This window comes from Protomyctophum bolini (genome assembly GCF_963924005.1).
Source record: "Protomyctophum bolini genome assembly, chromosome: 6".
NCBI classification, from domain to species: domain Eukaryota; kingdom Metazoa; phylum Chordata; class Actinopteri; order Myctophiformes; family Myctophidae; genus Protomyctophum; species Protomyctophum bolini.
Window position 1 is genome coordinate 48,690,778 of NC_137867.1, and position 54,621 is coordinate 48,745,398.

The following is a 54,621-nucleotide window of genomic DNA, read 5'->3' on the forward strand; positions in this document are numbered from 1 at the left end:
GAGAGATACTCAGGACGAGTAAATACATGAACTAGTTACTGATTCGGCAACACCGTGTGGGGCCTTCATTCAACACCGTGTGGGGCCTTCATTCAACACCGTGTGGGGCCTTCATTCAACACCGTGTGGGGCCTTCATTCAACACCGTGTGGGGCCTTCATTCAACACCGTGTGGGGCCTTCATTCAACACCGTGTGGGGCCTTCATTCAACACCGTGTGGGGCCTTCATTCAACACCGTGTGGGGCCTTCATTCAACACCGTGTGGGGCCTTCATTCAACACCGCGTGGGGCCTTCATTCAACACCGTGTGGGGCCTTCATTCAACACCGCGTGGGGCCTTCATTCAACACCGTGTGGGGCCTTCATTCAACACCGTGTGGGGCCTTCATTCAACACCGTGTGGGGCCTTCATTCAACACCGTGTGGGGCCTTCATTCCTGGACTGGAGTAAAACCGATGCCGTTACAGCCATAAATAACGCAGTTAGTAAATAATCCAACTGCATTGAGAGACGGGCCTGGACAGACGGGCCTGGACAGACGGGCCTGGACAGACGGGCCTGGACAGACGGGCCTGGACTGGACAAAACGAACCGTTTCTCTCCAAACCCCCTTTTTTCCCCACCTCTATAGCCACCCCTAGAGGCCGGTGAGGTCCACTATGGCCTTGATGAAGATGGTGTCGTCGCGGATGTAGGAGTTCTTGGCGTCCAGCTTGGACAGCGGGCAGAAGAGCGGGCAGCCGCTGGCGATGTTCATCTCGCTCACCGGCCGCTGGAAGGAGGAGGAGGTGACGTCGGGCCGGAAGGCGTCGATGATGTGCTCCCTGTTGCTCTGGTCCAGCAGCATCAGAGTGACCTGAGGCACAGCACGGGAACACAACCACTTTAGAGGACATCAGAGTGACCTGACGCACAGCACGGGAACACAACCACTTTAGAGGACGCTCCTTTTCAACCTTTTTTTTCCCCCATACCAAGGCCCATTATTGCGATGCAGTGAGCACTTACTATGAGACCTAGCAGATCATGTCTGTCTGTCTGTCCGTGTGTCACACTTTTGTGCCCATATATGGAGCTGCTTTGGGGACTCCTTATATGGTTATGGCTGAGTCATGGTGACATGAGTGTGATGGTGTGGTCCAACTTGTGCCCATATATGGAGCTGCTTTGGGGACTTCTTATATGGTTATGGCTGAGTTAAAAACTTAACTTAAAAATAACTTAACTTAAATATGTACGAGCTGCGTTCGCTTTCCGCGTTTGCGCGTCTTACTGGTTTATTCAGCATTTGAGCCCCACGGAACCACCATTTGATGACATTTAAGGCTCATACATAGTCTGGATTATCGGTGGTGAGGTGACCACCGAACTACAACATGACGTCACTGAGCCGCGGTGAAGAGCAAACCACTGCCACCGCTCCAGCCCTTCTCTCTGTTTTTACTCACCACCGCTCAACGTTATTTCAGCTCCGGTGGTCAGCTCACCACCGGAGCGGTGGTCACCTCACCACCGAAAATCCAGACTATGAATAGGCCTTTAGCCTCTCAGACCGAAAAGTAAAGACTATTTTTGTTATGGTAAAACGTTGATCAAAGTAATAATTCTTCTGCATTCTCTAATTGTGTAGACTTATTGTAAATTAAGTATAGGCTAATGCCTACAATAGACTTATTGTAAATTAAGTATAGGCTAATGCCTACAATAATTTAACTCTTGAGAGCGTAAAATTACTTTAAATGCAACTGCTATTTTCTGCATGCAACAAAGTGTAAAATGACTTATACTGGATCTCTTGTCCACTAGTCCCTTCCTAACATTTTAGTCTAGTTTTTATCTTTTGATTAAATTGTCAATACATTTAGATCTTAGTTTTAGTCGTCATAGCTTAGTTTTCATTTAGTTTCCATTTAGTTTTCGTCAGTGAAAAAAGGTAGTCGACGAACATTTTTCTGCTGTGTTATTACCTTCCAAAACGTTAGCGCTGTGTGCTGTCTGCTGTGTTATTACCTTCCAAAACGTTAGCGCTGTGTGCTGTCTGCTGTGTTATTACCTTCCAAAACGTTAGCGCTGTGTGCTGTCTGCTGTGTTATTACCTTCCAAAACGTTAGCGCTGTGTGCTGTCTGCTGTGTTATTACCTTCCAAAACGTTAGCGCTGTGTGCTGTCTGCTGTGTTATTACCTTCCAAAACGTTAGCGCTGTGTGCTGTCTGCTGTGTTATTACCTTCCAAAACGTTAGCGCTGTGTGCTGTCTGCTGTCTGCTGTGTTATTACCTTCCAAAACGTTAGCGCTGTGTGCTGTCTGCTGTCTGCTGTGTTATTACCTTCCAAAACGTTAGCGCTGTGTGCTGTCTGTGGTGTTATTACCAAAACGTTAGCGCTGTGTGCTGTCTGCTGTGTTATTACCTTCCCAAAACGTTAGCGCTGTGTGCTGTCTGCTGTGTTATTACCTTCTGGTTGAAGGGCCACTTGAGCAGAGCGTCACTCAGTCCTCTCATCACCACAAAGAACAAAGACAGATGGCTGCCGCGCCCCGTCCCATCCCCGTTCAGGTAGATGCGAAGACACATCTTATAGCCGTATTTACTGGTGTAGAAGGCTGCAGGGAGACATAAATACACACACATCTTATAGCCGTATTTACTGGTGTAGAAGGCTGCAGGGAGACATAAATACACACACATCTTATAGCCGTATTTACTGGTGTAGAAGGCTGCAGGGAGACATAAATACACACACATCTTATAGCCGTATTTACTGGTGTAGAAGGCTGCAGGGAGACATAAATACACACACATCTTATAGCCGTATTTACTGGTGTAGAAGGCTGCAGGGAAGCATTAACACTAGAAGGTCTGAGAGGTCATTTTGACAGTTTTTTTTTTATTATTTTGAAGTTGATTATCTTTGAGCCCATGAAGCTTTCAGAAGGTTCCCCTTCCATGAGCATCATCATCCATCACCATTCTATCATCTCAGAAAATCTTGACATCTGACAAAAATTCTGAATGTGAATTTAAGCACATGCAAATTTAGCTGATTTTACTTCAGACCTTCTATTAATACACAAAGCAAATAAACAAACAAATCAACAAAAAACATAATCTCACAATTACCAGGAGAGAACATGGTGGGAGTTGTAGTTTTAAAGGTTACCAGGTGAGAACATGGCAGGTTTTGTAGTTTAAAATGATTATTACCAAGGAGAGAACATGGCAGGTTCTGTAGTTTAAAATGATTATTATCAAGGAGAGAACATGGCAGGGTTTGTAGTTTAAAATGATTATTACCAAGGAGAGAACATGGCAGGTTTTGTAGTTTTAAATGATTATTACCAAGGAGAGAACATGGCAGGTTTTGTAGTTTAAAATGATTATTACCAAGGAGAGAACATGGCAGGTTTTGTAGTTTTAAATGATTATTACCAAGGAGAGAACATGGCAGGTTTTGTAGTTTAAAATGATTATTACCAAGGAGAGAACGTGGCAGGTTTTGTAGTTTAAAATGATTATTACCAAGGAGAGAACGTGGCAGGTTTTGTAGTTTAAAATGATTATTACCAAGGAGAGAACATGGCAGGTTTTGTAGTTTTAAATGATTATTACCAAGGAGAGAACATGGCAGGTTTTGTAGTTTAAAATGATTATTACCAAGGAGAGAACGTGGCAGGTTTTGTAGTTTAAAATGATTATTACCAAGGAGAGAACGTGGCAGGTTTTGTAGTTTTAAATGATTATTACCAAGGAGAGAACATGGCAGGTTTTGTAGTTTAAAATGATTATTACCAAGGAGAGAACGTGGCAGGTTTTGTAGTTTAAAATGATTATTACCAAGGAGAGAACATGGCAGGTTTTGTAGTTTAAAATGATTATTACCAAGGAGAGAACGTGGCAGGTTTTGTAGTTTAAAATGATTTTTACCAAGGAGAGAACATGGCAGGTTTTGTAGTTTAAAATGATTATTACCAAGGAGAGAACGTGGCAGGTTTTGTAGTTTAAAATGATTATTACCAAGGAGAGAACATGGCAGGTTTTGTAGTTTAAAATGATTATTACCAAGGAGAGAACATGGCAGGTTTTGTAGTTTAAAATGATTATTACCAAGGAGAGAACATGGCAGGTTTTGTAGTTCAAAAGGTTTATTACCAGGTGAGAACATGGTTGGGAGTTGTAGTTTAACCCCTTTTGGTGTTAGCATTATGTTATGCTTTAGCTATTGAAAAATAGCAGATCTACAAGCTCTACAAGCTCTACGAACTTGTAGGTCTGCTATTCTTGAAAAAAATCGAAGAACAACTGACATAGAAACATCGCTTTTTCAGAAAACTGTCAGGATGTAGAAGAACATTTTTTAGAACCTGATCTCAGGTCAGAAGAATGGGTTTAAAGGTTTACCAGGTGAGAACATGGTTGGGAGTTGTAGTTTAAAGGTTTACCAGGTGAGAACATGGTTGGGAGTTGTAGTTTAAAGGTTTACCAGGTGAGAACATGGTTGGGAGTTGTAGTTTAAAGGTTTACCAGGCGAGAACATGGCGGGGAGTTGTAGTTTAAAGGTTTACCAGGCGAGAACATGGTTGGGAGTTGTAGTTTAAAGGTTTACCAGGCGAGAACATGGCGGGAGCTCGCCCGGCGATGGCGTCCTGCCTCTTCTTGGTGAAGTCGGAGATCCTCCAGACGAAGACGCCGTCGAAGGTGGTGGCCGACATCTCCCTCAGACGGCCCTCCATCTCGGCCACGGTCAGATCCTTCAGGCCCACCGTCCTCTCCAGCTGACGTACCTGGAACGCGCGCACACACACACACACACACACACACACACACACACACACACACACACACACACACAGGTAAGTCCCTGCGACATACAGCATACTAGCATCATGTCCGGGGGGTGTATACTTGTACATCAAGCTGCCTCACGCTACAGAAACAGGAGATAGGCTCCTTGCCCCATATATGGGCCTCATGGCTCGGCAAGGATACAACCTATCTTCATATAATAGGTCCTCGCTAATAATCATGAAAAAAGTGGCACAATTTCTTTCTACTCGGTCTGTGTCTCATAGGAGGGCTGTGGGCCTTCCAGTGACATCATCAATGGGGAATACAAGCTAATAGAAACTGCAGGATTTCTAGTCCTGAAAAGTTGTAATGCGAAAATGGAAGCCATCGTTCTCACGATAATGATGTTTAAAAAAAAGTCTGCCTAATGATGATGTCACTGGAAGACGGTTTCTAAACTGCCCACAGCCCTCCTACTGTATATGAGACACAGACTGATTAGGAAGAAATCGTGCCATTTTATCATGATTATTAGTGAGGACCTATTATATGAAGATAGGTTGAAAAGTGGTGAAGTGGTCCTTCTCATTCTGAAATGCCTCTTCTTCCAACAGTACCTTGTTGCCGAGCGCTTCGATCTTGTCCTGGTCCAGCCGGTGCTGGCGGTTGGAGGCCTCCATGGAGGTGGAGAACCTCTCCACCTCTCGGTTCAGGACACACACCACGTTCTCCAAGGTCAAGGCCTTCACCTCCAGGTCCGCGCAGCGCCGGCCCAGCTCCGCCACCTTGGAAATGACATGATGTCACCAAAAATATGGACAAAGCGTTCCGCGGGTCTAAGATGAACGTAAAATGAAGCCTGTCAGTTTCTTGAATTGTATAAATCGCCATCTTTCTAGATCCGTTTGGATATTATGACATGAGAAATGAGACTTTAAACTAGTGACTGGAAGCAGAAAGTATTCATGACCATGTTTATTAAGGTAATACAGTCTAGGTGAAGTTGGGCCCAAATACATGGACTTCTATGGGGCTATGGGGTTTTTTGGACCTAATGACAGCGCCATAACAGGCCATTATATGAACTTTCAGGAAATCCCGATTTCCTTACTAGCTTCACAAAATATCTGTCTGACTGCCCCCCTGGATGTCACCAGCAGTGTTGTTGTGTTTTTTGTCGCTCTAAAACTAAGACGAAAAATGTTCGTCATACCTTTTTTTTCACTGCCGGAAACTAAATACCGCTGCCTAGTGGCTACAGTCAAGCAGGCTGTGTGTGTGTGTGTGTGTGTGTGTGTGTGTGTGTGTGTGCTGGGGGGCTTCCTGGTTGCCCTCAAGGAAGCTTTGAGAAGGAAGGACATGGTCATGTGACTGGGCTGCGTCATGACACTTTCATAGATGCTTTCATGGGAGCCAAAACCACACCAGGAAGTTACAGAATGCACTGGGGTCGATGAGAGCTCAGTGACCAGCTCTATTTATATATAAAACACACTGGAGTCAATGAGAGCTCAGTGACCAGCTCTATTTATATATAAAACACACTGGAGTCAATGAGAGCTCAGTGACCAGCTCTATTTATATATAAAATACACTGGAGTCAATGAGAGCTCAGTGACCAGCTCTATTTATATATAAAATACACTGGAGTCAATGAGAGCTCAGTGACCAGCTCTATTTATATATAAAACACACTGGAGTCAATGAGAGCTCAGTGACCAGCTCTATTTATATATAAAACACACTGGAGTCAATGAGAGCTCAGTGACCAGCTCTATTTATATATAAAACACACTGGAGTCAATGAGAGCTCAGTGACCAGCTCTATTTATATATAAAATACACTGGAGTCAATGAGAGCTCAGTGACCAGCTCTATTTATATATAAAATACACTGGAGTCAATGAGAGCTCAGTGACCAGCTCTATTTATATATAAAATACACTGGAGTCAATGAGAGCTCAGTGACCAGCTCTATTTATATATAAAACACACTGGAGTCAATGAGAGCTCAGTGACCAGCTCTATTTATATATAAAACACACTGGAGTCAATGAGAGCTCAGTGACCAGCTCTATTCATATATATATAAAATACACTGGAGTCAATGAGAGCTCTGTGACCAGCTCTATTTATATATAAAATACACTGGAGTCAATGAGAGCTCAGTGACCAGCTCTATTCATATATATATAAAATACACTGGAGTCGATGAGAGCTCAGTGACCAGCTCTATTTATATATAAAATACACTGGAGTCAATGAGAGCTCAGTGACCAGCTCTATTTATATATAAAATACACTGGAGTCAATGAGAGCTCAGTGACCAGCTCTATTTATATATAAAACACACTGGAGTCAATGAGAGCTCAGTGACCAGCTCTATTCATATATAAAACACACTGGAGTCAATGAGAGCTCAGTGACCAGCTCTATTTATATATAAAACACACTGGAGTCAATGAGAGCTCAGTGACCAGCTCTATTTATATATAAAACACACTGGAGTCAATGAGAGCTCAGTGACCAGCTCTATTTATATATAAAATACACTGGAGTCAATGAGAGCTCAGTGACCAGCTCTATTCATATATATATAAAATACACTGGAGTCAATGAGAGCTCTGTGACCAGCTCTATTTATATATAAAATACACTGGAGTCAATGAGAGCTCAGTGACCAGCTCTATTCATATATATATAAAATACACTGGAGTCGATGAGAGCTCAGTGACCAGCTCTATTTATATATAAAATACACTGGAGTCAATGAGAGCTCAGTGACCAGCTCTATTTATATATAAAATACACTGGAGTCAATGAGAGCTCAGTGACCAGCTCTATTTATATATAAAATACACTGGAGTCAATGAGAGCTCAGTGACCAGCTCTATTTATATATAAAATACACTGGAGCCGATGAGAGCTCAGTGACCAGCTCTATTTATATATAAAACACACTGGAGCCAATGAGAGCTCAGTGACCAGCTCTATTTATATATAAAATACACTGGAGTCAATGAGAGCTCAGTGACCAGCTCTATTTATATATAAAATACACTGGAGTCAATGAGAGCTCAGTGACCAGCTCTATTTATATATAAAACACACTGGAGTCAATGAGAGCTCAGTGACCAGCTCTATTTATATATAAAACACACTGGAGTCAATGAGAGCTCAGTGACCAGCTCTATTTATATATAAAATACACTGGAGTCAATGAGAGCTCAGTGACCAGCTCTATTCATATATATATAAAATACACTGGAGTCAATGAGAGCTCTGTGACCAGCTCTATTTATATATAAAATACACTGGAGTCAATGAGAGCTCAGTGACCAGCTCTATTCATATATATATAAAATACACTGGAGTCGATGAGAGCTCAGTGACCAGCTCTATTTATATATAAAATACACTGGAGTCAATGAGAGCTCAGTGACCAGCTCTATTTATATATAAAATACACTGGAGTCAATGAGAGCTCAGTGACCAGCTCTATTTATATATAAAATACACTGGAGTCAATGAGAGCTCAGTGACCAGCTCTATTTATATATAAAATACACTGGAGCCGATGAGAGCTCAGTGACCAGCTCTATTTATATATAAAACACACTGGAGCCAATGAGAGCTCAGTGACCAGCTCTATTTATATATAAAATACACTGGAGTCAATGAGAGCTCAGTGACCAGCTCTATTTATATATAAAATACACTGGAGTCAATGAGAGCTCAGTGACCAGCTCTATTTATATATAAAATACACTGGAGTCAATGAGAGCTCAGTGACCAGCTCTATTTATATATAAAATACACTGGAGTCGATGAGAGCTCAGTGACCAGCTCTATTTATATATAAAATACACTGGAGTCAATGAGAGCTCAGTGACCAGCTCTATTTATAATACACTGGAGTCGATGAGAGCTCAGTGACCAGCTCTATTTATATATAAAATACACTGGAGTCAATGAGAGCTCAGTGACCAGCTCTGTTTATAATACACTGGAGTCAATGAGAGCTCAGTGACCAGCTCTATTTATATATAAAATACACTGGAGTCAATGAGAGCTCAGTGACCAGCTCTATTTATATATAAAATACACTGGAGTCAATGAGAGCTCAGTGACCAGCTCTATTTATATATAAAATACACTGGAGTCAATGAGAGCTCAGTGACCAGCTCTATTTATATATAAAACACACTGGAGCCAATGAGAGCTCAGTGACCAGCTCTATTTATATATAAAATACACTGGAGTCAATGAGAGCTCAGTGACCAGCTCTATTTATATATAAAACACACTGGAGTCAATGAGAGCTCAGTGACCAGCTCTATTTATATATAAAATACACTGGAGTCAATGAGAGCTCAGTGACCAGCTCTATTTATATATAAAATACACTGGAGTCAATGAGAGCTCAGTGACCAGCTCTATTTATATATAAAACACACTGGAGCCAATGAGAGCTCAGTGACCAGCTCTATTTATATATAAAATACACTGGAGTCAATGAGAGCTCAGTGACCAGCTCTATTTCTGAATGAGACCTTTTGTAAAGTAATTGCTCTTGGAAAACAACCGAAGACTCTGTAGGTTTGGCTCCCATGAAAGTGTCCATGAAAGTGTCATGGCGCAGCCCAGCAGTCACGTGACCATTTCCTTTTCCTTCTCAGAGCTTCCTTGGGGTTGCCCTGGGATCTCTTCTTCTACTGTGATATTTCGCGCATTTAACGCGCACGGATCGCCTCACGATCCCCGCCTATGTGTCGGGAGGGACCCATTTTGGGGTGGCGTTGTGGTGTTAGCATTACGTTATGCTTTAGCTATTGAAAAACAGCAGATCTACAAGCTCATAGCGCGCCACCGAGTGGCGCGCTATGAGCTTGTAGATCTGCTATTCTTAGAAAAAAATCGAAGAACGACTGACATTTTTTAGAATCTGATCTCAGGTCAGAATGCATGGGTTAATCAGACCAGTGTGTGTCCAGTGGAAACCTCGTATATTAATCTGATCTCAGGTCAGAATGGGTTAATCAGAACAGTGTGTGTCCAGTGGAAACCTCGTATATGAATCTGATCTCAGGTCAGAATGGGTTAATCAGACCAGTGTGTGTCCAGTGGAAACCTCGTATATGAATCTGATCTCAGGTCAGAACGGGTTAAAGAGGACCCACCTTGGTCTTCTCGCTGTGCAGCTGCAGCTCCAGCGCAGCGCCCACCGAGCTGGGCAGCGCGGGGGCGAAGGAGGTGGGGGGGGGCTGGGGGGGGCCGGGGTGGGGGGGCGGAGGAGGAGGAGGAGGGGCGGAGGAGGAGGAGGAGGAGGCGGCTCCCTGCACGGGATGAGGCCCAGAGGAGGTGGAGGAGGACACTCGCTGCTCCAGATCCCTGCATGGGGAGAGAGAGGGGGGGGGGGGGGGGGGCATTATTCATCCATCCATTCATTCATTCAAGTTGTATTTATTATCAAAATTACAGTAATTAACCCTTAGGGCTGTATTTTGCGTGTCTTAAGTACCAGGTCTTATTACCTAACTTGAGTAAACTAAAGACCTGGAGGCGTGATCAATGCTCTTTGGCCACTCAGAATAGCCAAATGGCATTGATCACGCCTCCAGGTCTTTAGTTTACTCAAGTTAGGGAATAAGACCTGGTACTTAAGACACGCAAAATACAGCCCTTAGACTACTAATCCCAATTTTTTTGTTTGGGTAACAAATTGGCATATTTTTAATTCATCATTTTAACATTAATAGAAAGATCTGATGGTTTGAACAGATCGTTTATATGCATAATTATGGTATACATAGTGTCTTCTCTCGAATTGCCACCAGATGGCGGGAATGCACCATTATGCTGATTTTGACAAAAATAGACGCATCTAGGTAAGTCACTTCCGGTTCAACGATCGTCAACATCCGGTAGTATTTTGACCTTAGTCAATAGCTTTGGCTCTCGGGAATGCTAAGCTAATGCTATATTTTTCATAACTAAGTCACATTAACCTCAAATCAACCCCAAAAATGGCCTACTAGTGCGCAAGCAGAGCGCGCAAGTACTTCCGACCGCTACAAACTGTCAAATCTCAGTAATGACTACTTGTGCCTGATACGGCAGTGGTGCCAGAATGAAACGATGGTAATTGTTTTTATACACTTCAGAAACATGATGTTGTAATGAATACGTAAGTGGCGACTTTGGATGGTGACGTATATGTCAATCAGTGCCTCCCAACACTAAAACATATCGTCATTACGTCACCATCGAAAACCAATTACACTCTGGCATTGGGTCCTTTAATCCACATATTTCTTACGTCATCATTGAGAGCTATACATACATATATACTATGTATACAGTATATGTAATTTGTAAGTTGATTAGCGGTATACTGTGGTTACTTTGCGCCGTACGCACCGTCCCAGCCAACCTGCCACTTTTGATGCGTATGCACCGTCCCAGCAAATTGTGCCTGATACGGCAGTGGTGCCAGATTACATACATGTATACACAGGAGCATTACCTTTAATCCTCCCAACACTAAAACATATCGTCATTACGTCACCATCGAAAACCAATTACACTCTGGCATTGGGTCCTCTTTAATCCACATATTTCTTACGTCATCATTGAGAGCTAGTTATACATATACACACACCATGTAATCTGGTCCCAGCAAATCAGGCACAATTTGCTGGGACGGTGCATACGCATCAAAAGTGGCAGGTTGGCTGGGACGGTGCATACGAGCCGGGCCAAACTATTACTTGCGCGCTCTGCTTGCGCAAGTAAATATTGTGATATTATTATGTTTTCCATATCGCTCAAGCGCCCTATATACCTGGGGTGCTCCCTGGGATGGTGAGGACCGGACGAAGTGGGGTGCTCCCTGGGGTGATGTGGGCCCGACGAAGTGGGGTGCTCCCTGGGATGGTGAGGCCCCGACGAAGTGGGGTGCTCCCTGGGATGGTGAGGCCCCGACGAAGTGGGGTGCTCTCTGGGATGTAGAGGCCCAGACGAAATGGGGTGCTCCCTGGGGTGATGTGGCCCCGACGAAGTGGGGTGCTCCCTGGGGTGATGTGGCCCCGACGAAGTGGGGTGCTCCCTGGGGTGATGTGGCCCCGACGAAGTGGGGTGCTCCCTGGGGTGATGTGGCCCCGACGAAGTGGGGTGCTCTCTGGGATGGAGAGGCCCGGTGGAGGTGGATGAGAGCTGGGACACTCGCTGCTCGAGCTCCCTGAGAGACTGGTGGAGCTCCAGAAGCTTGTGCCCGGCCAGCTCCAAGCCCTGGGGCTGGATGCCCTCCATGCTCACCTGGGAATGACACCATGATCATAATAATTTTTCGTTTCAATTGAAACATATATAAGGCCGCCACTGGGCACATTATGACGTAAATTGTCCCTTCATTGTCAATGGCGTTTACAAAACAAACATACTATACATGCTACAAACAAACTAACCTGCGGCTTACCCTGATGTAGTGTAGACCCAGACCCTTACCCATGATGTAGTGTAGACCCAGACCCTTACCCATGATGTAGTGTAGACCCAGACCCTTACCCATGATGTAGTGTAGACCCAGACCCTTACCCATGATGTAGTGTAGACCCAGACCCTTACCCATGATGTAGTGTAGACCCAGACCCTTACCCATGATGTAGTGTAGACCCAGACCCTTACCCATGCCCATGATGTAGTGTAGACCCAGACCCTTACCCATGATGTAGTGTAGACCCAGACCCTTACCCATGATGTAGTGTAGACCCAGACCCTTACCCATGATGTAGTGTAGACCCAGACCCTTACCCATGCCCATGATGTAGTGTAGACCCAGACCCTTACCCATGCCCATGATGTAGTGTAGACCCAGACCCAGACCCATGCCCATGATGTAGTGTAGACCCAGACCCATGCCCATGATGTAGTGTAGACCCAGACCCTTACCCATGCCCATGATGTAGTGTAGACCCAGACCCTTACCCATGATGTAGTGTAGACCCAGACCCTTACCCATGATGTAGTGTAGACCCAGACCCTTACCCATGCCCATGATGTAGTGTAGACCCAGACCCTTACCCTTACCCATGATGTAGTGTAGACCCAGACCCTTACCCATGATGTAGTGTAGACCCAGACCCTTACCCTTACCCATGATGTAGTGTAGACCCAGACCCTTACCCATGATGTAGTGTAGACCCAGACCCTTACCCATGCCCATGATGTAGTGTAGACCCAGACCCTTACCCATGATGTAGTGTAGACCCAGACCCTTACCCATGCCCATGATGTAGTGTAGACCCAGACCCTTACCCATGCCCATGATGTAGTGTAGACCCAGACCAATTCCGGCGAGCCGCCCCACGTCCGGAAGTTTGAGAAATGACAGTTACCCGTGTGGGGGTCCCTCTACTGTACCCTCTACTGTACTGTACTGTACTTTAACTGTACTGTACTGGCACAGCCGAAATCACCATATATACAGTTTATATGTGCGTGTGTGTTTGTGTGTGTGTTGCGTGTGGGTTGCGCACAGGTGGTGAAAAACAACCATGCTGTTTTCGTGCTCAGACGCACCCACCCACACACACACACATAGCCATAGCTCCGTAAGGGAGTGGTTGCACCACTCAAAAACTAACCTGTGGCAGGTTAAAACTTACCTTCATGCCCATGATGTAATGCAGCAGCAGGTTGAGGTGTTCGTACGCACAGGCACGCTCATGCTCATGGATCTTCTCCTTCTCCACCTGCACACACACACACACACACACACACACGCACGCACACGCACACGCACACGCACACGCACACGCACACGCACACGCACACACACACACACACACACACACACACACACACACACACACACACACACACACACAACGGGACAAGGACCAGAGCCAGTGAGACGGGGGGGGTGTATAGATGTGGAACTTAAAACTAACATGGGTAACGTCTCCGTCTACAGCGCTATAGTATTAAAAGGATAGAGACTGAACTGGCGCGAAGCTCCGCCCCCTCCGCTATTCATGTCAGTGGAAGTTGCTCAGTGGCGTTTTGAAGCACCCGGAAGGCTGCCGGAAGGACCGTCTATTTCCGCATATTTTTTCGCTGATTCAGCGATTTGGGCACCAAATTTTGGTGTCCAAATGCGGAAGTGCAGCTGGGCTTTAACGTTGGGCGCTCAGTTGCACGGCGGTTTCCTCGTCATGAATCTACGGGTCCGCCTGCAGTCCTTCCTCTTACCACTAGGGCCCAGCGCTTCAACATTGGAGTGCCTAGCTGGCCCTTTGGCCACAGAGAGAGAGAGAGAGAGAGAGAGAGAGAGGGGAATTCCCTGACCCCTTCCCTCAAATAATGCAGATCACTGGTGTCCTTTAAAACAGTGGTTCCCAAACTTTTTCATGTCAAGGATCCCCAAATTAAATATAATAAATAATGAATAATTCGGCTGTTTACAATTCCAAACATGCAAGCATGGCCCACTTTAATTTACTTCAGTCTATATTAGTAGCTTAATGACTAGTACTAGTCTTTTTTATGTCCAATGTATTTGCATTTAAGTAAACAAAGTTAACATAAGAACATATAAATGTATTTGAAATTAAATAAAAATGTAAATTTTCAGGAAGTAGCTAAAAATAATTCAGGATTCCAATTAAACAATCCAAGAAATAGCAGATCTACGAGCTCAAAAGACGTCGCAGTTTGAGCATGTAGATCAGCAATTTCTGACTATATATGCATCGTGGCCCTCTGGAGTGAGTGTGGAACTATAGTGGCCCTCTGGAGTGAGTGTGAACTATAGTGGCCCTCTGGAGTGAGTGTGGAACTATAGTGGCCCTCTGGAGTGAGTGTGGAACTATAGTGGCCCTCTGGAGTGAGTGTGGAACTATAGTGGCCCTCTGGAGTGAGTATGGAACTATAGTGGCCCTCTGGAGTGAGTGTGGAACTATAGTGGCCCTCTGGAGTGAGTGTGGAAATATAGTGGCCCTCTGGAGTGAGTGTGGAAATATAGTGGCCCTCTGGAGTGAGTGTGGAACTATAGTGGCCCTCTGGAGTGAGTGTGGAAATATAGTGGCCCTCTGGAGTGAGTGTGGAAATATAGTGGCCCTCTGGAGTGAGTGTGGAAATATAGTGGCCCTCTGGAGTGAGTGTGGAACTATAGTGGCCCTCTGGAGTGAGTGTGAAATATAGTGGCCCTCTGGAGTGAGTGTGTAACTATAGTGGCCCTCTGGAGTGAGTGTGGAACTATAGTGGCCCTCTGGAGTGAGTGTGGAACTATAGTGGCCCTCTGGAGTGACTGTGGAAATATAGTGGCCCTCTGGAGTGAGTGTGGAACTATAGTGGCCCTCTGGAGTGAGTGTGGAACTATAGTGGCCCTCTGGAGTGAGTGTGGAACTATAGTGGCCCTCTCCAACATCAGTTTCCCACCCCTGCCCTATCCAAAAACGAGTTATTAAGATCTCACACAAGACACTACAGAATAATTTGATAATATGCCACATGCAGTTGAATGCAAGTTGCACATTGCATTATGCAATCAATACACCTGTGGCCCACTGCCCACAGGTGAAATGGTTTGCAGTTGATTGCAGTTGGTTGATTGAATTGTTGGCAACAATAGGCACAGTAAAGATGATGATAATCTAATATTGATGTGTGTAGTTCTTTATAGATCTATAGCCTCTTCATTTTGATCTCAAAGTGCACCTGATTGAAAGATATCAATTATTTTCTGGACCCCCAGCACCCACCCCGGCGTGGCAGTGTATGGGGGGGCACATGAAATGATCTTGCATAGGGCCACCTGACTGCTAGAACCGGCACTGTGTGTGTGTGTGTGTGTGTGTGTGTGTGTGTGTGTGTGTGCAGTGGTGGAAAAAGTACAAAAATATTTTACTTAAGTAGAAGTACTGATTCTCTACTTGAAAATTACTTAAGTAAAAGTACAAAGTGCCCATTAAGAAAGTTACTTAAGTAAAAGTATAAAAGTACCTCAAATAAAATGTACTTAAGTACAAAAATTTACCCGGCGTAAAATGTACTTAAGTATAAAAGTAAAAATTACAAAGTACAAGTACAAAGTACAAAATACAAAATTATTTTCAAAATGAATACAAAGAAATGAATTTCCAAAATTGTCATCCTGTCAAAAGTGGCTTTATTCCAAAAAATTAAATAGCATACAAATACTGAAAATACAGAACCCCCAACAGCATACATCGTGTTGGGAAAGTTCTTTTTTTTTAGGAACTATAGTTCAGTTCACAGTTCAACATTTTTAAAATGAACTAGTTCCGTTCATAGTTCATCATTCCAAATTTTGAGCTAAAGTTCATCGTTTGAAAAATGAACTATTATAGTTATTTTTCGTTCTTTTTTTGCTTTAATTTTTATATATTTTTTACATTTTACAAAAATTGCTCTTTTGCAATGTGAAATGCCACCGAATTATTTTTCCTTCTCTATATGGGCTTTTGCATGCTTTTATTGTGAAGGCAAAAGTTTCTGAACGTTCTCAGAGCCTGCATCTCCGCATGCTGGGGTTGGCTGATCTACAAGCTCACAACGTGTCCGGACGCGACGAGTTGTGAGCTTGTATATCAGCTATTTTCAGCACGGAACACTTTGTACGGCGAAGAATAAATTAGGCATCACTGCGCTTTATTCACTGTGGAAGAGAGATGTCTTTTGTTGGCCGTTCGTGGCGATATTATGGACACGTACCTCCTCGAAGCGATAATAACCAACTAAGCTATTGGAAGCTATTTTTCGTGGCACATTATGTGTGTACAACAACAAGTTCCCTCAGTGTTTGTGTTAGGAGTTGGGACAGTGTCTGCTGTCTGTCAGCGTGCATGATCATGCAGTAGCTAGATGCGCGCTCCAGTGACGGCTGAGAAAGATTAGTTAATTTGTGTCGGATAGGGACTTATTGGTTGGTTTTCCGCTAAATATTAAGGCATGTTTAGGGTGTGTTTTAGTGCCGGGGATTTCGCACTACTTGGGTTTGAACGAAACATGTCTCCGGACAAAGTGGTCTCCGGACATCACTTTGAGAAACACTGCTGTACTATAATCACATGGGGGGGGAAATAAAAATAAAAAGACTGTGTCTCGGTCATCCATGTTGAATGCGTGTGACAAAACACAGTGTGTGCCGCGTGCGTCTTGCCGTCTTCAAAGCAGGCCAGGCAGCAGAACACAACTCCGCCCCCCTATTATCTGAGAGTGGAGCAGCCCTGTTCAATTCTCAACTGCGCATTCCTCCAGTAAGACAAATATAAGATTTTATTATTTAATTTGTAGCGAGTAACGAGGTGTCCGATTTTAAATATAGCGCATTAAAAGTACGATTTTTTCCTTGTAAATGTAACGAAGTAAAAGTAAAAATACAGCAAAAGAAAAGTAGTCAATAAAAGTACAAATTCTCCAAACTTGTACTTAAGTACAGTAACGAAGTAATTGTACTTCGTTATTTTCCACCACTGTGTGTGTGTGTGTGTGTGTGTGTGTGTATGTGTGTGTGTGTGTGTGTGTGTGTGTGTGTGTGTGTGTGTGTGTGTGTGTGTGGTATTCCAAATACCCCAGATATTGTGTTCATCAATGAAATTAGAAAAACTGTCACTATATTTGAAATAGGCTGCCCATTTGATTTGTATATGGACACTTGTTTTACATCCAAACTTATGAAATATCAGCTTCATGGTGGAGTATTATGGCCTTGGGATATAACTGTCAACTTATTGTCCTTGTCTTTGGAAGTCTGGGCCATGTCCATAAACTTGTGCTCAGGGGTTTGCAATTGGGTGGATTGCTAAAAACAAATGCAAAAAAGCTGGCTAAATGCTGTTCTGTCTCAGCTACTATGGGCAGTCTGTCTGTCTGGAGAAGGCGTTGTTTCATTTATCCCTAGGTGGCTTAAAAAACCCAAAACAAACATCCTGTCTAGTAGTGTCAAGTAATAGTATGTCAACAATGTGCTATATATATATTATTTTTCTCTCTTCTTTTCCCTCTGTGTCTTAAGCATGTGCAGCAGCTATATCTGGTTGGACCATATAATGTATAACCTAATTCTGATCAGTGTTTGGGTCTATTGTATTACGCCTCTTGTGCAGATCCAAATAAAATAATTAAAATGTGTGTGTGTGTGTGTGTGTGTGTGTGTGTGTGTGTGTGTGTGTGTGTGTGTGTGTGTGTGTGTGTGTGTGTGTGTGTGTGTGTGTGTGTGTAATGATAATACTTACAGACATATCACAACCCACAACATGAAATCGGCACGGAGTTCTGAACTTGCTGCAGAACTTAATATGGTCCACATACTGCAGAAGAATGTACAATACAAGAATGTAATAATGAATAATAATTAAACATTAAAGGGACACTTCACCCTTTTTGCAAAAAAAATGTATGTTAATGACGTTTAGAAGCTTTAGAACACTTTCCTGGGGGTCTTTGTGTGTGTAATGTGTGGTTTTAGATATTTTAGATTGTAGCAGTGAGCCTGTTGTCTCTGATGTCATGGACACTGGGCTCACTTCCTTCCTGGACTACATGTTGTCTCAGTAAGACAGATCTCCCCCTATCCACAAGGAGGAGCAGTGCACCAAAGAATTATGGGAATTGTAGTCCAGGAAGGTAGTGAGCCCAGTGTCCATGACATCAGAGACAACAGGCTCACTGATAAAATGTAAAATATCTAAAACCACATATTACACACATAAATACCCCCAGGAAAGTGTTCTAAAGCTTCTAAATGTCATTAACATATATTTTTTTGCAAAAAGGGTGAAGTGTCCCTTTAAACATTATCGTAAATAGTTCCTGTTTTAAAGGACCTATAACAAAATGTAACTTTTTCAATTGTGTTGGTGTTTTATTTTATATCCCCAAGAATATGCAATGTTATGGAAATTGCTCTCAGGAACAGCTCAACTGATTTGGTCTTATTTGTGGTGATGTCACCCTGCTTTGTATACGTTAATTCCTCCCTCTTCCAAATTTGTCCGCCATCGTTGATTTTTCCAAGCTGACATGGAAAGGAAACAAGCCTGTGTTTATCTAGCATGAGTATTATAATGACTCAAATATTAAACAAGTTGCATCTCAGCGCCCCCACCGCCACCTCAGGACATTGTGGTACTGCAGCTAAAACTTGCTTCAGAAGCAAAATCAAAATAAAAAAATAAAATCAACACAGCATGGAATTGTGCACGGAATCTTATTCAATGACAACAGCATATTTGTCTTGGGAGAGGCAATATCAATATCTCATAAATCGGTGGTTCCGTGTCTCAAATGTTGAATTAAAAAATGGACCTCGATATGAAAAAGGGTTGAAAGCCCACTGTGTTTATACCCCATTTAGAACCGACACCAGATTCTACTAAATGTCTCACACTCCCCCCCCCCCCCCCCCCCCCCCACACCCCCCACCCCACCCCCCCGAAGCAAGGATTTGAGTTAAAAATGTTTGCTGTGAAATAATATATTCAAAGATTTTCGCCACATTTTCAAATAGCAGATCTACAAGCTTAGCGCTACCGGTGCTAGCTTGTAGGTCCGCTGTTTTTTACAACAGCTAAAGTTTTAAGTAATGCTTAAAAGACCAAAAGGGGTTCCCGTCCACTCCCGGACCACGTTTTTAAGTTGGCAATTATTATTTTTTTAGCTTTTTTGTTTTGTCATGTACCTTTTCTCGTGGGATTTTCTTCTTGGCACAGCCCTCACAGATCATTGGATACTTGGGACAGATCTCATCGTGTGCCTGAAAACAGAATTTGATTATTGATTACTGATTGATTATCATTCAGAATTATTAATTACGGACAGACAGACGGACAGACAGACAGACAGACAGACAGACCACTCACTTCACATGGGTGTGATTTTTTTAGTTGACAAAATTGCCACTATTATGTATTCTTATTTTTAGTCACCATAGCTTAGTTTTCATTTAGTTTCCATGTAGTTTTCCTCAGTGAAAAAAGGTAGTCGACGAACATTTTCCATCTTAGTTTTAGTCAACGAAATCAATACTGGAAGTGTGTTTAGAGAAACAAAGGGTTTTAAATCAATGCTGGAAGTGTGTTTAGAGAAACGAAGGGTTTTAAATCAATAGAGCGTCGCAGTCCCTCCCCCTTTCAGAACAACGAGTGGCCCAGGATTTTCTTAAAGTATTTATTTAAAGACGGTTACGCCGCGGACAAAGCCAACTCGGATCGTGACAAATCATGACAATGAACACAATATTTTGCGCCGATCAAATCATTAGAAAGAAGAAATTGAAGGCAGGAGACAAAACACTATTTGTTTGGTTTTTCTTCTTATAAATTAGTTGATCGGCCCCAAAACATTGTGTTCATTGTCATGATTTGTCACGATCCGAGTTGGCTTTGTCCGCGGCGTAACCGTCTTTAAATAAATACTTTAAGAAAATCCTATGGGAGAAATGCATTGCGATTAATTTCCTGGGCCACTCGTCGTTCTGAAAGGGGGAGGGACTGCGACGCTCTATACTGGAAGTATGCAACGCCTTTGTTTAGAGAAACGAAGAGTTTTGTTTAGAGAAACGAAGAGTTTTGTTTAGAGAAACGAAGAGTTTTGTTTAGAGAAACGAAGAGTTTTGTTTAGAGAAACGAAGAGTTTTGTTTAGAGAAACGAAGAGTTTTGTTTAGAGAAACGAAGAGTTTTGTTTAGAGAAACGAAGAGTTTTGTCTAGAGAAACGAAGGGTTTTGTTTAGAGAAACGAAGGGTTTTGTCTAGAGAAACGAAGGGTTTTGTTTAGACAAACGAAGGGTTTTGTCTAGAGAAACGAAGGGTTTTGTCTAGAGAAACGAAGGGTTTTGTTTAGAGAAACGAAGGGTTTTGTCTAGAGAAACGAAGGGTTTTGTCTAGAGAAACGAAGGGTTTTGTCTAGAGAAACGAAGGGTTTTGTCTAGAGAAACGAAGGGTTTTGTTTAGAGAAACGAAGGGTTTTGTCTAGAGAAACGAAGGGTTTTGTTTAGAGAAACGAAGGGTTTTGTCTAGAGAAACGAAGGGTTTTGTCTAGAGAAACGAAGGGTTTTGTCTAGAGAAACGAAGGGTTTTGTCTAGAGAAACGAAGGGTTTTGTCTAGAGAAACGAAGGGTTTTGTTTAGAGAAACGAAGGGTTTTGTTTAGAGAAACGAAGGGTTTTGTCTAGAGAAACGAAGGGTTTTGTCTAGAGAAACGAAGGGTTTTGTCTAGAGAAACGAAGGGTTTTGTCTAGAGAAACGAAGGGTTTTGTTTAGAGAAACGAAGGGTTTTGTTTAGAGAAACGAAGGGTTTTGTCTAGAGAAACGAAGGGTTTTGTTTAGAGAAACGAAGGGTTTTGTCTAGAGAAACGAAGGGTTTTGTTTAGAGAAACGAAGGGTTTTGTCTAGAGAAACGAAGAGTTTTGTTTAGAGAAACGAAGGGTTTTGTCTAGAGAAACGAAGGGTTTTGTCTAGAGGAACGAAGGGTTTTGTCTAGAGAAACGAAGGGTTTTGTCTAGAGAAACGAAGGGTTTTGTCTAGAGAAACGAAGGGTTTTGTTTAGAGAAACGAAGGGTTTTGTTTAGAGAAACGAAGGGTTTTGTCTAGAGAAACGAAGGGTTTTGTTTAGAGAAACGAAGGGTTTTGTTTAGAGAAACGAAGGGTTTTGTTTAGAGAAACGAAGGGTCTTGTGAACCTTGATGTTCTTGAAGTGGAACGGCTCCTTGCAGTACTTGCAGTTGAGCGTCCTCTCGGGACACTCGCGCTCGTTGTGGCGTTCCAGCTCGTTGAAGCGAAGGCGCTCGCTACAGGACGGACACGGGATTATCATAAAGTCACACTTCCCCTCGTGAGTCATCTGAGAGAGAGAGAGAGAGAGAGAGATAGAGAGAGAGAGAGAGAAGGTTAAATGCTGTGTCATTATAAACATTGTGCAACCACTCCCATATGTTTTATTAATGTATTTCTACGTTTGTTTCCCGAATGGAAACAAGACAGCAAGGTCTTTCTTCGGTGCCGTCCTTTTGGACCAATGCTGTGCTTAACTGTACCCTGTACTGTTTGCATCTTATTACTTGCGCAAGCAGAGCGCGCAAGTAATAGTTTCGCCCGGCTCGTACGCACCGTCCCAGCCAACCCGCCACTTTTGATGCGTATGCACCGTCCCAGCAAATCGTGCCTGATTTGCTGGGACCAGATTACATGGTGTGTATATGTATAACTAGCTCTCAATGATGACGTAATAAATATGTGGATTAAAAGACCCGATGCCAGAGTGTAATTGGTTTTCGATGGTGACGTAATGACGATATGTTTTAGTGTTGGGAGGATTAAAGGTAATGCTCCTGTGTATACATGTATGTAATCTGGCACCACTGCCGTATCAGGCACAATTTGCTGGGACGGTGCATACGCATCAAAAGTGGCGGGTTGGCTGGGACGGTGCGTACGGCGCAAAGGAACCACAGTATAACGCTAATCAACTTACAAATTACATATACATACAGTAGTATATGTAATTGGTTGACAGTTTGTAGAGGTCTAAAGTACTTCCGCGCTCTGCTTGCGCACTAGTTGGCCATTTATGGCCTACTAGTGCGCAACAAGCAAGTATGCACTCGACAGAGTGCAGTTCTAGTTGTCTAATAAAATTATCAATCAATCAATCAATGAGCTACTTTATTAACCCATTTTGACCTGGGAACGATTCTACAAATGTCTTCTGAACCCTGACTGTTTTCTTGTTTTCTATTCGTCAACAAATAAAAGCTAGACTGAAATGTCAGGGAGAGACTATAGTGGACGAGAGATCCAGTACAAGTCATTTTACACGTGGTTGCGTGCTGAAAATAGCAGATCTACAAGCTCACAAACGCGGTCGCAGTGTCATTACGACGGCATCAAGGCACCGCCAAAATACATTTTAGACAACAAATGTTATCATATTTAGTCGACTAAAACTAGACTAAACACAAAGAAAGAATTCCCCGGGTGACTAAAATGTCACAAAGCCAACTCGGATCGTGACGAATCATGACAATGAACACAATGTTTGGGGCCGATCAAATAATTTATAAGACGAAAAACAAAACAAATAGTCTTATCTCCTGACTTTCTTTTCTTCTTTCTAATGATTTGATCGGCCCCAAAACATTGTGTTCATTGTCATGATTCGTCACGATCCGAGTTGGCTTTGTCCGCGGCGTAACCGTCTTTAAATAAATTATATTAGAAGTGCCGATGGGAGAATGCATTGGGGTTTCATTTCCTGGGCCACTCGTTTTTCTGAAAGGGGGAGGGACTGCGGCGCTCTGTAGAGACTCTGTGAGCAGATATTTAGGAGGGCTGGCATGGGGCGTGCACAGATAGACACAGATAGCACAGATTTGGCCCTCTGGACAGCAATGTGCTGCCCTTTTGAAAGTTCATTTTTTTTGTACAGTTTGTTCATTTAAATGTAGTGTATACACAGTCAGCATATGTGGCCCATGGTGACATTTATCAATTCTGGATTAAAAGCTTCCAATATATTATTTATGCTCCCAAAATCGATAAATCTCATATACCGACTAAGGCAGCCAGTCGGTGGTTCCACATGCCGCACAAGGTGCCCTTTTTCACTTGAGCCCCCATGCCCCTCCAAATGTCTGTGCACGCCACTGAGGGCTGGACCACGCCGTTGTCCGAGTCTCGCGGTACGCGCCAGCCTGCTGGCTCGACTGCATTCGAGGGAACACTAGAGGAACACTAGAGGGAGTATAAATAGTAATGATCTGGTGCGTCCCACATATAGAACAAATATGGGTAAATTCACTTTCCACAGCACTCTGCCACTCAGGTGTGGAATGCCCTGTGCTTTGACTGTACCATGTACTGTTTTGCATTTGATATTGGGTTGAAAATCACCAGGGTTTTAGTGTTCTATGGGGTTGAAAATCACCAGGGTTTTAAGGTTCTATAGGGTTGAAAATCACCAGGGTTTTAGCGTTCTATATAGGGTTGAAAATCACCAGGGTTTTAGCGTTCTATAGGGTTGAAAATCACCAGGGTTTTAGTGTTCTATATAGGGTTGAAAATCACCAGGGTTTTAGTGTTCTATGGGGTTGAAAATCACCAGGGTTTTAGGGTTCTATAGGGTTGAAAATCACCATGGTTTTAGTGTTCTATGGGGTTGAAAATCACCAGGGTTTTAGGGTTCTATAGGGTTGAAAATCACCAGGGTTTTAGCGTTCTATAGGGTTGAAAATCACCAGGGTTTTAGTGTTCTATATAGGGTTGAAAATCACCAGGGTTTTAGGGTTCTATATGGTTGAAATTCACCAGGGTTTTAGCGTTCTATAGGGTTGAAAATCACCAGGGTTTTAGCGTTCTATAGGGTTGAAAATCACCATGGTTTTAGTGTTCTATGGGGTTGAAAATCACCAGGGTTTTAGCGTTCTATAGGGTTGAAAATCACCAGGGTTTTAGCGTTCTATATAGGGTTGAAAATCACCATGGTTTTAGCGTTCTATAGGGTTGAAAATCACCAGGGTTTTAGCGTTCTATAGGGTTGAAAATCACCAGGGTTTTAGGGTTCTATGGGGTTGAAAATCACCAGGGTTTTAGGGTTCTATGGGGTTGAAAATCACCAGGGTTTTAGTGTTCTATGGGGTTGAAAATCACCAGGGTTTTAGTGTTCTATGGGGTTGAAAATCACCAGGGTTTTAGTCTTCTATGGGGTTGAAAATCACCAGGGTTTTAGTCTTCTATGGGGTTGAAAATCACCAGGGTTTTAGTGTTCTATGGGGTTGAAAATCACCAGGGTTTTAGGGTTCTATAGGGTTGAAAATCACCATGGTTTTAGTGTTCTATGGGGTTGAAAATCACCAGGGTTTTAGGGTTCTATAGGGTTGAAATTCACCAGGGTTTTAGCGTTCTATAGGGTTGAAAATCACCAGGGTTTTAGTGTTCTATATAGGGTTGAAAATCACCAGGGTTTTAGGGTTCTATATGGTTGAAAATCACCAGGGTTTTAGCGTTCTATAGGGTTGAAAATCACCAGGGTTTTAGCGTTCTATGGGGTTGAAAATCACCATGGTTTTAGTGTTCTATGGGGTTGAAAATCACCAGGGTTTTAGCGTTCTATAGGGTTGAAAATCACCAGGGTTTTAGCGTTCTATATAGGGTTGAAAATCACCATGGTTTTAGCGTTCTATAGGGTTGAAAATCACCAGGGTTTTAGCGTTCTATAGGGTTGAAAATCACCAGGGTTTTAGGGTTCTATGGGGTTGAAAATCACCAGGGTTTTAGGGTTCTATGGGTTTGAAAATCACCAGGATTTTAGCGTTCTATGGGGTTGAAAATCACCAGGGTTTTAGCGTTCTATAGGGTTGAAAATCACCAGGGTTTTAGTGTTCTATATAGGGTTGAAAATCACCAGGGTTTTAGCGTTCTATATAGGGTTGAAAAGCATCTCACCTCATACTCTTTAATGTTGCCTTTCCAAGTGCAGCCTTCATTGATGCACGCAGCAGGTAGATTCTCAACCTCTCTTCTAGCTGCGTTGTCAGGAAACGCCTGCAAAGAATAAATACATAAAAAGGTCACATAACGTTAAGTCACATAAGTTAGAGAATGAAATGATAGAGGGTATGCTCGTGCATAAAGTGAATGGCAAACCGAGTGGCAAAGTGACCGGCAAAGCGAGTTTAACATTGTTTAATGTCGTTTTAATGCAATTAGATATGACTTTTCTGTTTGGATGTATTTGGGCTGTCGAGGTCAGAAAGTATTGTTTTTAGCCACCCACGCGCATACCCTCTATAAACTTAAAAAATACAACAAAATGTATTATACACAATAACAACAATTGGGAAAAAAATAACGATCCCCTATAGTAGTTCGCCCAAAGAAATACTTTTTGAAGCCTTCAATTATTCATGGATATTTTTTTTGAACAAAATAATGTTCAAAAACAGCAGATGTAGCTTCTATACAGTATCTGCTCTTTTTTGAATAGCGCAATGTATGTTGTAAAAACAACACAACACAAGAATCCCAAAGGTCATCGGTAGATATAAAGGATTGGACAGAAGCCAGAGGATTTGTAACCTATATGTAATGAAGCCAGAATTGGAGATCATGGAGTATCATGTTTTGCTGGAATGTAAGAATACTGGCATTATGAATTTCAGGCAAAAATACCTGCCACTTTATTTTTTTTACCCACCCTTCGTTTAAATTAAATGCATTACTAAAATCTGAAAAACAAAAAGTAATCTATAAATTCTTCCACTGTACAAATAGGGAAAGCCTTCCGATATGTCTATGTATATCGTGTAATCTGTAATGTATTGTATACTTTCGATTGTATACTTTTATGAATCTGTGCTCCAAAACCATGTGATCATGGTCGTGAGTTAAATAAATGATGATGATGATGATAAACTATGGGCAAAGGGGTTCAAATGATTGATACTGTATTAACCCATTCTGAACGGGAACCCATTTTGGTGTTAGCATCAGGTTATGCTTTAGCTATTGAAAAATAGCAGATCTACAAGCTCATAGCACGCCACCGAGTGGCGCGCTACGAGCTTGTAGGTCTGCTATTTTTGAAAAATCGAACAACGACTGACATTTTTTTAGAATCTGATCTCAGGTCAGAATGGGTTAACCAGACCAGTGTGTGTCCAGTGGAAACCTCGTATGAATCTGATCTCAGGTCAGAATGGGTTAACACATTTTGCTGGGACCTCCCCTGATGATTGTCTATATATACACTCAGAGTTACAGGTCCATTTGGTTCCTATAATACTCAGTCATTTATAGCTGTGGACCGTCCCCCTGGAACCCCTTCAAGGACCCCTGGGGGTCCCCGGACCCCCTGGAACCCCTTCAAGGACCCTGACGTCCCCCTGGAACCCCTTCAAGGACCCTGACGTCCCCCTGGAACCCTTTCAAGGACCCTGACGTCCCCCTGGAACCCCTTCAAGGACCCTGACGTCCCCCTGGAACCCCTTCAAGGACCCTGACATAGGGACGTCCCCCTGGAACCCCTTCAAGGACCCTGACATAGGGACGTCCCCCTGGAACCCCTTCAAGGACCCTGACGTCCCCCTGGAACCCCTTCAAGGACCCTGACATAACAGTATGGGGACCGTCCCCCTGGAACCCCTTCAAGGACCCTGACGTCCCCCTGGAACCCCTTCAAGGACCCTGACATAACGGGGGACGTCCCCCTGGAACCCCTTCAAGGACCCTGACGTCCCCCTGGAACCCCTTCAAGGACCCTGACATATGGGGACGTCCCCCTGGAACCCCTTCAAGGACCCTGACATAACAGTATGGGGACGTCCCCCTGGAACCCCTTCAAGGACCCTGACATATGGGGACGTCCCCCTGGAACCCCTTCAAGGACCCTGACATAACAGTATGGGGACGTCCCCCTGGAACCCCTTCAAGGACCCTGACATAGGGACGTCCCCCTGGAACCCCTTCAAGGACCCTGACATAGGGACGTCCCCCTGGAACCCCTTCAAGGACCCTGACATAGGGACGTCCCCCTGGAACCCCTTCAAGGACCCTGACATAACAGTATGGGGACGTCCCCCTGGAACCCCTTCAAGGACCCTGACATAGGGACGTCCCCCTGGAACCCCTTCAAGGACCCTGACATAACGGTATGGGGACGTCCCCCTGGAACCCCTTCAAGGACCCTGACATAACGGTATGGGGACGTCCCCCTGGAACCCCTTCAAGGACCCTGACGTCCCCCTGGAACCCCTTCAAGGACCCTGACGTCCCCCTGGAACCCCTTCAAGGACCCTGACGTCCCCCTGGAACCCCTTCAAGGACCCTGACATAACAGTATGGGGACGTCCCCCTGGAACCCCTTCAAGGACCCTGACATAGGGACGTCCCCCTGGAACCCCTTCAAGGACCCTGACATAACAGTATGGGGACGTCCCCCTGGAACCCCTTCAAGGACCCTGACATAGGGACGTCCCCCTGGAACCCCTTCAAGGACCCTGACATAACAGTATGGGGACGTCCCCCTGGAACCCCTTCAAGGACCCTGACATAGGGACGTCCCCCTGGAACCCCTTCAAGGACCCTGACATAACAGTATGGGGACGTCCCCCTGGAACCCCTTCAAGGACCCTGACATAGGGACGTCCCCCTGGAACCCCTTCAAGGACCCTGACATAACAGTATGGGGACGTCCCCCTGGAACCCCTTCAAGGACCCTGACATATGGGGACGTCCCCCTGGAACCCCTTCAAGGACCCTGACATATGGGGACGTCCCCCTGGAACCCCTTCAAGGACCCTGACATATGGGGACGTCCCCCTGGAACCCCTTCAAGGACCCTGACATAGGGACGTCCCCCTGGAACCCCTTCAAGGACCCTGACATAACGGTATGTGACTTTCTGCTAAAACTGGAGCTGGGACTCGATTAAAAAAAATTATCTAATTAATCAGAGGCTTTGTAGTTAATTCATCTAGATTAATCGCATTTTAATCGCATATCAATATTCAACCTGAGAACAGCGAGAAACCTTTTTTTTTTCAAATGTTTTTTGGTATCCCAGTGAATCAATGAATAGTGACTACAGGATACCACTCATTTTCAACATTTTACTGTCATTAATATAGCTAATAATAATAAAAGGTCACCCCATTCTGTGTTGCCTAGAACTGGAGGTCTGAAAAAATATCAACTTAAGGCGGTGCAGCAGCCTAATGAGCCTATTCAGTACTGGAAATGCGCCAAGTGAGAAACGTTCCGCCTTAAAAAAAAAAGGTGCGATTATTTTTTCTGTAGTTAATTGCGATTAATGTTTCTGTAGTTAATTCATCTAAATTAATCGCATAAAGTCCCGGCCCTAGCTAAAACGTTTTCACGTTTCATTTAGTTTACTCACACATCCTTGCTTCAAAATAGACGTCGGCTCTTCGAAGATGTCTTCTTTAATGCAAGCGTTGCATTTCTGGGGTCCATTGCTGCGTTGGGACAAAGACATCCACGTGTTATTAACGCTCCAAATGTACGGCGTGTAAATCTAAGCTAAAAAAGGGGGGGGGGGGGGGGGGGGGGTTGCCCAAAACAAATTGCAATAGTGATCGTTAAAGGTTTTTATGATCCTTAGGCGGGTCATCCAAATTCATGGGTACTGTAGTCCCTACATTACCTGACCGTCCTGTTGAAGCAGTGCGAGCAGAAGCAGTGCATCATGGGTACTGTAGTCCCTACATTACCTGACCGTCCTGTTGAAGCAGTGCATCGTGGGTACTGTAGTCCCTACCTTACCTGACCGTCCTGTTGAAGCAGTGCATCATGGGTACTGTAGTCCCTACGTTACCTGACGGCCTTGTTGAAGCAGTGCATCGTGGGTACTGTAGTCCCTACCTTACCTGACCGTCCTGTTGAAGCAGTGCATCATGGGTACTGTAGTCCCTACGTTACCTGACGGTCCTGTTGAAGCAGTGCATCATGGGTACTGTAGTCCCTACGTTACCTGACGGTCCTGTTGAAGCGGTGCATCATGGGTACTGTAGTCCCTACGTTACCTGACGGTCCTGTTGAAGCAGTGCATCATGGGTACTGTAGTCCCTACGTTACCTGACGGTCCTGTTGAAGCAGTGCATCATGGGTACTGTAGTCCCTACGTTACCTGACGGTCCTGTTGAAGCAGTGCATCATGGGTACTGTAGTCCCTACGTTACCTGACGGTCCTGTTGAAGCAGTGCGTCGTGGGTACTGTAGTCCCTACGTTACCTGACGGTCCTGTTGAAGCAGTGCATCATGGGTACTGTAGTCCCTACGTTACCTGACGGTCCTGTTGAAGCAGTGCATCATGGGTACTGTAGTCCATACGTTACCTGACGGTCCTGTTGAAGCAGTGCATCATGGGTACTGTAGTCCCTACGTTACCTGACCGTCCTGTTGAAGCAGTGCGTCATGGGTACTGTAGTCCCTACGTTACCTGACCGTCCTGTTGAAGCAGTGCGTCATGGGTACTGTAGTCCCTACGTTACCTGACGGTCCTGTTGAAGCAGTGCATCATGGGTACTGTAGTCCCTACGTTACCTGACCGTCCTGTTGAAGCAGTGCGAGCAGAAGCGGTGTCCGCACTGCGCTTGGACGGGCCGCCGCAGCAGGTTGTGACACAGGTTGCACAGGTGCTTGTCCTCCGGGCCGTCGGGCAGGATGTGCTTGTTGAAGCCGGGCTTGTTGCTCTCCATGGACGAGGGCGGGGACGGCTCCTGGGTGGCGGCCATGGCTGTCCCTCCCTCCCTCCCTCCCTGCTGTCCCCCCTCCCTGTCACCGCTCACCGCACTCTGTCACCACCTGGTGGAGGGAGGGGGGTAATGATTATCCCATTCTGACCTGAGATCAGATTCATATACGAGGTTTCCACTGGACACACACTGGGTCTGATTAACCCATTCTGACCTGAGATCAGATTCTAAAAATGTTCAGTCGTTAAAAATAGCAGACCTACAAGCTCGTAGCGCGCCACTCGGTGGCGCGCTACGAGCTTGTAGGTCTGCTATTTTTCAATAGCTAAAGCATAACATGATGCTATAACAACACAATGGGTTCCCGATCAGAATGGGTTATAGATCGCTCTTATCATCGTATATACATCATCCAATAAAAAGATGAAATATGAATTCATTTGTCAACATGATGGGCAACTGGCGGCCCCGGGGGCCACATGCGGCCCCCACCTTCACTTAAAGGACAACTTAAAAATGTTTCAACCAAGGTTCATGTTTTTGGTTATTAGAGAAAGTAAAAGATGAGTGTTGGATGGATTTTAGCGGTTTTTGACAGGGGGGGGGGGCATTCGAGCATGGGGCTAAATATGTATTTATTTACAAAATATTATTGTAATTTATTTTTTAATTATTTATTATAGCCCTAATAGTGAGTGAGTGTGGAACTATAGTGGCCCTCTGGAGTGAGTGTGGAACTATAGTGGCTCCTCTGGAGTGAGTGTGGAACTATAGTGGCCCTCTGGAGTGAGTGTGGAACTATAGTGGCCCCTCTGGAGTGAGTGTGGAACTATAGTGGCCCTCTGGAGTGAGTGTGGAACTATAGTGGCCCTCTGGAGTGAGTGTGGAACTATAGTGGCCCTCTGGAGTGAGTGTGGAACTATAGTGGCCCTCTGGAGTGAGTGTGGAACTATGGTGGCCCTCTGGAGTGAGTGTGGAACTATAGTGGCTCTCTGGAGTGAGTGTGGAACTATAGTGGCCCCTCTGGAGTGAGTGTGGAACTATAGTGGCCCTCTGGAGTGAGTGTGGAACTATAGTGGCCCCTCTGGAGTGAGTGTGGAACTATAGTGGCCCTCTGGAGTGAGTGTGGAACTATAGTGGCCCTCTGGAGTGAGTGTGGAAATATAGTGGTCCTCTGGAGTGAGTGTGGAACTATAGTGGCCCTCTGGAGTGAGTGTGGAACTATAGTGGCCCTCTGGAGTGAGTGTGGAACTATAGTGGCTCCTCTGGAGTGAGTGTGGAACTATAGTGGCCCTCTGGAGTGAGTGTGGAAATATAGTGGTCCTCTGGAGTGAATGTGGAACTATAGTGGCCCCTCTGGAGTGAGTGTGGAAATATAGTGGCCCTCTGGAGTGAGTGTGGAACTATAGTGGCCCTCTGGAGTGAGTGTGGAACTATAGTGGCCCTCTGGAGTGAGGGTGGAACTATAGTGGCCCTCTGGAGTGAGGGTGGAACTATAGTGGCCCCTCTGGAGTGAGGGTGGAACTATAGTGGCCCTCTGGAGTGAGTGTGGAACTATAGTGGCCCCTCTGGAGTGAGTGTGGAACTATAGTGGCCCTCTGGAGTGAGTGTGGAACTATAGTGGCCCTCTGGAGTGAGTGTGGAACTATAGTGGCCCTCTGGAGTGAGTGTGGAACTATAGCGGCCCTCTGGAGTGAATGTGGAACTATAGTGGCCCCTCTGGAGTGAATGTGGAACTATAGTGGCCCTCTGGAGTGAATGTGGAACTATAGTGGCCCCTCTGGAGTGAGTGTGGAACTATAGTGGCCCCTCTGGAGTGAGTGTGGAACTATAGTGGCCCTCTGGAGTGAGTGTGGAACTATAGTGGCCCTCTGGAGTGAGTGTGGAACTATAGTGGCCCTCTGGAGTGAGTGTGGAACTATTGTGGCCCTCTGGAGTGAGTGTGGAACTATAGTGGCCCTCTGGAGTGAGTGTGGAAATGTAGTGGCCCTCTGGAGTGAGTGTGGAACTATAGTGGCTCTCTGGAGTGAGTGTGGAACTATAGTGGCCCTCTGGATCGAGTGTGGAAATATAGTGGCCCTCGCCATCTTCAAAGTTGCACCACCCTGTCCCAGTTATTTCACGTCACAGAGATATTACACAATGCCCCAGACTGTACCACTTCTGGGTCATGTTAAACCGACGCAAATAATATTAACGAGAATTATATAAAGTGCTCAGACACATGATGATGATGTAAATTCTCCTTTCATTGTCAATGGAAAGAGTTAGGACAAACTTAGGGCTGTATATAAAAATATCAACATTATGATATTAGATTGGATATGATATTGGATATGATATTAGATTGTATGATATTAGATTACTGTGCAAACCTGCAAAACCTGTCAGTCCGTCCGTCACGGCACCATATACTGTACAGGTATGGCCGTCAGTCCGTCACGCCTCATAACACGATCCATATATGGCCGTCTCCATAATAAGATCAGGACACTGGCCTCATCAAACCCTGCATATAGCCATGCTCCAAATCACCCACATCACTGAATGCTCCTTTAACCCAGATGGGTTGAGGTCCTATTAAAACCCATTCTGAACGGGAACCCCTTTTGGTGTCATGTCATGCTTCAGCTATTTAAAAAATAGCAGATCTACAAGCTCGTAGCGCGCCACCGAGTGGCGCGCTACGAGCTTGTAGGTCTGCTATTTTGGAAAAAAATCGAAGAAGAACGACACAATGTTTAGGGACGAACAAATAATTAGAAAGAAGACGAAAACAGGCAGGTTATACGACACTTTTTTTCCTTGTTTGTAATTATTTGTTTGGTTCCAAAATATTGTGTCCGTTGTCATGATTTGTCACGACTCGAGTTGGCTTCGTATACGAGACTTTAGAAATGTCTTTAAATAAATAAAAATTAAATGTCTATGTGAGGTTAAAATGCATTGGGAATTATTTCCTGGGTCCTGGCGTGGTCATGAAAGGGGGCGGAGGGACTGGCGTGGTCATGAAAGGGGGCGGAGGGACTGGCGTCGTCATGAAAGGGGGCGGAGGGACTGGCGTGGTCATGAAAGGGGGCGGAGGGACTGGCGTCGTCATGAAAGGGGGCGGAGGGACTGGCGTGGTCATGAAAGGGGGCGGAGGGACTGGCGTGGTCATGAAAGGGGGCGGAGGGACGGCGTGGTCATGAAAGGGGGCGGAGGGACTGGCGTGGTCATGAAAGGGGGCGGAGGGACTGGCGTGGTCATGAAAGGGGGCGGAGGGACTGGCGTGGTCATGAAAGGGGGCGGAGGGACTGGCGTCGTCATGAAAGGGGGCGGAGGGACTGGCGTCGTCATGAAAGGGGGCGGAGGGACTGGCGTCGTCATGAAAGGGGGCGGAGGGACTGGCGTCATCATGAAAGGGGGCGGAGGGACTGGCGTCGTCATGAAAGGGGGCGGGACTGCGACACTCTATCCACACTTTTCCTGGGCTGTGTGTGCTCCAGTTCCTGTCGATTTGATCCACCAATGAATGAAGCCAATGAAACTGGTCAGATGACCAATGATATCCAATGAAATCAACAGGAACTGGAGCACACACAGCCCAGGAAAAGTGTGGATAAATCTATATGAAAAGGGTTTACTTAATTCTGCAACACAATTTAAAACAATGTAGTACTGTGTGTGAAAGAGAGAGAGAGAGAGAGAGAGAGAGAGAGAAAGAGAGAGAGAGAGAGAGACAGACAGACACAGAGAGACAGAGAGAGAGAGAGAGAGAGAGAGAGAGAGAGAGAGAGACAGAGAGACAGAGAGAGAGAGAGAGAGAGAGAGAGAGAGAGAGAGAGATAGGCTAACAGAAAGGCCCTCACGCTCAACGTTGCCTTTGTTTACATTTCGACTCTACCTTGGTCCCCCCCCCCCCCCCCACCCCAACATGGTCGCTCTGACTCGCATATATACTCTTTTCGATTTAAACACACTATACATGGTCTGTTCTCCCTGCATCTCCTACCCGACAAACAACATCCATTGTCCGCCGTTTCTCTCGCCTCCTCCCTATAGCTCTCCTCTCCTCTCCTCCGTTGCTAGGCTATCCTCCCTGCATCCTCCGTCCGTCCGTCCGTCCGTCTCCAGAACAGTCTAACACAAGTGGTACCCAAACACATCCATGATGGCACGCCCCTTTTAAAAGGATAGCCGTGCTCGTGCATCATCATGATATGATTATAATATCGTGCTACATAATTATGTTTCACATGCATGCATGCATGCCATATGCACCAACCGTTTCCCTTAAAAGCTATATTATTGTTGTTATCATATAGGTTTACATTGTAGGCCTATATATACTCTTTATTCACATTTCTGGGAGCCAATTTAACAACATGTCACTCGATAAATATTAGCCTATAGATATATTCCCTTTTTGTTTTATGTAGACACCTAGACGACACGAGAGATCGAGACGAGCTCGATCTGCTATAGCCTACCTAAAAAAGAAAATGCATGTTTGTTGCAACATATTGATTGTTGCCGCCGCTGCGGCGATGCATGCATGCATACATGGATTAATAAATATAGGATCGTAATTCAAGTTGCAACTTTACCTGCGGGTTTTTTTTCTTTTTCTTTTCCGTCTTGTGTTTTTAAACTGTCATCCTGAGGCTGACGGTGGTGGTGGTGGGGGCTGGCATGGTGGTGGTCGTGGAGATGGCAGCAGCCACGGCCGACTGCCAAATAAAGAACAATATCCTCTCTCTCTCTCTCTCTCGGTACCTCAATTCCCTTCTCCTGTCAAAACGCACGCCCATCAAACGCTGCACGCGATCATGACATAGCCTACATGTATGTGATGTTGTGGGTGGATTGATTGATGATTTAATTAGTGAATCATGATCATCATCATCATCAGGTCGTTGTTGTTCGTTCGTTTGTTGTTGTTGTTGTTGTTTCCATCAGGGTAGAGATAAAACGCGCGTGCCTCTTCCTCTCCCCACAAAGAGACGGCGGTGCTGCTTGTTATTGTCTTCCTCTGACATGATCGCCATATTGCTCTCTCCTCCTGAATGTTACGTCATGTTTTGCTGTATAACGAAACCAACCGAACCGACCCGGTGGCTTTCTTCTTCTTCTTCTTCTCCTTCTTCTTCTCTCTGACTGACTGACTGGAGCCGGCTGCGGCTGGCCAACCTGCGGCCCGTGGACAACCTACGGCCCGCGGACCGTCGGTCGGTCGGTCACCGCGGGTCCATTTGGTTTATTGGTTTATTTTTTTAGGGACGCCAGCCCTACGCCAGAACTATGTCCAGCTTTTAGTGTAAAATATTAGACGCCATATTAAAGGCTCAACAATTATGTCGAGTGGTTCCCAAACTTTTTCATGGCAATTAAGGACCCCCACATTGACACTAAATAACCCGCGGACCCCCATTTGAAGAGATATGCCATGCAGGGACCCCCATAAGGGAAGACCTTTACCATGCAGGGACCCCCATAAGGGAAGACTTTTACCATGCAGGGACCCCCATAAGGGAAGACTTTTACCATGCAGGGACCCCCATAAGGGAAGACTTTTACCATGCAGGGACCCCCATAAGAGAAGACTTTTACCATGCAGGGACCCCCATAAGGGAAGACTTTTACCATGCAGGGACCCCCATAAGGGAAGACTTTTACCATGCAGGGACCCCCATAAGAGAAGACTTTTACCATGCAGGGACCCCCATAAGGGAAGACTTTTACCATGCAGGGACCCCCATAAGGGAAGACTTTTACCATGCAGGGACCCCCATAACATAAGGGAAGACTTTTACCATGCAGGGACCCCCATAAGAGAGGACTTTTACCATGCAGGGACCCCCATAAGAGAAGACTTTTACCATGCAGGGACCCCCATAAGAGAAGACTTTTACCATGCAGGGACCCCCATAAGAGAGGACTTTTACCATGCAGGGAGGGACCCCCATAAGAGAAGACTTTTACCATGCAGGGACCCCCATAAGAGAGGACTTTTACCATGCAGGGACCCCCATAGAGAAGACTTTTACCATGCAGGGACCCCCATAAGAGAGGACTTTTACCATGCAGGGACCCCCATAAGAGAAGACTTTTACCATGCAGGGACCCCCATAAGAGAGGACTTTTACCATGCAGGGACCCCCATAAGAGAAGACTTTTACCATGCAGGGACCCCCATAAGAGAAGACTTTTACCATGCAGGGACCCCCATAAGAGAAGACTTTTACCATGCAGGGACCCCCATAAGAGAAGACTTTTACCATGCAGGGACCCCCATAAGAGAAGACTTTTACCATGCAGGGACCCCCATAAGAGAAGACTTTTACCATGCAGGGACCCCCATAAGAGAAGACCTTTACCATGCAGGGACCCCCATAAGGGAAGACTTTTACCATGCAGGGACCCCCATAAGGGAAGACTTTTACCATGCAGGGACCCCCATAACATAAGAGAAGACTTTTACCATGCAGGGACCCCCATAAGAGAAGACTTTTACCATGCAGGGACCCCCATAAGAGAATACTTTTACCATGCAGGGACCCCCATAAGGGAAGACTTTTACCATGCAGGGACCCCCATAAGAGAGGACTTTTACCATGCAGGGAGGGACCCCCATAAGAGAAGACTTTTACCATGCAGGGACCCCCATAAGAGAGGACTTTTACCATGCAGGGACCCCCATAGAGAAGACTTTTACCATGCAGGGACCCCCATAAGAGAAGACTTTTACCATGCAGGGACCCCCATAGAGAAGACTTTTACCATGCAGGGACCCCCATAACATAAGGGAAGACTTTTACCATGCAGGGACCCCCATAAGAGAGGACTTTTACCATGCAGGGACCCCCATAAGAGAAGACTTTTACCATGCAGGGACCCCCATAAGAGAAGACTTTTACCATGCAGGGACCCCCATAAGAGAGGACTTTTACCATGCAGGGACCCCCATAAGAGAAGACTTTTACCATGCAGGGACCCCCATAAGAGAGGACTTTTACCATGCAGGGACCCCCATAAGAGAAGACTTTTACCATGCAGGGACCCCCATAAGAGAGGACTTTTACCATGCAGGGACCCCCATAGAGAAGACTTTTACCATGCAGGGACCCCCATAAGAGAAGACTTTTACCATGCAGGGACCCCCATAGAGAAGACTTTTACCATGCAGGGACCCCCATAACATAAGGGAAGACTTTTACCATGCAGGGACCCCCATAAGAGAGGACTTTTACCATGCAGCCCCATAAGAGAAGACTTTTACCATGCAGGGACCCCCATAAGAGAAGACTTTTACCATGCAGGGACCCCCATAAGAGAGGACTTTTACCATGCAGGGACCCCCATAAGAGAAGACTTTTACCATGCAGGGACCCCCATAAGAGAGGACTTTTACCATGCAGGGACCCCCATAAGAGAAGACTTTTACCATGCAGGGACCCCCATAAGAGAGGACTTTTACCATGCAGGGACCCCCATAAGAGAAGACTTTTACCATGCAGGGACCCCCATAAGAGAAGACTTTTACCATGCAGGGACCCCCATAAGAGAGGACTTTTACCATGCAGGGACCCCCAAAAGAGAGGACTTTTACCATGCAGGGACCCCCATAAGAGAGGACTTTTACCATGCAGGGACCCCCATAAGAGAGGACTTTTACCATGCAGGGACCCCCATAAGAGAAGACTTTTACCATGCAGGGACCCCCATAAGAGAAGACTTTTACCATGCAGGGACCCCCATAAGAGAAGACCTTTACCATGCAGGGACCCCCATAGAGAAGACCTTTACCATGCAGGGACCCCCATAAGAGAAGACTTTTACCATGCAGGGACCCCCATAAGAGAAGACTTTTACCATGCAGGGACCCCCATAAGAGAAGACTTTTACCATGCAGGGACCCCCATAAGAGAAGACTTTTACCATGCAGGAACCCCCATAAGAGAAGACTTTTACCATGCAGGGACCCCCATAAGAGAAGACCTTTACCATGCAGGGACCCCCATAAGAGAATACTTTTACCATGCAGGGACCCCCATAAGGGAAGACTTTTACCATGCAGGGACCCCCATAAGAGAAGACTTTTACCATGCAGGGACCCCCATAAGAGAAGACTTTTACCATGCAGGGACCCCCATAAGAGAGGACTTTTACCATGCAGGGACCCCCATAAGAGAAGACTTTTACCATGCAGGGACCCCCATAAGAGAGGACTTTTACCATGCAGGGACCCCCATAAGAGAAGACTTTTACCATGCAGGGACCCCCATAAGAGAGGACTTTTACCATGCAGGGACCCCCATAAGAGAGGACTTTTACCATGCAGGGACCCCCATAAGAGAGGACTTTTACCATGCAGGGACCCCCATAAGAGAAGACTTTTACCATGCAGGGACCCCCATAAGAGAAGACTTTTACCATGCAGGGACCCCCATAAGAGAAGACCTTTACCATGCAGGGACCCCCATAAGGGAAGACTTTTACCATGCAGGGACCCCCATAAGGGAAGACTTTTACCATGCAGGGACCCCCATAAGAGAAGACTTTTACCATGCAGGGACCCCCATAAGAGAAGACTTTTACCATGCAGGGACCCCCATAAGAGAAGACTTTTACCATGCAGGGACCCCCATAAGAGAAGACCTTTACCATGCAGGGACCCCCATAAGAGAAGACTTTTACAATGCAGGGTCCCCCATAAGGGAAGACTTTTACCATGCAGGGACCCCCATAAGAGAAGACTTTTACCATGCAGGGACCCCCATAAGAGAAGACTTTTACCATGCAGGGACCCCCATAAGGGAAGACTTTTACCATGCAGGGACCCCCATAAGAGAAGACTTTTACCATGCAGGGACCCCCATAAGAGAAGACCTTTACCATGCAGGGACCCCCATAAGAGAAGACCTTTACCATGCAGGGACCCCCATAAGAGAAGACTTTTACCATGCAGGGACCCCCATAAGAGAAGAGAAGACTTTTACCATGCAGGGACCCCCATAAGAGAAGAGAAGACTTTTACCATGCAGGGACCCCCATAAGAGAAGACCTTTACCATGCAGGGACCCCCATAAGAGAAGACTTTTACCATGCAGGGACCCCCATAAGAGAAGACTTTTACCATGCAGGGACCCCCATAAGAGAAGACTTTTACCATGCAGGGACCCCCATAAGAGAAGACTTTTACCATGCAGGGACCCCCATAAGAGAAGACTTTTACCATGCAGGGACCCCCATAAGAGAAGACTTTTACCATGCAGGGACCCCCATAAGAGAAGACTTTTACCATGCAGGGACCCTGTGTTTGTGTTGCCCCCCTCCCGACGAGAGCGCTGATATTCCTCATGCAGATCGGCTATTTTTGCCGTTTCTGAGGACGCAAAAACAATCTGTGAAAATCAACACTGGTACAACTACAGTATTGAAAGCATCAAATACAATATCAAACCCCTCTCTCTCTCTCTCTCTCTCTCTCTCTCTCTCTCTCTCTCTCATCATGTTGGTAACCATGACAACGCCAACCAGGTAGGCCTACTACTATGAAAACATGCCCAAAAGAAACAACTGTATCCTACATGAGAACTTATATCTGCAATAGTGAAACTGTCTAATCCACCAAGAGCAGAACAACAGACATTCATGACAACTCAATAGATAGAGCCTTACCTTCTAAGATGAAGTGGCGCTTCCTCCCTGCCTTTTGCTCCTGCATTGTTCTTCAGTTGGTTTTGTTTATTGTCTGTTTGCTCTTTGTAGAATCCACAAGTTCATCTCTCGTTGTGTCCGTTTGTAAAATAATCCTTTAAATGTCTCGGATAAGTGTTGACACACTTTGGACTTATAGTTGGAGCATTGAGTTCACCTGCTGTGGTGTGGTGGCTACTAGCCTACAGGCTACTCTCATTTCGGTTTTGTTTCCATGTTTAATGAATACATGTTCATGTGGTTTGCTGTGAGTTGTGTCCATTGTTCAGCAGCTGTAGCTTGTTGATATAAAACACATTGAATGTTTAAGTTGTCAGTATAGGCCTGTTTGTGTAAAACGTGCAGTTGAAACAAGGTTTTGTAGTCTAGACTAGAGAGTTGAGTCACTGCCACCAAACTTTACACAACTCCTCCTTGTAACCCTTTACTGCCACCTGGTGGAAGAAACACTTCATTTGAACCCATGCAGCATCTACAATTCTAAGGGGAACCTTATCCAAAAACAGAGCCAATCTACAAGCTCACAACGACGTTGTTATATGAGCTTAGATCTACAAGCTCACAACGACGTTGTTATGTGAGTTTAGATTGGAAATGATTGCAAAAAAGTGGTCAAACTAAGTACAGAGTCGCCTCAGTTCCAGTTGTAGTCCCAAGTGTAGAAGGTTTAAGAGGTTACATTTAAATTAGCAAAACCACTAGTTCTAAAATAGCCGATCTACAAGTTCACAACGCATGATCATGAAGTGACACGCTGTGAGCTTGTAGAATGGCTATATTCAAATAGTATACATTATTAAGTGGTTGATGTATGTTTTGTATTAATAATCTAAATCTGAAGTGACGATTCGATTCGATATTGCGATCTATGCCCAAGTTACTTTCCTTTTTACAGGAAGATTGAAAAACTATGAGAAATTATGAACAATATATAAACCATGAAATGTTGAATCAAGCGAGATAATGTCAGTCAGTCTCTATGAGTAGCTGTCTGCCTTCCTGCCTGTCCAATTGTCCATGAGTAGCTGTCTGCCTGCCTGTCCAATTCTCCATGAGTAGCTGTCTGTCTGCCTGTCTATGAGTAGCTGTCTGACTGCCTGCCTGTCCAATTCTCCATGAGTAGCTGTCTGTCTGTCTGCCTGTCTATGAGTAGCTGTCTGCCTGCCTGCCAGCCAGCAAGTTGGTTAACAGAAAATAAATTGTTATGGCTGAGTAAAATAAAATACAATAAACACAATTTGCCTGAAAATAGATTACCCAGCTATGACCTTTTTCATGAAAAAAAATGAGTAGTGATATGGCTGACTGAGTAAAATAAAACAATCTACCTGAAAATAGATAGCTATAACTGAAGAGCAATTTCCATTTCCGCATTTCCGCAATTTCCGCAATGTCCACAATTTCCATTTCCACCATTTCCGCAATTTCCGCAATTACAATTTCCGCAATTTCCATTTCCGCAATTTCCGCAATTTCCATTTCCATTCCAACTATTAATGGCAGCTGGGTTTCATCATTCAAATAAAATAGAATTCTGTCCGTTTAGCTATAAAATTATGTCAGGGAATAGGGATACACAGTATATGTCTTTCATTTGCATTGCATCTCCCCCCCCCCCCCCCCCCCCAAGCTTTTATTTTCGTTCGAGTAATAGTACAACTCTAATAGTAGCTATTACTTATAATAATGTAATTAAAGATAACTTCATTCAGATTTATTTATTTTATTTCATTTTCCAGATTTTTTTTTCTTCTTTTTTTTAGATTTTCATTGCTGGGCCAGTCATAATGGTCCCGCGGGCCTGATGTGGCCCGCGGGCCTGAGGTTGAGTATCACTGGCCTACAAGCTCACAAATGTGAGCCAAATAGCCAAAGTTTATACCTGTCTTCGACTCATTCAGACTTTGGAGAGGGAAAAAAGAAAACAAATCAAGTTTTTCACTTTTTTTATTGTATTGGAGGTTACAGGGAAACAATGACTTTCATTCTATAAAAAAAATAAAAATAAAGCATAATTTAAATAGGCATGTGGATGGTGTTAGTGGCTTGCAGGAGTGAAAACATTGAGAGATGCTTCTCTTGTGGTCCAGTAAATGTAAGACTATCTATCTGTCTGTCTGTCTGTCTGTCTGTCTGTCTGTCTGTCTGGCAGGGAGGTGTCTCTGTATCGTTTACGACAGTCAGTCACTCATATTTGATACAGTCTGTTTCTATAGTGAAAATGTAACTAATTCAGCAGCAGTAACATTATAGCGTCAGTTTATTCTTCATATCCATATTATGAGTGAAACGGCCGGGATGACGTGTTTATCTTTCCAAACACACAGTTCTTATACGAGGCGATCTAAAATCCCCCCCCCCATGGGGATTACAATGCAAATAAAACACAGTTCTTATATGAGGTGATCTAAGATCCCATATGGGGAAGTATTAAATCAATGAATCAATGATCAATCAATCAATGAATCAATCGATGGATCAATCAATCTCACTGAGAAAGGGGGAGGATCCAGACCTATACACAAAAAAGGTGGTGCACCCAGAGCCCAAAACAAATGGAAACATTTGGAAACACTCTGTCTTTGTACTATGGATTGTACTATGTTTTTGTATGGACGTGGTGTTGGGTGCCTGCACATATGCACACATGGCATCAACGCATGGTGTTGTGTGCAGGCGCCCTACACTCTGTCTTTCGTTTTCTTTTCTTTTATCCCCCTGTTCCCCTCACTGTATATATACTTTTTTTCCCTTTTCGCTTCCTATATGATGAATTCCTGTTCTGTTCTTTAACTACATAGAAGTGTCTATTTGTTTGTCTCTAAATGTTTTGATGAATTGAACAATGTGGACCCTGTTGTAAACAAGTGTAAGGCTTAATTGGGTCGTCCACTCACAGTTAACAGTCTTTGTATTGAGTTTGTGCTTGAAATGTACTGTAATTCTGCAAACTGTTAATAAAGTTTTCAATCAATCAATCAAACAAATGGACTCTAACGGGTCCATTTGGTTCCATTTGTATACACTCAGAGTTTTATAATATAAATTGGGGGGTCCCAGAGATGGAAATGCCATTAAATGGGGGGGGGGGGGTCCGTAGAACTAATGCATGTCAAACTGGGGGGTCCTTGAAATTAAACAATTGGTGTTATAGCACTATGTTATGCTTTATAGCTATTGAAAAATAGCAGATCTACAAGCTCATCACGAGCTTGTAGATCTGCTATTTTTGAAAAATCGAAGAGCGACTGACATTTAGAAACATGGCTTTTTCAGAAAAAAAACAGGTGTTAAAACCATCTAGGCCTGACGTCGAAATAAAAAATGTGTCTTCTAAATCCTGACAGTTTTCTGAGAAACCTCATGTTTCTGTATCAGTGGTGCTCAATATTTCATGTCAAGGACCCCAAAAATGATATGTATTTGGCCTCCGACCCCAATCTGAAAATATGTAGTTCCAGGGACCCCCCCCCCCCCCCCCAGAAGCAAAGATTTGCACCATATTTTCACGACTTTTCAAAAATAGCGAGCTTGTAGATCTGCTGTTTTCCGTAGGAACTCTTTACACGGCTGTTTCTGAAAATGTTATGAATTTCAATGGTACACTGATACCTTGAACTGCCATTTTATGGTTCTATGTGTAGGCCTGCCTTTTTTCTTTGTTTTACTGTGTTTTATGTTATATGCCTTGCTGTACACCAAATCGCCCCTCGGGGGACAAACAAATACATGAACCTGAACCTGAGATGGTTCTGAGTATGCCTAAAATCATATTAAAAAAATGCTTCAGAAGAAAAAAGAAAAGAAAAAAAGAGAGATGAATTGAATTGAATATTTAGATAAAGTCATGGAGGAAGGGAAACCTTCGGGGGGGCAAAGATAATCAACTTCAAAATGTCAAAATGAGTCAGAAAGACCTCAACAGGCACTTGTTATAGCCTGGGCTCCACCTAATGCTTTCTACGGCACATAGGCAGCTCCCGGCAGGATCCGCCGGGAGAAACTAGACGCAGCTGCGCGACATGAGACTAATTAATTAGAGCGACAGTGAGATGTGTGTGTGTGCGTGTGTGTGTGTGTGTGTGTGTGTGTACGGTTGTGCGTGCGTGTGTGTGTGTGTGTGTGTGTGTGTGTGTGTGTGTGTGTGTGTGTGTGTGTGTGCGCGTACGGTTGTGCGTGTGCGCGTCCATTTCAGAAATCAGCAGAGAGTGAGCGGCGTTTGGGCTATACTCTATATGCCGAATTGAAGTGGACGTATTGAAATAAAAACGTCTGTGTGTTTCCGAGGCTACTTGTTAAGTGGTTTACCATGAAACGCTCCTGCAATATGCTTCCTGTGGAGTACGGTACGGTACGGTACGGTACTGGAGAGGTTCTGTTGAGCGGGTTCATGAGCAGAAGACAGAGGTTCTGTTGAGCGGGTTCATGAGCAGAAGACAGAGAGGTTTCGTTTCAAAATCACCAAGTCATGAACGGAAAGACGAGCACAGCAAAACAAAACGACAGAGTGGGGAAGATAGCAGAAAAAACCCTAGAGTATAGATTTTAGGGATTGTAACAATATTACCGTTATATCAGGACATCCTGATAACATTAAAACATAATCATCTCAATGCTATGTTGGGCCCTTGATGGCATCTATACGACAGGGAGAACTTAAAGGTAGAGAAAGTGATTTCACTCAAAAAACCTTAGGTTTCGTTTTTGGCTGTGGGACCTATAAGCCTTCGGCCAATCAGGATAGAGAGTCAAAAACGAAACCTAAGGTTTTTTTGACCCCCTGCAGGGGTTAACTGGGGACAGGGAGGAACTCCTTATAATGTCAGCACACACTCACACAGGATTATCACAACAAAACAAAAAAATAAGTGATATTTGAATTAAGTGAAATCACTGACTCTACCTTTAAACTTGGCCCCACAGATCTCTTTCTTTTAATCTCTAATTATCATGATAAATATCGTAGCGTGAACTTGTTATCGTGATATTGTCACATTGCGAGGGTTTTGCCATCGTTACATCCCATGTACAATACTGTACATTTACAATACTCAGCGTGAATGTCTACCTTTTGCCATGCATGGAAATCAAAACATTCAAGTAGAAATAACAATATAAAAAAATAGCATCAAAAAAGGCAATATTATCTTCCGACAGATTATTTACACAAATAAAATGCTGTTACCTGCACATCTTTCAGTCCAATCATGCATCTTTGGTGTATAATGTTATGTATAATATTTATTTTTCATTTAGTCTCTCAAAGCAGCAGATTTTCAAAAATGCTTCGCTAACACCCGGAAATGCGTCCGTTTCGTCTTCACAGTCGCGTAAGTGAGTCGTCTAAACGAAAAGGTCGCGAATACAAGCGGCCGAAATGAGTTTTCTCCGACGGGTGGCTGGCATCTTGCACCACCCTCATCCCTTATCCCTAAACTTATTTTCCATTTGTTTTACTATTTTGAAAATAGTTTCTAAATAGTTTTCCACTAGTCGATCTACATCTACACGGTGTGAGCTTGTAGACCAGCTATTTGTGAACTATTTTAATAGGTCTTTTTAAATAGTAAAAAATGGCAAGTAAGTTTCAGCCACGTGAGAGAGACTCAGGTTATAGAGCCGCTGCTTCTTCGCCTGGAAAGGAGCCAGCTTTAGGTGGTTCGGGGCATCTGGTTAGGATGCCTCTCGGGCGTCTCCCTCTAGGGAGGTCCTCGAGGCATCTGGTTAGGATGCCTCTCGGGCGTCTCCCTAGGGAGGTCCTTGAGGCACATCCCACTGGGAGGAGACCCCGGGGCAGACCAAGGATCACGTCCCACTGGGAGGAGACCCCGGGGCAGACCAAGGCGCAGTTGGAGGAAACACATCGACTCACTGGCCTTCAAACGTCTCGGGATCCCCCCCAGGAGGAAGTCACTAATGTTGCTCTGGAGAGCGAAGTCTGGAGCACTGGGGTGGAGCTGTTGCCCCCGCGACCCTACTACGGATAAGCGGTTAAAGATGTATGGATGGATGGATGGATACTTTTCTACCTAGTTGGCTGCTTAGCATAAATGGACATTCTTAAAACATACTAACATATGACGGCTTCTGTCCGCGGCCTCCAGGAGGCTGTGCGTTTAGCTGTGCGTTTAGCGAAGATCGTGGAAGCGTGGCCGGCTTGAGAGAGACTAACTTCTCATTGTCATTATTTTCTTGGCTTGTCGATAACTGGCTTGTCGAGTGAATTGAGGATAAGGACATATAAATATGGGTTGGTTGTTAGAGAGGTTAGGCAGTGGCAGGGCTGTACTGCAGTAAGAAACAGGGGGGTATTTCACATTCAAACATGTTTGGGGTCATTTTAACGTCTACTCTGGCATTTTTTGAACACCCCGGACAGTTTCTTAAAATTGCTTGATTCAGTGTTTATATATTTGATGATTCATTTTTATCAGACACGCCCCCTTCCTCTATACATGCCTAACTCCATTTCAAAAAGTAATTGAAAAAGCACGCCCCCTCCTGGGGGTTTTTCGATGAAACTATCATGGTTAAAATGGAGTTTGAAGTTACAATGGGTTTCTAAATATGTAAGGGATACTTGATTGATCAATCAGAATCAAGCATTCAACCAAGCCGCGTAATACAACCAGTAAGACGCGCAAACGCGGGAAGCGAACGCAGCTCATACATATTTGGGTTTTTTTAAGATTTATTTTTAGCCATAACCATATAAGGAGTCCCCAAAGCAGCTATACGTCCAAATATGGAGTGTGTTGCATCAATCACAAACAAATCACTCAGCTCCATATATGGGCACAAAGGGGGGACACACGGACACACGGACAGACATGATCTGCTAGGTTCGCAATCACTGCGTTCACAACAATGTAAATACTGAATCAAGCAACTTAAAAGCTATCCGGGGGGTTCACAAAAGCCGGAGTAGACCGAGTTGAAATGACTCCAAACATGTTAGACCGAGTTGAAATGACTCGAAAACATGTTAACTCCAAACATGTTAGACCGAGTTGAAATGACTCCAAAACATGTTAACTCCAAACATGTTAGACCGAGTTGAAATGACTCGAAAACATGTTAGACGGAGTTGAAATGACTCCAAACACGTTAGACCGAGTTGAAATGACTCCAAACACGGTGGAAGGTGAAATATCTCCATTTAAAGGGACCTCTAGGATCTCTTCCTTCTGCTCTCAAAGTTCAGGAAGTGGAGCGGCCTCATCTTCATCTCCGCAAAGGGAATGGAATGCTCGTGGCCCTTCCAGTGGAACCAGTTGATGCCCTGTGGGGAAAGGAAAGACCCCAAAGCTGGTATTATTGAGAATAATCGAGTGTAACGTTCATTAGAAGGACAATATCGGTCACCATAAAGCAGATATGAGTGTTTTCAATGAGTCTAACATTCATTAGAAAGACTATCATCCACCATGAAGCAGATACGTGTGTTTTCAACCAGTCTAACATTCATTAGAATGACAATATCGGTCACCATAAAGCAGAGACGTGTGTTTTCAACCAGTCTAACGTTCATTAGAAGGACAATATCAGCCACCATGAAGCAGATACGAGTGTTTTCAATGAGTCTAACATTCATTAGAAAGACAACATCAGTCACCATAAAGCAGAGACATGTGTGTTTTACTTTTCAACGAGTCTAAAATTCATTAGAAGGACAACATCAGTCACCAGAAGCAGATACGTGTGTTTTCAATGAGTCTAACATTCATTAGAAGGACAATATCGGTCACCATAAAGCAGAGACTTGTGGTTTAAATGAGTCTAACATTCATTAGAAGGACAATATCATCCACCATGAAGCAGATATGAGTGTTTTCAATGAGTCTAACATTCATTAGAAAGACAATATCAGTCACCATAAAGCAGAGACGTGTGTTTTACTTTTCAACGAGTCTAACATTCATTAGAAGGACAACATCAGTCACCAGTAGCAGAGACGTGTGGTTTCAACCAGTCTAACATTCATTAGAAGGACAATATCAGTCACCAGAAGCAGAGACGTGTGGTTTCAATGAGTCTAGCATTCATTTGAAGGACAATATCAGTCACCAGAAGCAGAGACGTGTGTTTTCGACCAGTCTAACGTTCACTAGAAGGACAATATCAGTCACCAGAAGCAGAGACGTGTGTTTTCAACCAGTCTAACATTCATTAGAATGACAATATCAGTCACCAGAAGCAGAGACGTGTGGTTTCAACCAATAACATTCATTAGGACAATATCAGTCACCAGAAGCAGATACGAGTGTTTTCAATGAGTCTAACATTCATTAGAAGGACAATATCAGCCACCAGAAGCAGAGACGTGTGTTTTCAACCAGTCTAACTTTCATTAGAAGGACAACATCAGTCACCAGAAGCAGAGACGTGTGGTTTAAATGAGTCTAACATTCATTAGAAGGACAATATCATCCACCATGAAGCAGATACGAGTGTTTTCAATGAGTCTAACATTCATTAGAAAGACAATATCAGTCACCAGAAGCAGAGACGTGTGTTTTACTTTTCAACGAGTCTAACATTCATTAGAAGGACAATATCAGTCACCAGAAGCAGAGACGTGTGGTTTCAACCAGTCTAGCATTCATTAGAAGGACAACATCAGTAACCAGAAGCAGAGACGTGTGGTTTAAATGAGTCTAGCATTCATTTGAAGTAGTCAGGGGATATAAATACAATCTGGAAATAAATGCCTTACCAATAAATGTATTCACCTGTGTGTTTGTAAAGGTGTCTATAATAATAATAATAATAACAATGTGTTTGTAAAGGTGTCTATAGTAACACATCTCGCAAAGATTGGAATTCAGTTTCCCTTAAGGAGAATCTGTGACAACCTATATGCAGGCAACATTTGTATACGTGCTGCTTTAAGTATCATGTGAGGGGTCAAACTAGGGTTTTTCCATGATTCTGAATCCTTTTTTTTTGTTGCACGGGAAACACTCTTGATGAGGTTGCTGCCTATGCTACTGTCTCTGCTATAAACACTTCTACAATATGAATATTATAAATACCGGTAGTCAAATTCAGGTTGTGCTTTGGCATGACATCACTGTGCCATGCGAGTAGCGCAGCATATGCACATATTATGTAAATATGTAAATAAATAATTGAATACCGTGAGCTCGGAAATCTCACGGTATCAATACGCAATACGGTACACCTAAGTTTATAGTAATGGCAACATTTATATATTCCCACGATTTTGTAACCCATTTTTCACCCCTGTGTCAATCATCTAATGTGATCCTGGGCTCTACACACACCCTCCACCAACCTAGTCCCCATATATGGGGGACAAGGGGAGAGCAACCTAGTCCCCATATATGGGGGGGACAAGGGGAGACCAACCTAGTCCCCATATATGGGGGGACAAGGGGAGACCAACCTAGTCCCCATATATGGGGGGACAAGGGGAGACCAACCTAGTCCCCATATATGGGGGACAAGGGGAGAGCAACCTAGTCCCCATATATGGGGGACAAGGGGAGCGCAACGGACTTGAACTCATGCTTCCTTCATGCCTGAGTGTCCAAGTTGCTCCTTTACACCTGACAGGGGGGAGTTTCCCTGGTTGGACTTAGCGCGTGGAAGGAACACGTTATTCCAACCAGTTCCTTTCCCCTCCATCTGGCGCCCCGGCTGGCCAGGGGGAGGCAGTTTAGAGACCAGGATTACTGCATGTTTTTTGTGAGGGTACCTACACTAGGCCTAGGGGACACGGGGAGAACATGTGAGGGTACCTACCCTATAGGGGACACGGGGAGAACATGCAAACTCCACACAGAAAGGCCCTTTCGCCAACCCCGCCTTCGGGTATAATGGGCACTGATGGCAACATTTCGTTGACTCTAGTTTTGATGACTTCTAAGTTCTACCTGCAGACATACCTTACTGTGACTGGCGTCACCATATTTGCCCATAAGGTTAACTCGGTGACAGTTCTTGTACCAGAAGGCGCCCTTATAGGACAAGGCACAGTTGGTGACCGCGCTGTCGTTGTCATTGTCGTAGGTGGAGAAGGGCCGGCCGTTGTGGTAGTTCAGCGAATCACCTGAGAGACACACGGAGGGATGACGTCAAAGTATAGGTGGTGAAAAAATATATAAGTGTGACAGTACTCATTGATATAGAGTGTATTCAGTAACAGTGTTAAATAGCTCTATATTGTGACAGTAATCATTGCTGTGACAATCATTACTACAGAGTGTGTTCAGTAACATTGTTAAATAGCTCTATATTGTGACAGTAATCATTGCTATAGAGTGTGTGTTCAGTGACATTGTTAAATAGCTCTATATTGTGACAGTAATCATTGCTATAGAGTGTGTTCAGTAACATTGTTAAATAGCTATATATTGTGACAGTAATCATTGCTATAGAGTGTGTGTTCAGTAACAGTATTAAATAGCTCTATATTGTGACAGTAATCATTGCTATAGTGTGTTCAGTAACGGTGTTAAATAGCTCTATAGTGTGACAGTAATCATTGCTATAGAGTGTATTCAGTAACAGTGTTAAATAGCTCTATAGTGTGACAGTAATCATTGCTATAGAGTGTATTCAGTAACAGTGTTAAATAGCTCTATAGTGTGACAGTAATCGCATTGCTATAGTGTGTTCAGTAACAGTGTTAAATAGCTCTATAGTGTGACAGTAATCGCATTGCTATAGTGTGTTCAGTAACGGTGTTAAATAGCTCTATATTGTGACAGTAATCATTGCTATAGAGTGTGTGTTCAGTAACATTGATAAATAGCTCTATATTGTGACAGTAATCATTGCTGTGACAATCATTGCTATAGAGTGTGTGTTCAGTAAAGTGACAATATAAACTAGGAGAGCAAATTGGAAGTGGAACCCGTGGGCTCTCTCTTCTGGGGGGAATTCTCTGCAGATTTGACCCCATGGCCATGCAGTCATTTGGCCTAAATGGGCCCCATCATGCGCGCTCCCTTACCCCTTATCCCGGGGCGGCACTGGTTTAGGGGTAGAGTGGCCGGCAGGGCAGCCGGATGGGAACCACAAGGTTCCCTAGTTTGATTCCGGCCTCCCCCAGAGTTAGTGTTTAACAACCTCTCAAATTGCTCCCGGTGTGCAGGTTGGTGCTTTGTATGGTTTACCCCGCCCATCGGTGTGTGAATGGATAAAAAAGTGCTATATAAAATGCACCATTTTACCCTGAAATGCTTTTGCCAATTTTTTTACAATTAAAAAAATATATATATATATTTCAAATAGCTGAACTACAATGTCGTTGTCGATATAGATCGGCTAGTTTTGAAAATGTTTTTCAAAATAGTAAAATATGGCTACTAAGTTTAGGGATAAAGGGCCAAGATAGGGCCCTATTATGTCATTTTAGTCTGACTCTCAACCTTTAAGGGGTTGATGTTTTGAACATACGTGCGCTTCCACTATAAGCTCCTTCCACTATAGAGCTTAAAATAGTGTGTTATATAATAATAATAAGAATAATAATAAGAATAATACATAATAGTAATACCGATAATTGCCCATACCTGCCGTCCCACTGTAACCTCCTATATAGAGCTTGTATCGCGACCGGGGTTCCGATACGATGAACTTGTCGTACTGAGCGTGTGCGGAATCGGCGCCGTCCCTCAGGTCCACGCGCAGCTCGTACTGAGCGGAAGACGTCATCTTGTGCAGGCTGGACAGACCTGGACACAGCATGAGATACATTAGATCATTAAACAACATGTTGTAATGACAAACAGGCTGGACAGACCTGGACACCGCATGAGATACATTAGATCATTAAACAACATGTTGTAATGACAAACAGGCTGGACAGACCTGGACACCACATGAGATACATTAGATCATTAAACAACATGTTGTAATGACAAACAGGCTGGACAGACCTGGACACAGCATGAGATACATTAGATCATTAAACAACATGTTGTAATGACAAACAGGCTGGACAGACCTGGACACCACATGAGATACATTAAATCATTAAACAACATGTTGTAATGACAAACAGGCTGGACAGACCTGGACACCACATGAGATACATTAGATCATTAAACAACATGTTGTAATGACAAACAGGCTGGACAGACCTGGACACAGCATGAGATACATTAGATCATTGGATCTCCATATATGGAACTGACCTGTTCTGACAATCCATATGTTGATCCCTCCCCACCCATCCTTCATGTTCTGACATGTTGATCTCACCTCATCAAACCCTGTACAGTCACTCTCCATACACTCCAGACACTCTCCATATATGGCCAGTACAGATTTCATTCCATATGTTGATCTGACCCCCCATGCCAAAGCGCCAGTGCTTGACCAGCAGTGTGCCGTCTGGATTATCGCCCTCTTACTGGTTAGTATAAGTATAATTATGACAGTACTCACCCATCCAGAACTCATCGTTCAGATCACCAAAGCCAGCCGTGTAGATCTTCCACTTGTTGTAGAAGTTTAGTTTTCCATTCTGACGCCTCAGGAACACCTGCATGTGTTGACACACATTTAAATACATGATGCCACAGTGAACTAACTCACCCTCCACCCTCAGTGTGATGTCACAGTAAACTAACTCCACCCTCAGTGTCCATGTCACAGTAAACTAACTCCACCCTCAGTGTGATGTCACAGTAAACTAACTCCACCCTCAGTGTCCATGTCACAGTAAACTAACTCCACCCTCAGTGTGATGTCACAGTAAACTAACTCCACCCTCAGTGTCCATGTCACAGTAAACTAACTCACCGTCCAGCCTCCACCCTCAGTGTCCATGTCACAGTAAACTAACTCCACCCTCAGTGTGATGTCACAGTAAACTAACTCCACCCTCAGTGTCCATGTCACAGTAAACTAACTCCACCCTCAGTGTGATGTCACAGTAAACTAACTCCACCCTCAGTGTGATGTCACAGTAAACTAACTCCACCCTCAGTGTGATGTCACAGTAAACTAACTCCACCCTCGGTGTCCATGTCACAGTAAACTAACTCCACCCTCAGTGTGATGTCACAGTAAACTAACTCCACCCTCGGTGTGATGTCACAGTAAACTAACTCCACCCTCGTTGTGATGTCACAGTAAACTAACTCCACCCTCAGTGTGATGTCACAGTGAACTAACTCCACCCTCAGTGTGATGTCACAGTAAACTAACTCCACCCTCGGTGTCCATGTCACAGTAAACTAACTCCACCCTTAGTGTGATGTCACAGTAAACTAACTCCACCCTCAGTGTCCATGTCACAGTAAACTAACTCCACCCTCAGTGTGATGTCACAGTAAACTAACTCCACCCTCAGTGTCCATGTCACAGTAAACTAACTCCACCCTCGGTGTGAAGTCACAGTAAACTAACTCACCGTCCAGCCTCCACCCTCAGTGTGATGTCACAGTAAACTAACTCACCGTCCAGCCTCCACCCTCGGTGTGATGTCACAGTAAACTAACTCACCGTCCAGCCTCCACCCTCGGTGTCCATGTCACAGTAAACTAACTCCACCCTCAGTGTCCATGTCACAGTAAACTAACTCCACCCTCAGTGTCCATGTCACAGTAAACTAACTCACCGTCCAGCCTCCACCCTCGGTGTGATGTCACAGTAAACTAACTCACCGTCCAGCCTCCACCCTCGGTGTGATGTCACAGTAAACTAACTCACCGTCCAGCCTCCACCCTCGGTGTCCATGTCACAGTAAACTAACTCCACCCTCAGTGTCCATGTCACAGTAAACTAACTCCACCCTCAGTGTCCATGTCACAGTAAACTAACTCACCGTCCAGCCTCCACCCTCGGTGTGATGTCACAGTAAACTAACTCACCGTCCAGCCTCCACCCTCGGTGTGATGTCACAGTAAACTAACTCACCGTCCAGCCTCCACCCTCGGTGTCCATGTCACAGTAAACTAACTCCACCCTCAGTGTCCATGTCACAGTAAACTAACTCCACCCTCAGTGTCCATGTCACAGTAAACTAACTCACCGTCCAGCCTCCACCCTCGGTGTCCATGTCACAGTGAACTAACTCCACCCTCAGTGTGATGTCACAGTAAACTAACTCACCGTCCAGCCTCCACCCTCGGTGTCCATGTCACAGAACACCTGGATGGGCTGCTTCTCGTCTCCGACCAGGTAGACGGTGTAGACGCCCGACGTGGTCTCGCCGTTCAGGAAGAGCTGGGCGCAGTCCCGGGGGTGGCTGTACAGTTTACCGACTACAGAAGACATGATTATATACTGTATCAGTCCCTGGGGTGGCTGTATGTACAGTTTACCGACTACACTACAGAAAACATGATTCTATACTGTATCAGTCCCTGGGGTGGCTGTAGGCTACAGTTTACCAAACTACAAAAACAACACACACACACACACACACACACACACACACACACACACACACACACACACACACACACACACACACACACACACACACACACACACACACACACACACACACACACACACACACACACACACACACACACACACACACACACACATGGATATTAAAATATGATTCTTGGGTTAGGTTGCTATAGCTTATTGTCGTCTCTGCTGTTGTGTACTTTATGCATATTGTCACTGTTGTGTGGAAACCTGTGTGCGTGTGTGCATGCCTGCATGGCATGCGTGCATGGCCGATCCACAAGCTTGTAGCTATTTTCTGAACGCAACACCGGAGTGCAACTCAACATAAAATGACTTGTCTTACAGTCTTTTAGTGGATGACTTGTGCACTATAGCGTCTTTCTAACATTTTTGTCTAGTTTTTATTTGTTGAAGAAATTGTCAATATATATTTCTCTTATTTGTCATAGCTTGGTTTTTATTTTTCTGTGACAGAAGGTAGTCGACCGACATTTTTCGTC

General features: G+C 44.5%; 2 protein-coding genes across 2 annotated transcripts in view; both read right to left on the reverse strand.

Annotated features, from left to right (window-relative positions):
• Positions 1–640: 640 nt before the first annotated feature.
• LOC308317075 (TNF receptor-associated factor 2-like) lies at positions 641–30,055 on the reverse strand (the record flags this gene model as incomplete). The annotated part of the gene is made up of 13 exons (XM_080765867.1): positions 641–859; positions 2,455–2,603; positions 4,604–4,781; positions 5,403–5,570; positions 9,966–10,121; positions 11,974–12,102; positions 13,452–13,538; positions 18,045–18,119; positions 19,490–19,564; positions 21,487–21,648; positions 25,248–25,346; positions 28,699–28,777; positions 29,865–30,055. 13 exons carry the CDS (start codon positions 30,053–30,055, stop codon positions 641–643), a joined length of 1,767 nt encoding a protein of 588 aa, XP_080621993.1.
• Positions 30,056–41,647: 11,592 nt separating this feature from the next.
• LOC308317076 (tenascin-like) overlaps positions 41,648–54,621 on the reverse strand; it is a gene marked incomplete at its 5' end in the record, with an annotated part of 105,910 nt that continues 92,936 nt past the window's right edge. The window contains 5 exons of the mRNA XM_080765868.1: positions 41,648–47,000; positions 49,630–49,793; positions 51,262–51,423; positions 52,139–52,235; positions 53,810–53,961. Of these exons, the coding sequence (XP_080621994.1) occupies positions 46,890–47,000; positions 49,630–49,793; positions 51,262–51,423; positions 52,139–52,235; positions 53,810–53,961 (686 nt within the window). The 3' untranslated portion in view covers positions 41,648–46,889. The remainder of the gene's footprint in view (positions 47,001–49,629; positions 49,794–51,261; positions 51,424–52,138; positions 52,236–53,809; positions 53,962–54,621) is intronic.